The sequence below is a fragment of the Podarcis gaigeae genome (genome assembly GCF_964106915.1).
Source record: "Podarcis gaigeae genome assembly, chromosome: 2".
Lineage (NCBI taxonomy): Eukaryota > Metazoa > Chordata > Lepidosauria > Squamata > Lacertidae > Podarcis > Podarcis gaigeae.
In genome coordinates, this window is record NC_139679.1 from 56,818,113 (window position 1) to 56,890,201 (window position 72,089).

General features: G+C 42.6%; 2 protein-coding genes and 2 long non-coding RNA genes across 4 annotated transcripts; 2 read left to right on the plus strand and 2 right to left on the minus strand.

The window, feature by feature from the left end:
- The first annotated feature begins 2,446 nt into the window (after positions 1–2,446).
- Positions 2,447–47,903, plus strand: SHROOM1 (shroom family member 1). The gene is made up of 8 exons (XM_083728342.1): positions 2,447–2,891; positions 28,901–31,662; positions 35,429–35,499; positions 38,789–39,442; positions 40,682–41,260; positions 41,939–42,068; positions 45,852–46,124; positions 47,303–47,903. Exons 2-8 carry the CDS (start codon positions 29,047–29,049, stop codon positions 47,555–47,557), a joined length of 4,578 nt encoding a protein of 1,525 aa, XP_083584468.1. The 5' UTR covers positions 2,447–2,891; positions 28,901–29,046; the 3' UTR covers positions 47,558–47,903.
- On the minus strand, positions 28,854–34,544 carry LOC310839652. Its single transcript, XR_014561587.1, has 3 exons — positions 34,435–34,544; positions 32,147–32,239; positions 28,854–28,946 (listed from the first exon to the last, which is right to left on the minus strand). It is a non-coding gene; the product is annotated as an uncharacterized lncRNA (long non-coding RNA).
- Positions 47,904–61,131: 13,228 nt separating the features above from the next.
- SOWAHA (sosondowah ankyrin repeat domain family member A) lies at positions 61,132–65,445 on the minus strand. The gene has a single exon (XM_083720250.1). The coding sequence runs from the start codon at positions 65,428–65,430 to the stop codon at positions 63,553–63,555; it is 1,878 nt and encodes a 625-aa protein (XP_083576376.1). The 5' UTR covers positions 65,431–65,445; the 3' UTR covers positions 61,132–63,552.
- Positions 65,446–65,492: 47 nt separating this feature from the next.
- On the plus strand, positions 65,493–71,203 carry LOC310835587. The gene is made up of 4 exons (XR_014559710.1): positions 65,493–65,765; positions 66,282–67,486; positions 67,639–70,628; positions 70,882–71,203. It is a non-coding gene; the product is annotated as an uncharacterized lncRNA (long non-coding RNA).
- Positions 71,204–72,089: the final 886 nt, after the last annotated feature.

The window sequence follows — 72,089 nt, forward strand, 5'->3', positions numbered from 1 at the left end:
AATTGACCTAATGGACAGGTAGGGTGTTCAGTGTGTCCTTAGGACAACGTGCTTTTCAATTGTGCACTACAGTGATGTTGTGTTTTAGGATACCTCTAAATGTGCAATAGTATAGTAATGGACATGACTCTTACCTCTGTACAAGAGGCTATAGAGCACCCCTACAAAAGTCAGAAGTCTATGCATGTACACATCTCTTCATTCCCCATCCAAGCAAGCAAGTGGATAATCATACTCCAAGGATGCATTTTGGTCACATAAAAGCCCATGGAGCAGAACCAGTGAGGGATACAGCCTGGGGAGAAGGGTACAGTCTGGGGAGAGTTGTGAGGGCCAGACAGAGGCCTGGAAGGCTGCAATTGGCACTGGGCCTGAGGGTCTCCAGCCTGATTTAGTATGTGGTGACGTGGGATATATTTAGCTCCACCCTCTTGTTAAACACACCTGATTAAAAAGTTAGCGTTTAGACATCTTGCTTAGTCAGAACTACTCCCCCCCCCCAACTTCACATACTTTCTTATCAGTAGAAGTATTTGCTACATTGTCAGCCTCTCTACAGGAGGAAATACAGTTTTCCCAAGCACCTTTTATACCAAGTCAAAGACTTGTTCTGCAACTTGGTTAAATATTATCCGATTCTTGTAATACATCAGTTCTCAAGTACAAATGTGAGATTCACATGAAAGCTCTTTCTCAGGGTGCTTTAGGCTCAGTCCTATACCCATTTACCCAAGTATAAGTCCTGTTTAATTCACTGGGGCTTGCTTCTGAGTAGACATGCCTAAGATTGCGCTGTAATTATTTAGTGTGTAATTGTCATGCTTTCCACTTTTATGGGGCATCCATACGATGGCATCATCAAATTGTTGTGGTCCTGTGTTTTCCTACGCTGCTTCCATCCTTTCTCAGACTGCCTTCCAAAAAGACTTGCCAAATCTGACTCCCCCACAAAATGGAACAGTCACTCTCTCTGCTGCTTTAGACTACTCCTCCACCCTTCTAAGAGGCATGTTTCTGACATGTGCAGTGATATATCAGGCAGGGTGAACCTATTGCCATTTCTGTGCACCTTCACAGGCTGGGTGCCATTTTATTATCATGCTTATTTTTAAATTCAGTCTTTTAATTAGAGCTATAATGTCTCCAGCTATATTTTTAAAGGAAAACTTTGTGCAATAATGCTGAAATGAAATATCATTAGCATGTTCAAGTGGGGACGGGGGTGACTATAATAACCTCCACTACCTTTTTGGCTGCTGCCATTTTAGCAATATATTAATTCACACCCCACCCCATGTATGAAATTTGCCCTAAAATGCCCTCTAATAATTTTTGACATCCTGAAAGTAATCACAAAATTGTAATTTAAATAAGCATATTCATGCAAATTAAAGAATAGAATTTAAAAATTGGTGTGCAGTGGAGGGAGTTTGTTCAGGGGAATGTACATCCCCCTCCCCAAAAAGTGCTATGCCCCATTCTGAAGTGTGGAAAGTCAGTTGCAATGCCACTTCTATCTTACAGCAGAGAAGCAGTGATTGGTACAGCTCCTAGCTGTATCTATCCAGATACATATCCAACCAGCTTTATTCATACCTTATGGAACAAGATCCCAGTGAGACCCATGGGTTTTAAGAGTTCGTGATCCATAGCTTAATGTGAATATACCTGTGTTTTGAGTAAGCTGGGAGGTTTTTCTGCTAAAGACACATAGGTAAATCTGGTTCTTATTCTGTCTCTAGAATATTACAATTTTTGTTTGTGAGAACGATCTGAGAAGAATACAAAGCAAATTGTTTATAAGACAGGCTAATGATCCATCTGGTTCATTATTGCCTACCTGGGCTGGTAGCACCTCTCCAAAATCTCAGGAAGACCTTCTTCCAAGCTCTGTTGCATGAAAACTTTTTGCTGGATCTGCTGAGGTTGAACTTGAGGTCTCACACCTGCAATGCAATTGCTACTGCACAGCTGCAGCCCCTCCCAGTAGTTATTTATACCTTAGAGTTTCACTTTTTATTGTCTTAATTCTGGACCACTGAATTCAAATACATACCTGTCGGACACCTGCGTAGATAGGAGTATGAATTCTTCATACACCATGATTTTCCTCGTGCATATAGTTTGCAGGGGTACTTTTGTGAACAAACACCATAATTAGGAAAGCATCCATTAGCTGGCCATCCTCTTTAGAAAGGCCTAACTTGTGCCTCTGCACTCCAAATATATTCCTTACAAAGAGCTGGAAACATTCCTATCAAAATGTTGCTAATGTCTGTCAAGTAGAGAGAGAAAGAAAAGAATAAACAAGGAAGTAATAAAAGACTCTTTTCCCTCAGAAACAAATGAGTCATGTGAGGTCTATACTATAAGCAGAGAGCATTATGAATGTGCGGCTGCCCTGTGTGCTGTTTCAATACCTTAAAAGATTCTAGTTACTAACTGAGCCTTGAGCTGGACTGTAATCAGTGGCGTAAATCCCCCAGTTTATCCTTTTGTCCAGTGCTGGCGGGTGCTTTCCCTTTTCTCTTTTGCATGAGGAGATCTGGGTCAGGCTGAAACGCTTTTACTCTGAAGCCAGAGTTTCAGGTTCATTATTCTAGCCCCACCTACTTCCCCATGATTGGACAGGGAATCCTTCCAATTACCTTTATGATCTAAAAGTAGCTAGGGGAACCAAAGAAAACTCAAAAGAAGCGGAGTCCTCTCTCCCTGTGCTTTCGGAAATTGCACTCCTGTGTGGGAAGAGAGTTAAAGGAATAACAGCAACATTTTGCTACTTGCCAGCACTCCAAGGGAAACAATGCTGTCTGTCAAAACCTCGATCTCTTTCAGCCAACAGCTTGGGAAGTACAGTTAAAACAGAGACTGCACCAAATGATGGCATGCAGGTAATTATGACTGGTTTTTGTCAAGGGTTCGCTTGACAGCCTATCTTTAGAAATGACAAATTCGGTCGGGGAGAGAGAAGACATATGTTATAGACATTATATTGATTGGTTCTGATTCCTGGTTATGCGCATACACATCTGGAGACAATAAATCATTAAGGAAGGTGAATGGGATTTATAGAGAAGGTGGATTTGAAACTGCCAGTGGGAGACTGAGAAAGGCATTCTGTTTTCTTCTTACACAGTTTAGAGTTCAGTGATGTGGTACTTCAGGACGCAAAATGTGTAACTGACCATTTGAACCCAGTTTGTTGCATTTTTTTTAATGTGAAAAAATGTTAGCAGTGCAAGGAAGTTGTATTCTTGTTTGAAACCTCAGGAAAATGGAGGTGAAAACCATAAAGAATGCATTGAAATTCTGTGGGGCTTTTTTTTATTTGTATTGGAGCTATAGCTGACTTGCTTTTATAGAATTGGAAAAAAGTAAAAAATAAATAACTTGCAGCGTTGTCTGTGCTAGCCTTATATAGTAAGATTATATCTTGTCTAGAGTAAGAGTCCTTTATTAATTTAGAATGAGCTAGGCTAAAATTCGGAACCACTTTGGCCCTATACCTGGATTAATTCATTCCAGAGATGTTTTACTGACTGCGGTAGGACCACTTAAGAGTCAGTACAGGGCTGCGGCCATCAGATTTGCCACATTTCCCTCAATATGCACCAGTTGGAAGCTAAATGGAAGCTTTATTATTCATTCGCAAAGCATTTGTAACAATTGCAAGGGCAGCAGTTACCTTTTCCATTACAGCTGTGTGATGCAGGGATCCATTAATGGGATTCTCTCTTGCTGCTGCCAAGGAAATAAGCAGAGCTGTGTAGAAACAGCTACTCTGTCTCGACTAAAAACTTCAGGGAATAAAGGCTGGCAATTCGAGATTGTGTAAACTTTTGCACAATTTTGAAACGAAAGAAATATCCACATCGGCTGAGAGCCTACATATAGGAGCAGGGCTGGCCCAAGACATTTTGGCACCTGAGGTGGGCTCCAAAATGGCACCCCCCTCGTTGCCAAGGAAGAAGGAGTGAGGGGAGATCTACATCAGGAACAAGGGGGAGGGAGGAGAAAGATTGGCATTGGGATCTGCTGCCCCTGTGAATCCTGTCTCCAGAGGCTATTACCTTGCCTCTTGAATCAGCTGGCACTGAATACAGTAAAGATCTACATTGGGATCTGCTGCCCCAGTAGACCCTGCTGCCTGAGGCAGTTGCCTTACCTTGCCTCATGGGTGGGCTGGCCCTATACAGGAGTCTCATAGCTGCTTTGAGAAAAGCAGGTTATAGCAGAATAACAGTGCCTTCCACTAGCTTTGGCTAGTAGCCCAAGTGCAACCCTATCTAGATGAGGATAACATGTCTTCAGTGATCTATGCCTTGGTAACCTCACCACTGGATTACTGCAACGTTTTAGTGGACATGCAACTGCAGCTGGTGCAGAATTCAGCAGCCAGATTATTGAAAGGAATCACACAGTCCAAACGCATAAATCCAGTACTGCGCTGGCTGCTAATTTGTTTCTGGGCCCAATTCAAGGGGCTGGTGTCAACCTATAAAGCCTTATGTGGCTCAGGTTCTTCATGCCCTGTGGAAAACTTTTCTGCGTATGAGCCTGCCTGGATCCTGTGGTCAGCATTGCAAGTGCTTCTCTGTATGCTTCCAGCCAGCGAGGGTTCAGAGGGAAGTGAGAAGATTGTGGGTCTTGTTAGTAGTGCCCCCCGTCTTTGGAATGCTCTCCCCAGGTATTCCTGGTGCCAACACTGACAAATTTTCAGTGTCAAGCAAATCTATTTCTTGCTCCCTAGGTATGTATTTGTTAATTTTTGTTTGCAACAGCTAGCAGTATTCCCTTCTTTGGGGGCTTTTTCTGGGAGTCAGAGCTGAGTTGTATGTGGAAGGATTGTTTTTCTGATTTGATTAGCTTGTGTTGCATATTGGTTTTAAATATGTTGTATTGTATATTTTACTAATATTTGTGTGTTTCTTTGAGACATTTGTGTAAAATGGCTAAACTCAGTAATGAAAATGAGAGATTTGCTGTTCAGTCCTTTGCATATTTACTCAGAAGTAAATTCCATTATGTCCAATAGGCCTTATCCCCTGGTTGGCATACATAGGCTAGCTGACTTAATCTGTGACTGTGTTGTGTGATCATTGCAAGGAAACTTTAAACAGATATGCAATAATCACTTTTTCAAAAAAGAAGTTAAAAACATTTCAATCATATTCAAAAACCACCCATTTCACTTAATGTAGTTCTGCTTTCAAGTGGAAATACCATACAAAAATACCATACAAACCCATTTGAAAGGGGATTAATGATTAAAATTAATCCTGTTTCACTAAACTGAAGATGCATAAACTCAAGGAGAAATTTTATTTAAAAAATTATAGTCAATAAATTTATATCCTGCTTTTTAGAATTTATTTTGACAAGGTGGCAAACAGTAATACATAAGTTAAACAATATATAACACTATATACAACACTGCAATAAAACACAGAATATAAAAACAAAATACTCATAAGAGGAATAATAGAAATCAACCAGTCAAAGTCTATAATTCTCAAGGTTTTACTGACTTTACTCTGGTTGGAAAAAGTTCTACAACCAAAATTGTTAAATTGCATCAGATAAAATATTGGTCGCAGTTAGAAACTTTGTATAGAAGGTATGGGCTTCTAACAAGGATGTTATTTCAGTAATGATTGAGAGTCTGAGAAAGCTTTAGAGGCCCACTTTTCGATATATTAAATATTAAACTGCAAAAGCAGTGTATTTTTAAGTGCATTTGTTATGAAAGGTTAAAAATACCCACCACAGCTATAGCAGTAGCAATGCATCATCATCAAAGGTTAAACAGGTTGAAGCAAAGGCATTTCTGCCCTGGAATGCATACCGAAAACCAGCTCATTAACTGGTTGATAAAATTATTTTAATATGGGACATGGGATGGCATTAAACTACCCATTAATATAACAATTTCTGCTTGTGAAATAGAAATTTTCCCCACTCCTCTGGTGTGCCCTATGCCCCCACGATCTGCTTGAGGGGGTTGGGCGAACTCGTAGAACAGATTAATGGGTATGCAGAAGGAAGAGGGAGATGGGACCAAATTACGCACTGTCAAAAATGGAGAACAAAAGAAGGCACAGGGATGCATAAAGTGAACATATGCTAATTTATATGTAAAGATGCACATTTAGAAGTAATTACTATGATTTTAATAGAAATAGATATCACCATTGTTGGGGAGACTGTAACCAAGGAGACTTGCATGCCTGCTAAGGATAGACAAATCTGTCGATTTCAGTTTCTACCAATTCCTTGTTTTTCCATTCTTAAGTTTAATTCTACCCATTTCCCCATCAGACTGTTGTTGTTTTTTAAGTCAGCATTCAAATTTGTATGCGTTTTTGCATACAATTTTGCTGGATACACACATAATTGCAAGTTATTTTATCTAGCATAGTGCATTTCTGTACATTGTTTTACTAGTATGAGCATTTTTGTGTGTGCACACTTTCTCGTAATATCTGCTTCATTGTACTGAGGGGGAGGGGTGTGAGTTGGAGAACTTTTCATTGAAAAATTCAGAGAAGTGCAAATTTCCCCGGCTTTTAAAGTTCTGAGTTTCATCTGCTATTTTTAATTGCTGGTTTCTTTATAAGTTTTTTTCTTCTGATTTTATCATTTTGTTTCTGATTTTGTATATATTTTGTTGTGAGCTGCGTGGAAACCATTTGACGGAAGGTCGGTATATAAGGTTATATACAGTGTATAGAAGAAGTGATGGCCAAACTTTGAATTAAGTGAAAGGTCCATGGTTGAATTGATCAGTCTTTTATTTTTATTGAAAAGCAACTGGCAGGGGAAGGCTGCCTCCGAATTTGATTGGCGCTGTGGGTTAGGGGATGGATGCTGTATAATTTCCCAACCTAAAGTATGAAGTAACCTAATTTAAGGAGGGTGTGTGTGATTTGGACTACAGGGAGAAAAGGTTAAGCACCACAACTCTGATCAAATTTGAACCCCCACCCTATGCACAGCTGCTTTTAAGTAAAAAAACAAACAAACATTGGTACCTCCAACATAATGATCATGGAGCTTGTGTAAGAAGCATGGATCTCCTGTGTAATGTGTAGTTTGGTCTGTAGCTGGCCAGGAATATAGGATGCTTTTGAGGACTACTAACTCTGGTCTGAACCATGGCAAGGATTATGGTCCTCCACTCGCAAGTGGTCCCTCTAGCCTTTAACATGCATGTTAGAGGGGTTGTGGGACACAACATCTTCTCACCATCTGTATCTGAAACAACAGCAAATGTGTTGCAGGTACCGTACTCGTGCTCTTTGTATATGGCCTCATCCAGGGCAAATGCAATTATGCCAGTGACATTGTCATCTCCTGCTTTAAGAGTAGAAAGTTGAAGAATACTTCTTGTGCCAGAACTGGGAACCTAATGGCTGCTTTTAGATGATCATATCTCTGTTTAATAAACCAAGATATGAATGAGCCTTTATTTGTTTCTCCGTTAAGTTTGAGGTACTATTGTCAGGTAATTAAAATCCATGTAGTTCTTCTGAGGCCAGCAGAACAGACGTATTTTGATCGTATCTTCATCTGCATGTCAGGAAACAAACAAGAATGTGTCATTTTGCTTTGTGTCTCCTTTTCCCTTCACTAAAAACCCTACTTGATTTCAGATGACATTGGCAATGTGTGTGGCAAAGGAAGGCTGCATAGTTCTGATTTAAATTGTTCTGTTGTCAGCACTCCTTGCCCACCTTTCATCACTATTTGTGATGTGCAGTGAGATCAGAGAGGGTCAACACAGACTTCTTGGTCAATGTGGGCAAGTGGCATGTGGGAAATTAAGTAACTGCAACTGTGGGTGGGTCTCATGTCTGCAGACATCCCTGAAAGATGCCCTTTGGCTTCTGAGGCCTCCAAAAGGCTTTTAAATAATAAACACTGTGGAATGTTAATGTACTCCTTGTATACATGAAAATGTAAATAAATGCTGTTCTGGTATTTTATAACTAACTCCCACATCTGGGGAAAAGCTGGATTGCCCAAAGGAGGGTAAACTGGAGTGACCACACAGGGTGAAACTATACTTCTGTCCACTTTAATAGTAAAACTTGCATTGACTTCAGGGATGAACAGGATTTTTACATGAGGCCTCAGCTTTATTACAGATAAATTGTCACTTGATACAAATGAGCATTGGCCCGTTTTCTGCAATGTTTACTCCTTGGAACACAATCAACCACAAAGTTGCCTTTTACATGTTCCACTGAAATGAATGGCGAATCCTTTGCATATCTGGGAGATTCATGCATACACTGGAACTTCTGCTGAAGTTTATGCTGAAAGGTTTGCTGAGTGAGCATCTCTTTCATTGGTTCATAAGATTCAATAAAATGTGGGCTTGAGTCCAACAATTCAGATCTAGTTTTTAGTAAGGTCCTCTTTTACTTTTGTCTAGAAATCCGTTCATCAACCCGTCAGCATGATCATGCTTTATATTCCCTTTTTTCCTGGCAAACAACAGCTAAAGCTACAATGATGCTTTCTTCCTCATTGACTCTGGCATTCAAAATAAATAGGAATGCTGGCCAACAACCCTACCACAAAAATTTATTGTCCTGTGTCCACTGTCTTTTAAAGTATGCTTTTTCCTTAAAAAAACAGTCATTTTTTAAAAGTGCCCATTTTAATTGGTTAAAGAGGCCCATCCAAATCACGTTACCCTACTGCAGTAGCCATCAACTCCATGGTGGTATAAGAAAGCCTAAGTGGATGAACTGCATGCCAAGTAAGAATTTCAAACACTCAGAGCTCAGTTTCCACCAGGAATGTTTGTTTTGTAGCACCAAAAAAGAGATCATTCCATCCTCCTGCCTCATATTTGCAGCAGGCACATGTTCTGCATTACTAGGGCATTTGTACCTTTAAGGAGCCTTCCAATTAAAAGTGAACTGAGCTCATGCTCTTCATATTTTGCTTTAATCCACAAAGGTGTAGACTTTCTTCAGGGTGGCAAATGTTCAATTTGCATGTGCCCAAACTCCCCCAGCTTCTTCTTACACTATTATTAGAAGGCCATTTTAAGTAGCAACTCACTGCAGGCTGCAATTCATGAACAGTTTTTATTTATTGTTTATGCATATGGTGGATCTATTAACTACAAAGCTAGACATCTGTATTCCACCCTGCCTCACTTTGTTGCCGGTCAAACTCTCCTGGTGGAATTCAAATATCACTATGATCCAAATTCTGAAAGCAGCTGTACTTTTTCAAAGTCTGAAAACAGCTGGAGTTTTTTGGTTTGGTGTGTATGTTTGCCAATAGAGAAATTTCACTGGTGCACCCTCAAGAAGAGCCTCATATAATTTGTTAGTTACAGTCATGCCTGGGATGCCAATAAGAAAGTAAAGGAACCTGGCAATGGGAGCTCACCCTGTCGCACTCTGTCCCAGCTCCTGCCAACCTAGCAGTTCAAAAGCACACCAGTGCAAATAGATAAATAGGTACCGCTGTGGTGGGAAGAGAAACAGCATTTCTGTCACGGTGTTCCGTTGTGCTAGAAGCAGTTTAGTCATGCTGGCCACATGACTCGGAAAGCTGTCTGAGGACAAATGCTGTCTCCCTTGGCCTGAAAGCGAGATGAGCGCCGCAATCCCATAGTCACCTTTCACTGGACTTAACTGTCCAAGGGTCCTTTACCTTACCTTTTTTTATAGGAACCTGGCACTTCAGAACAGAAGAGGAGCTTTGTAGGTCTACTGAGGGACCATCTGCTAGGGACATTAATTGGGTGCACGTCCTGACAGGGTTTCAAATGGAATTCTATTAGTGGAGCCTCACATCTGGGTTATTGATCGACACCTGTTTTGAAGCTGATACCAATGAAATAAAGACTACAAATTGGGCTTTGGCAAAGATGACAAAACCAACCACTCTTAACAACAAAACCTAACCATGGTGGTGGCTGGATTATCTTTCATTTGGCTCAAAGAAAGGTGCTTGATGCCGTGGTTGTCTTTTCCCCTTTCTGGGGGATTAAATAAATAAATCCCACTTGTGCTCTACACATGCAAAGCTTCTACATTTCAGCCTGTAACCCATAAATCCACCTCCTGGCACCAGAAACTTGGCCCAGGCACAATAGAAACTTAGGTCTGGCTTTTTCACTAGCTCTTGTTTACTTGGCCCGAATTTCAGCTTTGTAATAAGTTTCAGATTTCAGGACAGAGGTGAACAGGTAGATTCCACTTCCTACCTCATCTCAGGGGACTGGAGAATGGTGTCTCTTTTTATTTCAGGCCACCAGTTTAAATCCAACCCACGCTGCTGCTGTTTGACTCTTATCACATCGGCATCCAAGAGGCAGATTTAGGATGCCTAGTTGCCCCTGTGATGAACAGAAGTGACACATCTACCCAAGAGGCATTGAAAGAAGACCACAAGGCTCTTTTATTTCACATTGTTTCCCTGTAGGAGCCTGTTCCCATGACTCAAGATGCCCGTCAAACTTCAGCTATTCAAATGGCTGTGACATCTTGCATGCCAGCTACAGTAATACAACTTTAATGTCCTGTTCTATATTTGGCACAACGTTCTCGCTTGGGGGACTTCAACAAGTTGCAACTTTTAAATTGCAGTTGGAAGTGGCAAGGCTGTTCTCCCACCCCACCCACTTCTAGTTAAGCAGGTCAAAAAAATAACAAGGATTGCTTGGTGACCCAAGGTTGTAGTTCATGCAGCTACACGAAGAAGAAAAAATGCACCTGACTGACCTCATGTTCATTTCACCTGGAAATGGAGCACTTTGTACACTAATGGAACTAAATGTTACAGCAGACACCAAGTCTTTTTTAGCTCCTGTAATCCACACTGATGCTGCTATATCAGCAAGTCTGCCTATAGCTTGTCAGAAAGTGAGAGGAAAAGTGGGGTGGCCTCACGTACTCCAGGTCTACCCACCACTGGGATATAGGTTCTGGCCATTTATGTTCCTGACAAGCAGAAAAAGGCTGTTCATCACTGATCTAGAAGATTATTTTATGCAAAAGAAGAGTGTCCATTTGAAAGAGTACCTATTATTTGGATTATTAGTTCATTCTGTCCAAAGGAACATGGGAATCACAACAGTTTCTTCACCATTTTAACACGTGTGATCCAATAGTGAGTGAATGTGATGTTTACAAGGATGGCTGCTGTGGTTGGGGAAAGGGGCCTATTTTCTAAAAAAATAATCCTGAAGATAGGATGATAATTCCCTCAAAAGAGCCACTCTTCCCAGAAACATTAATCTGACTGACTGACTGCTGTTTAAATTCCATTGCTTACCCTGTCTTCACTTAAATCCATATTCTTCAACTGGTTGTTTTAAAAATATGTTTTCCGTCTTAGATGCTAATGTATTTCTGGGGGAACTGGAATTTGACTAATCTTTCATTTAAAGTAGAAATCATTTAATACTCAGGATTTGGGGTCAAATCTCAGGGTGTGTGATATGCTGTGCCCCTTTTTCTGTTAGAATTAAGATGCCACTACATACAGATTTGTTGGTGTGTACTGTATAGGCTAAGGAATGAGGGTGGCTGTGGGTTAAACCACAGAGCCTAGGGCTTGCCGATCAGAAGGTTGGCAGTTCAAATCCCTGCAACGGGGTGAGCTCCTGTTGCTCGGTCCCTGCTCCTGCCAATCTAGCAGTTTGAAAGCACGAAGTTCAAGTAGATAAATAGGTACCACTCTGGTAGGAAGGTAAACAGCATTTCCGTGTGCTGCTCTGGTTCGCCAGAAGTGGCTTAGTCATGCTGGCCGGCCACATGACCCGGAAGCTGTACGCCGGCTCCCTCGGCCAATAAAGTGAGATGAGTGCCCCAACCCCAGTGTCGTCCGCGACCGGACCTAATGGTCAGGGGTCCCTTTACCTTTACCTTTTACTGTATAGGTAATAACATGCAAACAACAACAACAACCCATTCAGGCATTTGGGCTGGAAAACATGTGGGCTTAAAGTTGTGATGAAATATGCACCCATACCCAACCCCTCATGTCTCTGCATGGGCCTGTTCCACTTCCTACCTTTCCATACTCAGGGGATTCTAAGTGCATTTGGGCAAAAGTGTTTTGAATCCTCCTTGCTCTCAGAAACTGTGATAATGTATGAACACAATTGTGGTTCTCTGTGCATGTGAGCTAAATGCTCATTATTACTGGTTTCCTCAACGTCATTCAAAGGTCTTCCCTCAATGCTGCGTCACTCTTTTTAAGAATTCATCATTGTATGGTCAAAATGAAATATATTCTGTCTGAGAGATTGCCAGTACCCACCCACACACTGAGCATTGTAATCTTAGCCTTGAACTGTGGAATGTAGTTGTACACATGTTATGGCTGCGCATCCATTGTGTGATGTAACTGTGGTGGTTATCTATTGTTCTATCCAGCCAGTGTATTTTTAATTTCTGGATTTGATTAAATGATTAACAGTGCAATAGTGTGCGTGTCACAAGGAAACCCCTTTGAGTTCAGTGAGACTTACCACCACCTCAAGTAATTATAAATATGCTCCAAGCCATAAGCAGTTCTTAGTTTGAGAACTTTTCAGAATAGAAGTCTCTTTCTCTCTCTTGTATTTGAGGGCTGTATTATTTATTTAGGCACCCTGTAATAAAGATGCCATTGTTTCAGAGCCCTGGCAGAGAAAGCAGAGAGCCAAGCTTTGCCTCGACCACGTAACAATATCGGCCACCCCAGCCAGAAGCCACCCTCCTCCTTTATTTATTTATTTGCTGCTGCACACAATGACAAAAACAGCTAACTGGCATGCCTCTCCCTTTGTAGTGCATGCTCACCTCTGAGGAAGGATGAAATGCATGGTGCTTGCTTTATCTGTTTGATTGTTGACAATGATGTCTTTTTTAATGCTGGTTGTTAATTGTGCTTTTAATGCTTGTTGTGTGCCGTCCAGGGACCTGTAGGTGTTACTCAACTGACTTGTTGCATTAGCACAAGGATTACCTCTAGCACAATGCGACTTCCCATCCTCTCAATGTGTGGCAGCCCCTCCCCTCCCCAGATGTGCTCCAGAGGGCTGGGGGGGGGGCGTCCCAGAAGAAATTTAGGGGTTCATGGAGTGTTGAGCTGTAATTCTTGTGCTAAGAGGTCCCTGACATGATGCCATGCTGAATATAACCCTGTATCTTCTTTATTCACCCTGTTTTTCATACTGTAACATAACCCTATATCAGGGGTAGGCAACCTAAGGTCCGTGGGCTGGATCCAGCCCAATCGCCTTCTCAATCCGGCCCGCGGACGGTCCAGGAATCAACGTGTTTTTACATGAGTAGAATGTGTCTTTTTATTTAAAATGCATGTCTGGATTATTTGTGGCGCATAGGAATTCGTTCACCCCCCCAAAAAAAATATAGTCTGTCTCACCACATGGTCTGAGGGACAGTGGACTGGCCCATGGCTGAAAAAGGTTGCTGACCCCCGCCCTATATGTTGTAAGGGAAGGACCATGGTTCAGTGGTTCAGCATCTGCTTTGGATGCAGAAGGTCCCAGGTTTAATCGGTGGCATCTCCAAGTAGTGCTGGGCATGTCCCCTCTCTGAAAGCCTGGAGATCTGCTGCCAGTCAGAGCTAGATGGACCAATGGTCTGACTCAGTATAAAATGGCTTCCTATGTTCATATAATCTCTTGTGATCATAGAAGGTGCTGGATAAAACACTGGTGAAATTCTTTTTAGTTTGCATCTAGAAGAAGTTAGTCACACTTTAGTCCCATTGCAATCTGTAGGTAAACATTTAAATCAACGTGACTTGTCAATGGAAATAACTAAATATCCTTTGGATCCAATCCATTGTTTTTCTCTCTAATTAGAATTTACAGGAAAATGGTGCCTGGTCAGAATTCAAATAGGAAGCCCATAATGATGTGAGAATTGGATAAGACAGAAGTTAAGGAAGATGGGTCAAGCAGAAAACTGAATCTTGCTTAGAAATGCTCAAGACCCAAGTACTCATTAGCCATGAGTACTTGACCTGGAGGCTGCTATATAATAATGGATCCCAGCCAGTCAGGAAACCACACTGGAGGCTACTCAGAGCCTGCATGTCCAGTGTGATGGCCAAGAAAGATGGCTTGAGTTTTATTTTCAATTCTCAGCCAATTTGGAGTATTCTGACTGCTGGACGATAACTTTTTTTAAAAAAACACCAACTTGTTTCCCTATTATAACAATATACTGCACATTCTCCTCTTCTGCACCAATAAATGCCACTGAAGACCTGCATAATCCTTGGATAGTTTCAGAGGTTATTGATAGATATCAGTTGAAACATGCATTCTGAAGACCAATTGATTTTGGACGCAGGACGATTTAACCAATGGAATAGTTTGTTTCATTTGTTTGTGATTGCCAGACTCTGCACAATGTGGAGCAAGAGATCAGGCAGAAACACTTAGGGGGATGTTTGCAGAGTTGGGCGATGTGGAGAAAGCCATTCATCATGCAACTGCTTGGGGAAAAAACAAAGGTATAATAACTCTTCTCCACTATTTTAAGAGAGATTTCGATATCCCAGGTACAAAATTGACACTTGGAGATTTCTTTGGTGTGTATATACATGTGTGTCTGTGTATTTATTCAAAAGTAGAGTTTATAACAATAAAAAATACACTTGGAGACTTCTGACTCCCAATGAAAATCAATGAATTTAGCTGATTGCAGTCCTGTACATACCTCCATAGACGTAGTCCCCATTTAGTTAAATGAGACTTACTCTAAGAAAGCAGCTGCCTTTTTGGTTTGGAATGTGCCCTGTCTCCTAAATCCCATGTAGGACTGGTTCAGGGACTTTTGCCACTGTTGGTGGGACAGGACTCTCTCCCTCCCCCCTTGTGATATCAGAGGATTCTGAAGCACAGCTTCAGTTAGCATTAGATACCAGACGTGCTAGAAGCAGTGTAATAGTAGAAGAGGACAGGAATGTGTTTCCTTAAGCTGCAGGTGAGGTCAGGGAAGCTCACTCTAGGTGGTTAGGTCTAAAATGCTGAATAAAGAATTGGTAAAGCCAAGATAGGTATAGGCCTGTTTGTAAGAGTCTAGACACAGGCTTCAGACACAGCCCACAGCCCTAGGATTCTGCTAATCCAGATGGCTGTTCCCTACCAGTTGGGGAACCTGTGGCCCTCCAGATGTTAGACTGCAGTCCCCATCACTGGGAGTTGGCCTGGGCCTAGATAGTTGAACTGGCTCTGACCACCAGGTCCAAACATCTGTTTCCAGCTCATTCATCGTTGCTGGACATTAATATTACTGGTTATCATATTACAACTTTACTTTCACAGTGGTACCTCGGGTTAAGAACTTAATTCGTTCTGGAGGTCCGTTCTTAACCTGAAACTGTTCTTAACCTGAAGCACCACTTTAGCTAATGGGGCCTCCTGCTGCCACCGGAGCACAATTTCTGTTCTCATCCTGAAGCAAAGTTTTTAACCTGAGGTACTATTTCTGGGTTAGTGGAGTCTGTAACCTGAAGTGTCTGTAACCCGAGGTACCACTGTATTTCTATCTGTTCTCCTTCACTGTTGCACAGCATTACAATGTCTGTAAGTTACTATAGTGACAGACAGCCCCAGAAACCAAAGCAGAAAGACCCAGTTAAAGGTTTTACACTGACCTTAGTTAAGGATGAAAACAAGGAAGGCAATGCAACTCATCCTGCACTGCAGTCCTGATGAATGTGGCTCACGGCTAAAAACTAACAAATTTCCATGCCTTGGTTTCATTAGCTCTGTCGTAGGGGTGGATTTTATGAAGAGCAGAGCAGTGGAGTGTATTGCTAGAGGAAATGCACTGTTTAAGCAGAGACCCAGCTTGTAAAAAGGTTCGCTTTTCATGAGTTCAGTTTGAAATCAGAGGGAAGGCAAAAGGCTCTGAGTTTATGGTAGTTTATGTCTGTGAAAATGATGGTGTAGACTAAGAAACTGACATAGGCACATTTCCCCTTGCTTGGGCCTCTTGGGCAGTAATGATAGAGGATATTTTTCTGCTTCACCACAACTCATTATATTTATACACATTATATTATACAAACACACACACATCTGCTGGAAAATTGCTATTCTGCCCAGACCAAGATGACAGTATCCCATTTCTTGTATTGCCAGCTATGGCCAGATTGCAGTCTTTAACGGGATCTCATTTACCCCTTAGCTTCAGGCAGCTCAGATAAAGCCCACAAAGACAGGTTGTAACCCAATACCTTGTTTGAGACTTCAAATGCCCTGAGAGATGCTGATCACCAAAGTTTGCCGGAGGGTTCGGAGGGTAATTGTCAGTTAAACCTGTGTTTGCTGCGAGAAAAACAGTATGTAGATAAGCCTCATGAACTCTGTGGAATGATGGCTTGACTCTGGGCTTGTCCACACTGAACTTTACCATGCATCTGAGGCTGTCTGAGTCCAAGATTTCTAGGCATCCATGCTTTTCTTGACTAAATTTGGATTTCCTCAGACCTTGAAAAATCCAAAAAGTAAAGCAAAACCCAAAGTAAATCTGCGGCTATACAGACTGTGGCTGTTTGCATTCTAGTCAGTCTATCAACAGTTTGCACCTGGGCAGCTGATGGTAAAGTCACAGTGAAATATACTCAGAGTCGCATAGTGATTTCATGCTCTTTATTGCATCTCATAAACAGTGAATTCTCCCCCAGAACCTCAGGCTTTTTATACATTATTTACACAATGGGTCCCATGTGATTGGCTGACTCTGCTTCCCTCCTAGAGCCTGATTGGGCTGCTCCTGCAGGCCAACCCAGTTGTTGCATTCTAGGATCCTAGCTCAGTACATAACACACAGTCTTCCTCAGACTCTGAAGGCCTTCTGGTGGTTCCCTCACTGTGAGAAGTGAGGTTACATGGAACCAGGTAGAAGGCCTTCTTGGTAGTGGCGTCCACCTTGTGGAATGCCCTCCCATCAGATGTCAATGAAATAAACAGCTACAGTGGTACCTCGGGTTAACAACTTCATTCGTTCTGGAGGTCCGTTTTTAACCTGAAACTGTTCTTAACCTGAGGTACCACTTTAGCTAATGGGGCCTCCTGCTGCCGCTGCACTGCCATCGAGCGATTTCTGTTCTCATCCTGAAGCAAAGTTTTTAACCTGATGTACTATTTCTGTGTTAGTGGAGTCTGTAACCCGAAGCGTCTGTAACCCGAGGTACCACTGTATCTGACTTTTGCAAAACATCTGAAGGCAGCTCTGTTTAGGGAAGTTTTTAATGTTTGATGTTTTATCATGTTTTTAATATTCTGTTAGGAGCCTTGCCAAAGTGCACTTCTGTGCATGCACGGCGAAATGCGGAAGTATACACTTCCAGGTTTGCCGCATTCGTAACCCGAACTTTACGTATCCAGGGCAGTATGTAACTAGAGGGTCCACTGTATTGTCATTGTTTAGGAGCCCCCTCCTTTAGTTCTGTAAATTTAAGTTGCCTTAAAATGTTTTTAACATTGTGTTTTAATTGCTATAACCTGACCTGAGACCAGGGGATGAAGGATGAGTAATAAATTGTCGTAATAATAATAGCTAGGAGAAAATCAGCTGTGGAGGTGGAATGCAAGGGAGAAGTGCTGGGTGGGAAGAGGGTTAAGTCAGGCATAGGCAAACTCGGCCCTCCAGATGTTTTGGAATTACAACTCCCATCATCCCTAGCTAACAGGACCAGTGGTCAGGGATGATGGGAGTTGTAGCCTCAAAAACATCTGGAGGGCCGAGTTTGCCTATGCCTGGGTTAAGTACTCACCATCACTATCAGTTTCCCTTCACATGTTATATTCAGGTTTCTGTAGTTAGGTTTCCCCTGAATGTCCAGCCTGGCCCAGAAGGTGGTGCCTTCCCCACAGATTTTTCTTTTGCTTATAAATCAGGTGAAGCTACAGGTGCCAACCCTGTAGGCGAATGGAATCTGAAGAATTTAGTTTAATATTTACCTTAGCCATTTGTACTTTGATAAGCAATGGGTCATTCACAGCTGGGTACAAGACATAACACTGGTAGGCTAGTCGTGATGTTTGCTTTACATTTCACATGCTTATTGATTGCATTCTTTTGAGGACGGCTGGATTTTGAAAAAAAGATTAATGGCAGGTGGTGGTGGTTGTCTCACATTTCTGAGAAGCCATTGGGAAAAGACCTGCTCAGTACCTAAATTACTGATATGAAACACATAAATTAACTGCAAATTAGATTCTCTCCCCAGCTGCAAGACAATGGACCAAGCAGGCAATCACTTCAGGGCATGCCCCAACAACATCTTATGACCCTAAAGATGTTTCTATGCTGCTCTGTTTTTGCTTTTTAGGGTTTTGTTGCCATTTTGTTTGATACCGTATTACATTGTATTATATTGTAGCTTATCAGTTTCATTGTTATAAATATTGTATTTGTTTTTTTGTAAATCTCTTGGAGACGGTTTGGAGGATTAAGCGGTATACAAATATATTAAACAGGCAAATAAAAATGAACCCCATAAGGCATAAATGAGCAGAGAGTGAGAGGCTGGTGGTTGTCTGAGGACTTTAAGAAAAAGGCCCTGGTCAGAACACAGGAAGAGCCCCAGCCAGATCAAGCTAAAGGCCAACCAGCGCTGGAGGCAGTAAACCTCTGAAAACCAGTTACTGGGAACAAAAGGAGGGGAGAGTGCTATTGCCTTCAGGTACTCCATGCAGGCAGTGGTGGACTTTGGGCTCTCAAATTTCAGTGGCACCCTGTGTCACCGCTGCCTGCAAGCAGAACCTGAAGGCAATAGCACTCTCCCCTCCTGTTGTTACCAGTAACTGGTTTTCAGAGATGAAATGCTCAGAGCAGTGTGATGCAGGGGACTATGCCTCTGAATACCAGTTTCTGAGAATCTGTACTGGTTGTGGGCTTCCTGTGGGCCTCTAATTGGTCCTTGTGAGAACAGAATGCTGGACTAGATAGCCCACTGGCCTGATGCAGCAGAGCTCTTAGGTTCTTCTGAAAGATGGTTGGCTTTAGACTAAAGGTAAAGGGACCCTGACCATTAGGTCCAGTCGTGACCGACTCTGGGGTTGCGGCGCTCATCTCGCTTTATTGGCCGAGGGAGCCAGCGTACAGCTTCCAGGTCATGTGGCCAGCATGACTAAGCTGCTTCTGGTGAACCAGAGCAGCGTACAGAAACGCCGTTTACCTTCCCGCCGGAGCGGTACCTATTTATTTACTTGCCCTTTGACATGCTTTCAAACTGCTAGGTTGGCAGGAGCAGGGACCGAGCAACAGGAGCTCACCCCATCGCGGGGATTCGAACCGCCAACCTTCTGATCAGCAAGTCCTAGGCTCTGTGGTTTAACCCACAGTGCCACCTGCGTCCCACTGGCTTTAGACTAGGAGGATATAAATTGCAAACCCTGCTTAGCCATGATGTTCATGAAGAAACATTGTGCTGGTCATATAAAGCAGTACAACTATCTCATCCTAGCCTATGTTTCAGGATTATTATGGGGAAATAAAACCATGGCCCTTTTAAAGGTGATGGCTGATTTCCTTCTTGCTTTCCACCATCCAGCCCCCTGCAATGGCAGTGTGTATTAAAGCACTTGGCTCCATTTGCTATTTCTCTGGCCTCTGATAATCACTTAGTTTAATGTAATCCCCACCCCCACCCCTGGCAGAGAATTACAATCACAACACCGAGTGCCTTCCCTTCAATATGCTTTGAGTTATCCCAGCAGTCTGCAATATGAGATTGCCAGGACATTTCTGGAAAGTAGCATTGTGGCTGTTTTTAGCCACAAAACAGTTTCTGAAAATAAAAGTGTCACTTTAGACATGAGCTGGATTTTCAGCAAATGAATGTGTTCCTTTCTTCCAGATGCAAAAGGTGCTTTGGCTGTGTGTAGTTATTGCTAGCTTTGCAAAACGCACGGAGACTGAAGCTGCTGGTTTCATCACTTTGCTTGGGAATGTAAAAAGCTTTTCTCAATATGTGTTTTCTCTTCCAGAACGTTTACACATAAAGAGTAATGTTTTGGCACTGTTTGAGGATTTGCAGAGGCCTGGGGAAAAACTTAAGTGTGATCCATGCTCTTTGTGCAGATAAAAGAGTGCACTTTTTTTTATCTCACATAGATTTCAAATCTATCTCGCACATTAAAATCAGTGGAACTTACAAATGCTTAGGCTGGACAATGCATGGGACTAAGTCCGACTGAATTCACTGGGGCTTATTTCTCAATAAACAAGTACGGGATTGGCTTGTTGGTTTACATCCCATCATATATTCAGAATGGCCTTGACATAAACATTGCATTCACCACTTGGGGTTGGAGGAAGTCCTGTTGATGTGTGTAATAGATGCAAAATTTACCCAGGATCCTCCCTCCTGCTTGGGCCTTTGTAGTTTAGTTTACAATTCCAAGTGACATCATTTTACAATTCCAAGTGATATCATTAATTTAGAAGGTTTTCCAACCACTGGGTGTTATTCTCTGGGAATGCATCTCAAACAACCTCCAATTAATGGGGTTAATTTTCCATCCAAATCTAAAAAGTCTGTAGAATAGTGGGAGGGAGTTTAGTAGAATATATATATATATATATATATATATATATATATGCAGGTTTTGGTGTCCTCGGGTGTCTTCCCGTGTAAAAGTTGGGGTGTCTAGGCGACGTTTCGACGAGGTCTCACTCGTCATCTTCAGGCTGGTGCTTTCGGCTTCTTGTTACTGGAACAGAGCGGGATCTCAATGTTTGAGTTCCTATAAATACTGTAGAGGGGGTGTGGTGTCTAGCCTCCAATGTTCTGGGCAGAGAGGAAGTTCCCAGGCTAGTGTGCCTTTTCTTCTTTTGTTCCTTAATTTGTTCTTTTGTTCCTTAATTACTTGAGAGATACCTTGAGTGATTTCTTGAGTGATATCCTGAGTACCACTTAGGTGGGTCATTAGGTGTGGATTAGTTGCTAAAGTCTTTGTGTCTTGACCTCTTGAACTTTGTGAAGAGTTTTCCACCTTTGTAATTTGGCCACACGGGAAGGAAAAACTGGATAGCTTCCTCACACATCTCAACAACTTACACCCCAAAATACAATTCACTATGGAAATAGAAGCCAACAACCAACTTCCCTTCCTTGACGTCCTAATCTACAAAAAACCTGATGGCTCCCTAGGACACACTATCTACCAGAAAAAAACACACACCAACCGCTACTTACATGCACAATCACACCACCACCCTGCACAAATAAACTCCGTAGCCAAGACTCTCATCTCCAGAACCAAACGCCTGGCTGACAAAGACCACTTGACAACTGAGTTACAGAATCTCTCAAATGTGTTAATTGCCAATGGATACCAGCAAAACAGGATTACGAAGCTAATCCAAAAGGAAACACCCCCCAAAAACCAAGACACAGAAGAAAACAATGGCATGGCCCTCCTTCCTTATATCAAGGGCACTACAGATAAAATTAGCAAAATCCTCCATAAACACAATATCAAAACAGCCTTTTGCACCAACCAAAAAATAGCCAATATCCTCAGAAACCCCAAGGATAAAATCCAGTTGGAAAACCAAGGGATCTATGAAATACCCTGCAAAGTCTGCCCAGCCACGTACATTGGACAAACAAACAGACGAATAAATGCACGTATCGCAGAACACAAGAATGCCGTCAAAAAAGAAGAAAAAACTTCCTCTCTTTTCCAACACATGAAAGAAACAGGACACGAAATTAATTTTGCAGATTCCAAATTGCTCTTTAACACGGAACATCACCACAAGAGAATAATCATGGAAGCCATCGAGATAGAGAAACACCCTCACAACATGAACAAGCGTGACGACACATCCCGCTTGCCAGACATCTGGAAATTAGCCCTCCCCACAAAAACTGACACCAGATCCAGAGGCACACAGAACGCCAACACCAATCAACCACACCAGACCCAAACCCAGACCCTCTCCACAGATGAATTACTGACACCATCCAGTAGCCAATCCATGGTGGCACCTCCGGATGCTGCACCCCCCTGCAATCCCTACACAGATCTGGCTGACACAAGCCACAAAACCACAGCTCGCCCCTATACACGAAGCCAAGCCAAAGCACAACTAAGTGCAATACAGCCATCTTCTCAGGAAAACTCTTCACAAAGTTCAAGAGGTCAAGACACAAAGACTTTAGCAACTAATCCACACCTAATGACCCACCTAAGTGGTACTCAGGATATCACTCAAGAAATCACTCAAGGTATCTCTCAAGTAATTAAGGAACAAAAGAAGAAAAGGCACACTAGCCTGGGAACTTCCTCTCTGCCCAGAACATTGGAGGCTAGACACCACACCCCCTCTACAGTATTTATAGGAACTCAAACATTGAGATCCCGCTCTGTTCCAGTAACAAGAAGCCGAAAGCACCAGCCTGAAGATGACGAGTGAGACCTCGTCGAAACGTCGCCTAGACACCCCAACTTTTACACGGGAAGACACCCGAGGACACCAAAACCTGCATTCCTGTACCCGTGAAAATCTACGAAAGCAAATATATATATATATATATATATATATATATATATATATATATATAAATAAATAAATAAACAGGCCAGGTTTTCTATAGATTGCTTACTCAGGCTATGACTATTAAAAACATTTAAAGAGAGCTACTTAATGTCAAATTGACTGTTGCTTTATTAAGCTCTTGGAATGAACTCGATGGCAGCCAAGAAGGTATTACATGGTCGTTTGTAAATCAAAGGTGCTATGGCATTTTCACAAGGTGTGTGCTTGAATTTCTCTGTTCCTTGTTTGGATTTCTCAGCTTCTCTAGAAATGAAGAGTTACCTAAATGTCAAATAGGTTCTTTCTGATTTAGAAGCCCAGTTAAGTCCCACTTTGCACCATAGTGGGTGTCATTCAAGTAAGCATTTCTCAGAGTAAAGGTAAAGGACCCCTGGCCATTGAATCCATCTTGCTTTACTGGCCGAGGGAGCCAGCGTACAGCTTCCGGGTCATGTGGCCAGCATGACTAAGCCGCTTCTGGCGAACCAGTGCACGGAAACACTGTTTACCTTCCCACCCGAGTGGTACCTATTTATCTACTTGCACTTTGACGTGCTTTTGAACTGCTAGGTTGGCAGGAGCAGGGACCGAGCAATGGGAGCTCACCCCGTCACGGGGATTCGAACCACCAACTGAAATTAATGAACATGACTTAGTTACACCCATTCATTTCGATAGGTGTGCTCTGACTAAAACTTTGTTGAATACCAGCCAAGGATCTGGTTTTTATCCCCAAAGAACCCATTGAAAACCCTTCCCCCTATCAATGATGCCCTTGGTCCTCTTTGTTCTTTTCTTAGGAGCTGCCTCACTTGTTTGCTATGTCTTGTAAAAGCGTAGCTCCACTTTATAAATTAACTTATTGTAATGACTCCCCACCCCCCACCTCCGTCTGCGCTGCACTTTGGCTGCTTTCCACATTCCCCTTGGCTCAGAATGATTGATAGTGAAACTGTCCTTGAAGCAGTGCAGGAATGCTAAGCTTTTTTGTTCGAAGCCTGGTCTCCTCCAGTGAAATACCTTCTTTCAGTCTCTCTGTTCCGTTGAAAATCATATTCTTATGGAGGAATGAAATTTAGCAGGTTTCCCAACCACTGGGTGTTATCCTCTGGGAATGCATCTCCAACAACCTCCAATTAATGGGGTTGATTTGGCATCATTTGGGCCACAGATCTGGCAAAGGGATGACCAGCGTGACCTTGCATGTTAGAATCAGAATCCCCATGAAATTCCTATGAAGTAAGGAGCAATGGGTGGATGTGTCCCTCATAGTTTTTCTCCTCTCCAAATCATATACTCTTAGAATTGGGAAGGACCCTCAAGCATCATCTAGTCCAATTCCTTGCAATGCAAGAATCGCAACTAAAGAATCCCTGATAGATGACCATCCAGCCTCTCCAACAAAGGAGGTTTGAAAACTCCGACTGCAGGCCTCAGTCTGGTGGCATGTTAAACATCAATTTTGGGTGCACAGTTCTGTGACCACTGACGTATGTTACATGCTGCTGAGGAGCATCTGATGCCTTGCTTTGAGGTCCTTCTTATTGTGACGAGGTGCTTACAGAGGGTTCTGATTATTTATGGCAGCAGGCATATCAAGTTGTTAATAGCAGAAGGCACTGTAGCTGCCCAATGCTGCCTGTTCCAGCCCTATAAAAGTGGACTAGTTTTTAAAACCTTTGACAGATTTACACTCTAGTAGCTGCCATGTCGTATTTCTAATAATGGAGCATCTGTGGGCTGCTGCTTGCCTTTTCCATTACTGTCTGAATAGCTGCACTTGGTTTGGTGTGTTTTGCAGGGCCAAAAGTATTTGCCTGTCATTATGATGTATAGTGCACAACCAACAAAGCAGTTTATCATCAATATCGATGATGTCTCTGGTATTTCATTCTGGTATTCCTTCCTTCCATAATCTGGAGGAAGAGCTTCCAGACTATATTTTAAATAATAATGATGATGATGATAATGATGATGATAATAATAATAGAGAACATTAAGTGACTAAATCAATGTGGCCTTTCATCCCAGCAGCTAACCAAGCACAAATCTATAACTACTTAGGTTTTTGATGAGGCAATGGAGACAATTAGAGAATGATTTTCTCTTGTACTATAAACTAGGTGTTGGATTGATGTGTGTAATTGCATTAGAAATTATTTAGTCAGCATGCATTTATGAGCCTGGCACCCTGGGCCCAAAAAAAGCTGCAGGAAAATAAGTTTCATTGCCACCGAAACTGCTGCATAATCGTTTAAAACATAAATATTTGGCTGCCCTGTTGTTTGCCATGGAAAAAAGAACGTTCCAGTCTTGCAATGTGCAACTAGTACATTTTATATTGGCATATAAATGTGTGCTTTTTACTTTAATTGTTTAGAAAACATTGCATAGGTGGTATCTAACAACAGGAAGATTAGACAGAATCTAGACAGTTTAAGTGATCATTGCTAGTGATGTTGAGCTTCTGTAGTAACTCTATTGCACATTTTATGGGCATGCCCCAAATTACTAAAACTCTACATTCATGGAAATACTGTAGGTCATGATTTACTGGAAAATTGTTTGGTGCCCAGGGTAATTTTTGAGGTAACAGGGAAGTTCTTGAGATAACAGCTCATTGCTAATTGCAGATTGGATGGCTGTTTAGACTCAGAAAACAGAACCCTCTATTCTTTGGGTGTATGGATACCAAGGGTATGGAACATAGATTATATGACAAACTTAACAGCTATGGTAAGTGTCAGAGGGTAACTTCCAATGATGTCTGCATGGTCATACACTTAGAGGCAGAGTTCATTTGTACCTAACACTTACCTAACCCATGACGTAGCACAGATGAGCAAATGCATGGACTTCTGGGGAGAAGTTCGTGGCTCCTTTGCTCCTTTGCTCCTTCTCTGGTCCTTCTGCTGCTGTGCAGTGCTTAGTGTAGTTTGGCTTAGTGTATCAACTGAATCCAAGTGTGTGGTGTAGCTCTCTCCAGGCAAACCATGAACTGTGAACCATAGGGCAAACCTTAGTTAAAGCTTGTGGTTTGCTTGGAGAGAACTAAACCGTGAGCCTTGCTTCAGATGACCTGCTAAACCAAACCATGGCTTCGTTCAGCACAGTAGCAGAAGAGTTGGAGGAGGAACAAAGCAGCTGTGATCTCCTCTGGGAGCCCACATGTTTGCTCATTTGCACTAAGCCATGGTTTGGCTTAGCGTTACATGCAAACTGGAACGTTATGCATTGGAACAACAAAGTTCAAGGCGCTATAATAAATTCATTTACTTACTGGAGAACATATAGTTCAAACTTGACTTATGTTAAGACTGAGATTAATACAATATGTCAGAATATGTAAATAGAGTGAGTGATATTTATTAAATTATTCATCATGGAAGTTATGCTAAGTTATAAACTGTTTTGTGATTTTTTTAAACTATGAAATATGCATTTTACAATTTTCATTATCAATGTGCCTTAATGGTCACAGGACACAGATTACAATTTTGGACTCTGTGGCTCCTTCCATCTTCTGTTACTTTGTAACCAGTGATATTTGCTTTTAATCACACTTCTTATATTTTGGGTGGAAAGAACCTTGATGACAGGCAGCCAAGATGCCTTTACCAGATTAAACAGATATCCAAACACCCAATCTAGAAGATATCCTTAGAACATGCCAGCACAAACATACAATTATCCTCCTTTGAGATAATATGTTATGTTTCAGCAGGCTGGCTAAGCAATGTTGATCATGAGACCATAAATATAACTTGAAAGGGGTTTAATAAAAGTATTGAGGACTGGATTCTACTGTCCCAGGAATTTTGACCAGAATCAAACCAGTTGCTTTAAATGCACTGCTAACCTAGGGGTTCATGCATTCATTCATTCCCTTTGACTGGCAGTTTCCTACAGTTTCAGAAGATGTTTGATATGTGGCATATGGATGTGGTGGTGATGGAACACCTCTCCAAAGTTCATTTTGGCACACGAAACTAGCTGCAATGTTCTTTGGGTCCAGGTGCTTGTTTACAGACCAGATAATTTCCTGCTGTGGAAGTGAAAGCATTTCTTGTGTAACATCAAGGACCTCTCCAGTTATCTGCTGACATCGGCAACAAAACTACTTCTGATAATGTATTTTCTGATGGCCATTACCACTACTTTTCTTAGTCCAATATCTGAAGGCAGTCACTTTATTTCTCTGGACTAACTTAATTTAAAAATGTTTTGGGGTGTTGTTGTGTTGTTGTTGTTTTGGACACTCACCAGCTTGCTAAAACCATGGAAGTAAAATGCCAAAGTTGTCTTAGCATTATTGTTCTCCCATCTTGTCAATGCAGACAGAATTCTGCTTCGTGGGGCAGGGGAAATCAGACTTCAGACAGTCTAGGACTGGATCCAGACACATCAAAGAAGTGATTTAGTTAAATGAGTGGTAAACTTCACACAGGGAAGTCCTGTTGGCAGAAAGCAGGACTCCACAGCGCCATCTGGTGTTATAGTGTTATAATGCATATAAAGCGCTTTATCTTTACAAATGTAGCTGAGTCCTAGGAAAGGCTTTTGAAAGGTATATAATATTTCAAAATGTCATCATGGAAATTTGTAGCAATTGTTTTTGTCTAAACATGATTGATCTAGCAGGACCTTTAGTATTGACATATATTTTGAGCTATTTAGAGAATTCTAGAGAAACAAAGGATAACACTACTTCTTAGGTTTGTCAAGACATTTGTATTAATATGTGCCCACATTTCACAGATAAATTTGAAAGGATCACACACACTTAAAATGCAGGCTTTGGTCAAAATAGGAGGGACACTGCATTTCTACCAGTAAGTTCTGGGCACAGCCAAGGACTTCTAAGTTTTATTTCAGTTGAACAAGTGAGCATGTGTTTCACCAATTCTCAATGAAACCATTCTGATTTTAACATGTTAAATTTTGACTGAATGGTGCCCTCCTTTGGAAAACTCTGGCCCCTCTTATTTATTTTTACAACTAACTGAAGAAATTGGGCCAGTTCAGATAAAACAATCTTGGCATAATTTATTTATGAAACAAAAAATGAGCATTGTGCTGAACACCACCCCCTTCTCTCCTTCCATTGTGTGCTGGTTTAGGTGCTTGTCTAATGATTTGTGCCCTGTTATACAGAAACCAGTAAATTGTGCCTTAGTCTCTGCCTACTAACCAGGATATGAAAACTAGAAATGGATCAGATTCTGTGTTTGTTCTTAGTTTAATAAACCATGGTTTATTGAGCCAAGATCATTACTTCTGAACTGGCCCACTATTTAAAGTTTGAAAAGTGAACCTTTGGACCCTTATGAAAAAAATGCAGCAATCCTTGCCAGGTCTTCAAAAGTTTTGCTTTTTATATAAATCCTTGTCTCGATGTGATAATGTAGCTAAATATTAACACAGCACCACTTTGTTTGGTAGATGTGATCTTCAACTCAGATGCACTGCAAATAGTTTCCCCAAAGCTTTACACAATTATAAAAAATTCATGTTTTGTGAGAATCAAGATGCCATCAAGATGTTTATAAAACAAAAATGTAAATTACATCTTTCAAATTATAAGCACCCAAGAAGCATAGTGTTCACTATTCTCATGCCTGAAGGATACTGGCACACACTCAGTGAAGGATAATACTTATAATATATCCAAACAGAATGAGGGAAGCTGTCTTGTTTGTAGTGATATATAATCTGATACACCTTTTTTTGGCTAAGGAACAGGACAAGTTATTTATGAAATGCAAGTGTTCACAGCAATGACAAATTAGGGCCGCTAATTAGCAAGTGAATCCGTATTCAAGCCTGAGAAAGTCCAGATGTGGAATTAGTTGGGGCTGAGGCAGCTAACATAAGAGTACAGAAGATTCCTAGTGACTCACAGTTGAACTCTGGGTCAAACTCCAAAATGAAAAAAACATGGTTGGGATGGTAAGGAAGCAGACAGTGGTGGAGGAAGAACTGGGAACTCATGGACAGAGACAGGATCAAGAGTCTATGAAAGCAATACACCATTTTTAGTTTTTTGGGCCAGAGGAGGGTTTCTGTAGGAAACTGTAAGTGTACAGAGACAGCATTGGAAGTCAATGTGAATGTTACATGGTGAGGAGAAGGACAAGTGAAACCTGTGTAACCTTTTATGTGATTCCTGCTTCTATTAGATATTTGAACTGGCTCTTGTGATCAACCAATCAAATGCTTATGGGTGGGGCTACTGAGTATGGGTGGGGCTACTGAGGGTGGCCCGTGAATCTAACTGGGCTATGTAGTAGTAAGACAGCAATAAGCAACACTGATGTGTTTCAATGACCTCTTTTCTTTCCTAGGATCATCTCTCCATTCATGAAGTGCGATGATGACATGTGAAAATATCTGCAACAAAATATGATTAGTCATGGCCATAAAATTAAAGACCTCTTAATATTATGTCAGTTTCTTATTTGGAGGAACAGACTGATTAGTGAAAGAGAATATGTCTTCTGTTGAGAGTGCAATATCAAGATGGAACCTCAGGCATGTCAAAAGAATAGCTGACCTCTTGGAGCCAGTGGCCTCACCTAGCGATGCTAACAGGTTTTCACCAGATAAATCCATCAGTGGCATAGACCGGTGCTTACACATTCCTGGAAAAGCAGACTCTGCTTATAGTTCTTTCTCGGGTGGCTCAAATATCCCAGAGTGTCCTGTCCTATTTTGCTATAATGAGCATGATTCTCTGCCTCTAGAGCAGCTATCATATATGGACTCAGGATATGTTAGAGGCATTTATAATCCCAGTGCAATAAAACCAGCATTTAGACAGATGTATGAAGACAGGGCAGCGGGCAGCCACTATATATTGGAAAATTCTGGCCTTGGCAAGCCATATGGAAGCACTTCTGCCCATGGGATGCCATACCAACCATCACCACCATTGGCTAGATTTCCATCTCCTCACCCACCATCCCCACCAACTCGAGTTGATAGCTATAAAACAAACAGAAATGTAAATCCTGGAATTTGCTTTGACCCCAGTATGCAAGCAGATGTGTGCATTCAAGATACCGACTCTCCAGCAAACTATCACAATGATTACTGGCTCTCTAGATGGGAGGATGAAAGCCCAGTCACAGAAGAGGGTGAGAGTTTGTATCCTGTCAGTCAACATATCTCTAGGAATACCAGCTCCACCATATCCACCACACCTTTCATTTTTCAAGAAAATTTAAAATCTGGTTCTCTGGTCAAGACCCGGAATATTTCGTGTGCTCAAAATTCAGTCTGCTCTTATGCATTTCCTGAGCCAATGGAGTCTAAGTCCTCTCCATCACTACATACCAGCCACAACGCTGTTAATGATACACAAGAGAACAAACAGTATTTTTATGCCTGCAGTGTACACAAACCAGCCTTCGCAGCAGATCTGCCAAGCTGCGTGGCAGTATCCAGCACAAAGAAGGGGCAGCTTCATGGTGTTCTGCATCCATTCAAAGTTGCCGATTGCTCAGGATTGGGCCAGGATGAATATGAAAGCCGTTCAAACTTAAAATACGCTGACAGCTCTCTTTCCAACAAGGCTGTGTTAGGAATGATTGAAAGCCATGAAGGCAACAAGGAACATTTCTTCAGCTCTGAAGAAGGAAGCAGAGATGTCTGGCAAGCACTTCTAAATCAGCAATCCAGAACGCAGAAGCCACTGCCTCATGGTTTGGACCTCACAGAAACACCTCACTGGGAAGTCCAGGAGACAGCCAGCGCATTACCGTATTATGGTCACGATGCTGAGACCTCTGCTTCCCAACCACTGAATGGGTTTAGAAAAGCAAAGAAAAATGACATGGATAGCAGCCCTGAACTTCTGGTGAACTCCAGGCAAGAGGAAATGCTCAAGCCTGTTTGTTTTCCAAAGCATCATTTTTCTAAGAAAACTGAAAGCCAGCCCCCGGATGACTTTGCCAGTATAAAGATAAACAGAAAGACAACTCCTCTGCTTTACTATCTTTCTGGTGGGAAAAATCCCAGTTTTATGAGTCATGAAAATTGGACTCAAGGAGGAGGAGGAGATGATGTTGCTTTAAGATCTCCAAGGAACAATCTCCCAATCTCTGCAGAGCCGATAGAGATACCAAGGGACACCAACCCATGTGTGGATAATCCTGGCAGCGACCATGAAGGTCAAGTTCTAGAGAGTCCTGCATCATCCGTGGATGAGAAGTTCAAGAACGACTATCGGGAAAAACTCAAAGTTGCTCAAAGAAAGGTCCTGAGAGAAACCTCTTTCAAGAGAAAGGATTTACAAATGAGCTTGCCCGTTCGGCTGAAGCAGACACCGTCTTCAAGGCCATCCATTCAGCATCTCAGGTCTTTGTCATTATCTAGTACAAACGAGGACTCCAAGTTGATTCCTGCCTCCAGGCCACTGGAAAGCATCAGCAATGAGGAAGAATCAAAGAGGCCACAAGCTGCCCGAATTGGGGGAAGGAAAAGGGCTACCAAAGAACAGAAGAAAATCTCTTATTCTGAACCCGAGAAACTCAACCAGCTGGATGATCAGAGAGATCAAAGCATTTCATGGAGAAAGCAAAATGCAAGGTCCCGGTCCGATGAGATCAATGAACAAGACACTAAGATCATTAGAGGTAAAGCTCTGGAAAACCAGGGAAGGTCTCTTTCTAAGGCAGAACTGAAACAAATACAGCACAACGCACTTCTAGACTACATGGAACGGAAGATTGGGCAACGGCCTGCCATTGGGCAGAGCAGCGCACAGCAAAAGCCCCCTTTGCAACCGAGGACTTCAAATTCAAAGAAGTTTGTGGAAGACAGCACTTCCCATCCCAGTGCCAGCAGAAAGCTGAGGAATATGGATGGTTTCTGCCAGTTTCCTGTTCCAGGGAAGACTCAGGAGCCACCCTCTTTCCCTCCTAGTTTAACATCTACAACTGCTGCCACCATGACCGACAGACACAGCACCAGTTCTCCAGTGTTTGAAATGGCTAATGAAGGAAGTTGTGCCAGCAAGTGTGACTCAGCTAAAAGTCTTCTTCACTCAGGTTCTGTCTGCAGCAGAAGCCGAGGGAGATCAAAATCAACTCCTCCTCCTGTGCAGGTAAACCAAGTAGCTGTTTAGGTCACATCCACACATTTGTACCACTTTAATAGTCACAGCTTCCCCATAGAGATGCAACACCCAGCATCCTTAGTAAATTACAGTTCCCAGGATTGCGAAGTTGATGTGCTTGAAATGTTCTTTTAAGTGTGTGGTGTGGATGTGACCTAAGATATAACTTGCCACTTGCAATTGTATTACTGATAAGTTGCTATTATCAATTATCTAAATGTAGACCAGGGGCAGCAAACTTTTCCAGCAGGGAAAACTGTCCCTCAGACCTTGGGGGGGGGGGGAGGTTGGACTATATATTTTTTTGGGGGGGAGGGGGAGGAATGAACGAATTCCTATGCCCCACAAATAACCCAGAGATGCATTTTAAATAAAAGGACACATTCTACTCATGTAAAAACACGCTGATTCTGCAGGCTGAATTTAGAAGGCGATTGGGCCAGATCCGGCCCCCAGGCCTTAGTTTGCCTACCCATGATGTAGACCATGAAGGAGTGCAGTGCACCATCAGGATGCATTTTGCCTGGGTAGAAGTCCTCCTGTTGATTGTACTGGAAAGATAACACTGGAGTTTGGAAAGCACATTGAATAAAATAATAAGAAAGCATGTCTTTATTATGCATGGTGCATTCTAATAAATGTTAAAGAAAACTAGCATGAAATGTTAGTTCAGCCTCCTCAACTTAGGGCCCTTGAGTTGTTTTGCACTAGAATTCTCATCATCCACAACTATTGGTGATCCTGGCTGTGGCTCATGGGAGTTGAAGTCCAACAACATCTAGAGGGCAGGTTGAGAAAATCTGCTCTAATTCAGTAAACTGAACAGTTCCAATTCTTGGTAGCTTAAATTATTCTTAAATTATTTTCATTCTGATTTAAGAAGGGGCCTACCAAGAGTTGGAATTGTTCATATTATAGAATTAGAGCAAACCAAAAATGAAACTGATGATTTCATATCCTATACTTTCTCTGTTATTGAGACCATTGAGGCTTAATTTTGACTGTTCATGCCCAGTGCTGCTTGAATTGCAGCATTCTGTAATCTCTCCCCCTCTCATAATTTAATGCCATAAAGCAGAGCTACAGTATATCTGGAATTGTGCATTATTGAAATAAAGCGATCTTTGCAGGACTTAGGAATGTGAGGCTAAAAACTCCTGCAACACTTTCTTCTCATATCAGTAGCTCTTCTGTTCCATAGTTTCTAATACAGAAGAATTGGATAAAATTATATAATAAACTTCTGGTCTCCTAACTTCTTTTCACTTCTGACTTTTCCAGTCTGAATGTGCCAGCACAATCATGAACTCACCATAATTTTGTTCTTTCCAACAGCTTGGAGAGCTGCTTCATGAAAGTCCAATTGCCTATGTAAAATTCACTTGTAATGTGCAAATCTTGAGAGTAGTACAATTCCCTATATGGAAGTGAATTCTGATTAGGAAGTTTTGTCTTTTGCAAAGAGGTGCTTAGATACTATGCAAGGTATCCTGGCATAGGTGGTGAATCTTGATGGATTTCCATTCCTCAGAGAAGCTACACAGGTTCTGGAGCTTGCCATTCTGGAAGAGGCTCTGTTGTGTGAACTGCCCCAGCCTCACTGTCTTATACTCCCTGTTTAATACTCCCCTGGTTCATCCTCCGCCCCAACATCAGCTGTTGGCTTTTTTGATTTCTGTCATGCTCCATAAACCTTTTCCAGCTTCAGGGGAGAAATATGCACTTCTCAGTGCCAACATTTGGAGGACAATGTCTGTCAACAGTGCTGGAAAAACAGGATAAGGAAGGCAAACAGAGGCAAAAGGGAAAGAAAAAAATAGAGAAAGAGCAGTAGTGCTACCTACATATATAATAAGAAACTGTTCATAATCTCTTTGGCTTTCAGGGGAGAGAAAAAAGACTCCTGCTAAGGGTAGCTAGTCACTTTTTGTATTACGGATCAGGAAGCAGCAGGCAAATTCTGTTATTGGGCAAGATGGACCTTTGGTCTGTGTCAGGCTGAGGATAGTGCAGCTTAATATTTTCCTGGTATATGCCATTCAACAAATGAGGTTCCGGAGCATGGTAGAGTACTCTGGCACTATGCCTTAGAGAACTCTTAAGAGAGGGCTGGCTAAAGACCTTATGGACCTCAAGATGTTGTTGCATTCCAATTTCCATCATTCCTGACCATGGGCCATGGTGGTTGCTGGAGGGCTGCAGTTTCCCCATCTATGTGTATTACTACTTCAGAACCATGGAAAGTTTAGGGTCTGTCTTCTAATGTTTCTTCTACTGGAACTGAGCGACCTTCAGTCCAGTACCACCTCAACTACATATGACCTTCAACAAGTCATTGCCATTCAGTTTTGGTTCCATACTTGTGGTTTGGTAACCAGCTCTCTAGGTAGCTATTGCTCACAATATACTTACTAAATTATCAAGTACCGTATTTTTTCGTGTATAAGACGCCCCCATGTATACGACAACCCTATTCTTTGAGTCCAAAATTAAGAAATAAATATTTTAAACATTCTGTGTCTAAGACAACCCCCAATTTCAAACTTAAAAAAATGGGGGGAAATATAGTCTTATACACAGAAAAATACAGTATGTTATAAGCAAAAGGTTTGTAGAGCTTTTCAATATAAAATAAACGACATGCATCACCATGATTGAAAGAGATTCCTTCTAAGACTGCTCATTCTAAAGTAACCAGTAGCTTACATTATCCACCACAACCAGTTCCTCTTCAGTGATCTCGAGCAGACTTATTCTTACCACTAGAGTTGGACGAGCCTACTGGTTTTGGTTTCTCTCAGCTTCTTGTTTATTTAGTCTTTAAGTTCTCCAGATTTCCACATCACATTGTGATCTTTTTAAAAAACAAACACAAAAGTCCTCATAAAAAATTGCCAGCCTTTTACTGTGAATTTCTCAGAATAAAACATTTCTGTGTGCAATTTTCTGTAATATACATATTTCTGAAAGCAATTTTCCTTAACACGATGCATTTTCATATGTCATTTTCACTAATTTTCACTAATATATATGCAGCTTCATGCACACCTTGGTACACCTCATTTGGTACAAAATCTGGGCATTGCAAAATTCGGAAGAGTGTACATTTTGAAGGATAGCTACATTTTGGTGATAAAGATCCCTATCAAATGGCAGCGGAATGATAAAGATTTGGATTGTGAGCATTGGAATTTGGAATAGAACTCACCAGGATACATGTATGCTGCTGTGCTAAAATGATACAAATCTGCTTATTTTTTCTTATTTTCCAAACTTCATTCTATTTCTCTTGGTTATAGCAAGGAGCAAAATCCCTCTCTGACTGGCCATTATTTATTCAGGCACTTATTTTGCTGCTAAGAGTCACCTGGCTTTGCACACACATAGCCAAGCCTATCTGTGAGGACTAGAAAAGGGTTTGCTGCTGTCTGTGTGAAAGGTGGGATTCTCTGGAAGCTCAGTCTTGGACACAATATTCTGGAGGAAGCCAATGGATACAAGATGGTCAAATTAGCCATTTCATCTTGAGCCTGTGGCAGCCTCACAGAAAACACAGGTCCCTGATCATTTCTCAGTTTTCTGCTGGTAGCAAAATGTGGGAGTGCCATAGAAGAGGGTATTAAAAGACTTCCTTTCATATTTAGGGCTGAGAAATCTCTTCCTAGTCAGTTAGTATGCAAATGAAAAGTAGAGAGCTACAAAGTCATATGGAGAGGTCTCCTCATCATAAAACATGGTTGTTTTCCATTCCCAGGTTTTCTATAGCTCCACAGCCTGTCCTGCGTTGTCGGCTCAAGACCATGAATACTATCCCACGCACCCCAGGTAAACCAGCTCTTACGATTAGATTTTCACTGTGTTATGTCTTGATGAGAATAGGCTTTTCCCATGGGTTCATTCATGTGGAGAACCTAAGACAGGAATGCCCCATTTCAGAAGTTTGGCCATTGCATCTCAGAAGGAATTTCCATTTGCTTTTGGTTCCATTTCCATTGGACCCTAATGTTTTAGCTACTGTGATGGTCATGGAAATTGTTTCTGGGAGGCCATCGCTGTATGGGGTGAGTCATACATTAGGTTTGTAGCGTAAGTGCATCACTGGGAATGTGTCTCATGGTAAGAAGAACCCAGTTAAATGTCTGAACCAGCTCTTAATTCCACCCAAACATAAAAGTTTTTTCAGATACATCTGAGCAATTCTACCTGCCATGCTACTGTGATATAACACTGTGCAACTTTCCTATTGACCAAGCAATGCACGAAATCTCCTGGGTACAGTCACTTGCCCCACCATCATTTTGAGACGGTGTATGAGGACTGGGCAAATGTATGTTCAGGCTTTCTTATGAATGTGCACAGTTGCTGGCATAATGGAACTGCATTCTCCATTCAGTTCCCATTCATTTGTTGATCTGTCTCTTTGAAAACAAACAAGTGAATAACAAAACATCTGTATAACTGAAAGGGTTTAATGGTTCTGCCTTCTATGTAGCACACTTGGGATTGCAAATGAATGCAGTGGTTGCAGATATTGGTTTTAAAGAATACTCAGGATGGAATCAAGAATGAGTACAGTGAATTCAAGAGTTGGAGAGTGTGTTGTTTGGTGTGGGTGTTTTTTTTGGGGGGGGGCATTACCACAATATCTCTAACTTGGAGATTTCCCCTACATCAACCATCAAATTCAGGGATATTTGAAGAAAGCAAGAGCTTCTGGATCTTTAACAGCTCATGGAATTAATCCAGAAGAAGTCTTAATTTCTATCTAGCCATTTCTTTTTCCTTAGGAAGAACTTTATCTTGTGCATGCCACACTCCTTAGAATAAATGTTCATAAAACTGTCGTCTTGGTTCAGTAGAATCCAGTACAAATAAATTATTATTGTTATTGTTATTTATTTTCCTTAAGAGGGTCTTCACCAGTGAACAGGAAAATAAATAACAATAACAATTTATATGTACTGGTGTTTTTTTAAAAATCCTGTTTTTAAAAGGTCTTCACTGCAGGTAGAAAACTAGCACAGCCTTGAGGAAGCCATGTTGCACAAGTTCCCCTCTCCTAGTTTGGTAGGTTTTTTTGTTTGTTTTATTTTTAATTGCAGGGAGTTTTTGACATGAGGCAGCATTGAAAAAATATCATGATCTACCTGGAGTCTGGAGTAGTACAATCCACTCTGCCACACTTCAAGATTCTGCAAACTTATTCTGCTGTATATGTAGATCAGACTTGTCATTTTCTGCAAGTGAGTAATAAACACATGCAAGAAAAGCCCCTAGAAACGCAATGTAAACAGCGGCAGAGGAAGACGCTCGGGCACCTGGGGCGTCGGGGGCAGAGCGAACCACCCATCCCTTCCCTATGGGCGCCATGGGCCCTACGCTGTCCAGTCCTTATGGGTACCGTGTGCCTCGTGCAGCAGGGGGCACGTGGCGCCCATAGGGACGGGGTGTGCAGCGCCGACAGGGAAGGCACAGAGCGCACGGTGCCCATAGGGACAGGGTGCACCACGGGGTCTCAGCCACCCTACAGCTGAGAAAAACCCCACCCCACCCTACCCTCCCACTATATATAAGGGTCTGGTGATTTCTGTTTCAGTGTATCTGAAGAAGTGTGGGTGCACACGAAAGCTTATACCCAGAACAAACTTAGTTGGTCTCTAAGGTGCTACTGGACAATTTTTTAATTTTTTAATTTATTTCGACTGTTGTTTGAGTCTCTCATGGGCCTCAAAATGTGAAGAAGAAAAAATGTGAAATGGCTGCAAATGGAGCAGAGGAAATTCCTTTCCATATTCCAAAAGTGCAAACAGTAGTTCTGTTGCCCATTATTTGAGATCATAGCTCCACCATCTGATCTCCTGTTGAAACAGCATTTGACTTGCAAGGGAGAGACATGCCTAAGGAGAACAAAATGGAAGTTTCCTCTCGATCTGTTTATAACTCTTAAGATGCGTGCTTAAAATAGAACTTTAAAACCAAAGGGAATTTTGGCACAGATGCAGTATAAAAAGATAGGTTAAAACTCAAGTTAAGTGAAGGATGGAAAAATATTTAGATGTAAGATTATCCCATCAGTAAGCACAGATTTATAGACTGTGGATGATACATTTTATTATCTTTCACTGACAGAGAAAGCCACAGGCCTGACTTAGAATAGCACACTTCAACCTTCATCAGCTACCTCCATTTCCCGCACCCTTTAAATTTTTCAGTTCCTTTCCAGAACGAAATGTGGTACCATAACTGCATTCCAGTGCATTAGGATTCCAACTTCAAAGCATCTCATAAAAGTGCTTCAGATTTATTAGGTTTGCACAGTCAGCTGCTCTAAAGGAAGGGAACACATCATTTTATAACCCACCTGCCCCCAATATACGCCTGTTATCTGATGGTAGGGACATCTGCTCTTTTAATGTGTGCATTAATATAGCAAATGAACAAGTTATTTGCACGCACACAAAAAGCTGGTGTTCATTACCTAAGGCGGTTGTTGCCCTGGGCAGAAGCAGGACAGCTAAACACCCTTGAGAGGGAATAGCTAAGTGATCACATAGAAAGCCTTACACAAAATCAATTTGCGTGTGTCAGTTAACATTGACGATGAGGAATGAGGCCAGGGAGAGGCTAGTGCTGCAGCAAAAGGCTGCTGAACACGCCCCCTCTGTGGCACCTGGTTGGATGGCCACAGGAGGGGGCGTGAGCACCAGCCAGGTGAGCTGGAGGCAGGGGGCAAATGCCCCCCTGCTGGGTGGTGCTCGGGCTCCCGCCCACAACCACTCCCCTCTCTTTCAGGGAGGAGAGTCTTTAACATCACTGAGGGTGTGCTTACCTAGCAGATTTTACATATGAATAAGTAACAATTTGGGTATCAGAGAAATTCCAGGTGCTTGCTTTTCATACTCAGGTTGCTGCTCAGGTTATGAATCTTCAAAATTTTAGTTTTTATTTTTCATTTTCTCAGTGCAAGTGCTTCTCTACTGTTTCCATTTGGCGCTAGGTGGGGAGGGAAGCCTCATTCTGTAATTAGACAATGGAAGCTGGTCTGTTAGGGCAAAGCATGAATGAAATGAAGTGACTTTGCTTTTTAAAATATATATTTGAAACCAAACTTTAGCTCCCCATCAAAGGAGAAATTGGAAGCTGATCCATCTGACAAAACACATGCTCTGGTGGCTGCAAAGCAAAGTGCTGGAAGAAGAGGGGAATCTATGGGAGAACCTGAGACCTCTGAAATGGCTAGACTGTCCCCATTGAGCCAAAGTACGGATCAGCTTCCCCATCTGAAGAGTTGGCATATTTCCTCTGGGCTACAGATGGGCAAAGACTGGCAAGGAGAAAAGCATCCAAATATTTTGCAGCATTGTGAGCCTGCATCATCTGGGCTCAGACAGCCACACATGGAAGCTGTTGGAGGACAAAGGGGGTCAAATTCAACAGTCCATGAACTGAAACAATCCCCTACCACAAATAAAGTCTCGCACGCTTTCCCAAGTGTAAGCAGTGTACCCCTGCTTTCGGTTGGCAGGTTGCCTTCTCCAAACCTACCTTTGGAGCCTCTTCATTCTTCATCAGCCCCTCCTGCTCCTGCTGAGATGGACGATGAGGTTTTTAAGGAGTCTTTCGGCAGTGGCTCAGATACAGCCTCTGACCTCCCTTCCCTCCACAGAGAAAGTAGGAGTTTTATTCTGAGCAGAAGAGCACCCCAGCCTGCCCCCATGCCTCCGGCTTCCACAGAAGGAAAGCAAGTCAAGGAAGAGCCTAGTACCAGGTAAAAATAAACATTCCCATTTGGGGCCAATGTGTTTCTATTTATTCTGAGCTGCCATGTTAACTCAGAGAGAGCACACATGCACATATAAAATGTACAATACATAGGAGACGATGCACTCTGCAACCCCCTGGGAAAGGCTCACAATCACTTTGGCCTGGAAAAGTGCCATTTTGAAGGAGAGGAACAGAATGTTGCTGACACTATAATCATGCTGGCCTCCCTCGACTGCTTCTTAATAATAGTCTTGAGTTTTGGGAACTGCTGGGACTGGAACTGGGGATGTTTGTTTCTGTGTGCTGCTGTCCCATGTGGCAGGCTATGAGAACTGCACCCTGGAGTATCTTCCTTGCTGCAAAGCATTCTCAGGCTCTGGACCAGCCTTCTCCATCCAGGCTCCAGGGGCAGACCCTACCACTAGGGGGCGTGATGCAGTCACCTCAGCTGACAGGTGCTAAGGGGCACAGATGACAGTGAGATGTTGGGAGGGCAGAGATGTGTGTGGTACACAGCATAGTCTGTGTGACCCTTAAGTCTGGGCCACATTCACACCATACATCTAAAGCATGGTTATACTATGCCTGAAGAATTCTATTGCATACAACACAACACAGTGGTGCCAATGTAACTCAAGTAACAAAAACAAAAGGTTTTGGGAGCACCTTTGTTACGAGCATGTGTGGTTAAATGTGGGGCAGGGGGTGGGAGAGCCTGAAAGACATTGCAGCCAAATATCTGATTTTTGCTTGATGCACAGAAATTAATTGGATGCCGCTTACTCTTCTGTCCATGCTAGGAAGCTTCATTTGTTGCATTTCTGTGTGATGGACACAGGAGCAGAATCAGTTGTGGGGAAAGGTATCAGCCCCACACAATTCCTGTTGTGTACTCAATGTACCTTTTCAGGGGCATGTACTTGAATAATCTGGTTTCCCCATTAATACTTGCTAGGTGTGATGCAGGCCTACTGGGTATGGCTCTGTGTGTGCACATGTGCACATGCTTATGTTTCTATATGATGGAAGAGAAGGCTGTGTGTGCTGCTTTGCCTTGCTGAAAGACAGTTGTGTTTCTGTTGTTGTTCTTAATAATAATAATAAAGCTGTTTATAAACCTACCAGTCATTAACCTGAAAGCAGGACTTAACCAGGCATGGAAGCTTGAGTGAGTACTCCATCCCTAGAACCCAGAGGCAAAGAAGAAACACAACAATTTTATACAGCTTTGTCTTTCTTCTAGCTTCCCTGTCCATGAGAAAGAAGAATCTAGTCTTGGAAATAGCAGAGAAGATGAGAATTCTCCTGAAAGTTCACATCGTGCAGACATGGCTCTTGACTTCCCAGCTTTCAAAGAACAGAACAGCAGACATTCTCATCTGAAGAAAGAACTAAGTGACAAATCCCAACTTTCCAGTGCTTCTGGAAGAACCCGGTGGCAGCAATTAGAGGCAAATAACGCAACCCATGACTCAGAGAGCAGGGCGTATTATTGCACTGCCTTGTTAGACAGCCAAGGACAGAGAAATACTAGCCATCCATTAGCAGATTCAAGAGCTCTGCAAGATGAGCATGACTGTAACTTTCCAGCACAAGGCACAGATTTATCTTTAGCACAGTCAATATCAACAGAGGACCAAAGGTGCGAAGACCTTGCGGTTGAGATTATTGCCAAAGACAAGTCTCTGGTTGACATCCTCACGCCCCATCCCACCAGGAAGACTGCTCTAGATCTCATGGAAGGCCTTTTCCCTGTCAACATTTCAATGCCAGGCAGATCCTGCAGAAGGAAGGAGGGAATTCAGTCTGTCCAAGAAAAAGAGTAAGTTTATATATTTCTTATTATTTGTTTTTTATTAAAGATTTTCTTGGGTTAGGAAAGTACATACACTGTAAGTTTATATGGCACAGAAAACCACAGGAACTATACTTTGGGTAAGGGCAGGGGAATCCCATCCTGTTTTGCCACCTGAGGTGCAATGGGAAGATGCTCTCTGGTATGCATGCTGCACAGAACTCATGTACCCTTGCCAGTCCTGCCGAAGCCTCACTTACTGGGTCATGTGGCTTCCAGGTACCAGAGAGATCTCATGAGGGTCTCCGCAAAAAATTGTGGGTCACTTACAAGATTTCACCAGAACCCACAGCATATGCTTCTTCCTCGCTTTGCCAGCAGGGAGGGGCACCTGTATTGGCTTCATACCCCACCCTGCAGGGAAATCATTTGGGAGGGGAGTCTCCTTATAACCCTGAACTCCCATTAAGAAAATTTACACCAGGGGTTCCTAACAAACTGTGAAGTGTGGTGACCCAGCAGACATTATAGTATCTTTGTTGAATTAGTAATACTTTGAATGCCATCCCAATGTTGGAGAGGCTGGGAAAGTGGTTTTGAGTGCTCTGTCTGAGCACTTTTTTGTGATCAGCAATATCTCTGTTAATACATTATTTGTCACATTGTTAAAGAAGCATTTATAATGATTGCTTTTTATTTTAACAGCCAAAGAAGCAGTGACTGTGCAGCAGACCCATCTCATGGGACTCAGAGTTTTCTTGAGCAAAGTACGGACCAAATTCTGAGTAAAAACAGAGAAAGTCTTGATGATCCAGACAGCATTACATCAAAGAAAGTAGGCAGACGAGTGACCATGCAATCCTGTATATGTTTATTCAGATAGAAGTTCTGTTGGGTTCAGTGGGACTTCCTCTCTGATATTTGAGTGTAATAGGCCTGGGGAAACTTCAGACAACCTTTGGACAACCATCCAGATCCAGATTTTGGAGGTTTCCTCAAGCCATGACACATGTCACACTAGCAGCCACCCTCCATCAGTTTCCTAAGCTTCCATGTTTGTCTGACTGCATCCTTTCATACATACATATAGACATACAGTGGTGCCCCGCAAGACGAATGCCTCGCAAGACGAAAAACCCACAAGACAAAAGGGTTTTTCGGTTTTTGCGTCGCTTCGCTAGACGATTTTCCCTATGGGCTTGCTTCGCAAGAAGAAAGCTCATAGGGAAATCTCCGGGGACCTCTTTTAAATGCTGGCGGTGGGGAGCAAAGCCTTTCGCCCCCCCTCCGGCCTTCAGAAGAGGTCCAGGAAGGCCGGCGGGGGCCGAAAGGCTTTGCTCCCCACCGCCAGCATTTTAAAAGTGGTCCGGGATAGCAGGGAAGCGCTTCCCGCTATCCCGGACGGCTTTTGAAGGCAGGCGGGGGGGGAGCAAAAACTTTTGCCCCCCGCCGGCCTTCAGAAGAGGTCCTCTGTATGTGAATGTGATGTGTATAGGAGGACATTAGCCCGAGAAAACAAAAGCACATGAAAACCAAATACCGTCTCAGCTGTGCCCAGTTACCTATTGATTTATGCAAGAGTTAAGCATGTGCTTCTTCCATTGAAATCAGTGGTGTTTTAACAAGGTTTAATTTGGCAGGCATGGTGCAAACATTCAGCTTTTCTGAAGTGACACACAAAGAAGAGCTATTACCATGAGGTTAAAAACCATTTTTGTCAGAATATTCACTAAGGAGTTAGCAACTTAGTTCCATTGCTTGTGCAGTTCTGATAAGTTTAAGTTGCCTTCCTTAACATCAACAGGTTTTTGCTTTTATTTTATCCTTTCCACTGGCGATGTTGTGGTGTCTTTGCCAGAAGATCTGGCATACATTGGTTCCGTTTTGAGTAAATGTGGTTTCTTGCCTCAGATTCTCCTGCTTAGAAATAGTTTCATGGCTGTGAACTGGGTGAGACCAGGCCACGAACCCTACATGAATGAGACCTGGCATCCCGTGGGAATATGATACGCTTCATTTTGAGATCTGGCAGCCCTTCCTATTGACAGGCTTGGTGTGTCATATTGGCTTTCACAATGCAGAGAATGAAACCATAACTGAAGAAATAGTTATACTGAGGCTCCTTTGGCAGAAATCCCAGGTTTCTTTGCAAAGGAGGCTCGCTAGTCATTAAAACTTGGCGACATTTCAACTCTGCCAGTCATGTTCTGCCCACCTGTAACTTTCTTCGGCAGTTTATAAGCTGTTGCTTCCTATGATGAATCTGACTTGTCCCAGCCATTGATATAAACGCCAGTGTTGGATAGTGGTTTGAACACCAGACTAAGATCAGAGAGAGCCAAGTTCAAATCCCCACTCAGCAATGAAGTTCACTGAGTGAGCTCAGCCTACTCAATCCCTCTCTCCCTAACCTATCTCATAGGGTTGCTGTGAGAATAAATGGGTGAGCAAGAACCTCATAAGCCACTTGAGCGAGGCACAAAGGTAAATAAATAAATCATTGTCAAAACGTGGCCATGCTGATCTTACTGCCCTCTGTTTTAAAAACCATTTTAGGTGCCTACAGGGGCAGCCTAGTTAGTATAAACATGCATGTTCAAGTTCCTGTGGCTGAGTCCCGCCCATCACACACATAGACAGGACCCCCTTATTTACTCCATATCTGCCCTACCATGCTTTCCCCCATCTAAATGTTGATAAATCTTGGCATCAGACAGAGGTGTGGCTGCCTCAACTCTGATTGTATAGTGACATTCATTGTGTGCATACCAGGGCCTTGGAGACAGGGGAATCTGACTTTATTGTAGAGAGTTGAGGCTTTAAAATTGGGGACCAGCAGCTTGCTTTCCTCCACTTCCTGGAATCTATTTTTCCTCTTCTGCCTGATGCCTGCTTGAGGACAGATGGCTGAGCTAGACCCCATGGTGGTGTGAGCTATTTTGTACACTTATGGAAATGCCAGAAACAAAGTTCTTTGGTGACTGTAAGTCTTGAATCCCACTAGCAGGTGAATCTCATGGCGTGTCCAGAGCACAGTCTAGTCCTGTTGTATTAGATGAGTTTCAGCTGATGAGGCTCAAGGATGTGGACAAGGTGCTTGCATCAGTCAGGGGAACCGCTTGTGTTTTAGACCCTTGGGGTGGTCCCAGTCCTACTTGGATGGTTGTTCCCAAAGGGTGTTGCTTGGGGAATGCTTTTCTGAAGGAGCAGGTTCATAACTTAGGGGTACCCCTGGATCTTTTGCTGTCACTTGAGGCTCAGGTGGCCTCAGTGGCCCAGAGTGCCTTCTATCAGCTTTGGCTGGTGGCCCAGCTATGCCTCTTATCTGGACACGAATAGCCTCACTACTGTTGTCTATGCTCTGGTAACCTCATGGTTAGATTACTGCAATGTGTTTAATAATAATAATAATAATAATAATAATAATAATAATTATAATTTATTATTTATACTCTGCCCATCTGGCTGGGTTTCCCCAACCACTCTGGGCGGCTTCCAACAAAATATTAAAATACAGTGGTCTGTTAAACATTAAAAGCTTCCCTAAACAGGGCTGCCTTCAGACGCATTATACAGTACGTTCAGAATCTTCAGCTAGTGCAGAATTCATTGACCAGGTTGCTCACCGGAGCAAGACAGTTTGAGCATATTACACCAATCCTGATCTGACTGCACTGGCTACCAGTTAGTTTCCGGGCCCAATTCAAAGTGCTGGTTTTGACCTATAAAGCCTTAAATGGCCCACGACCACAATACCTCAAGGACTGCCTCTTTCCATATGAACCTACCTGGACCCTGAGATCATCTTCTGAGGCCTTGCTTCTGAGGTCCGGAGGGTGGCAACATGAGAACAGGCCTTCTCTGCAGTGGCTCCCCATCTGTGGAATGCTCTCCCCAGGGAAGTTTGCCTGGCGTCTTCATTTAGGCGACAGGCAAAAATGTACCTTTTTAACGAGTCCTTTGGTCGATTTCATTGACATCCTATGGCCTTTTAAAATGTGTTTTTTGGGGGGAGGGGGTATTATTGGGTTGTTGTTTTTATTTTGTGGTTTTATATTTTGATTTTGTTCTGTGAACCTAATAATAATAATAATTAATAATAGCAGCTACTACCACCCAGGCCAAGCGGTGAAAAAAGGCATTCACCTAAGTAATATTTGCCAGCATTTTCATTATAATAAACTGTATTTGTTTTATTTCAGAATTGTATAGCTTTGCTCCTGCATTTTGTGAAAAGGCTTGCCTCGATCAGTTTTCTTGAAAAGGAACTATATACTCAGAAGCAATTTTAGCCCAAGCTTTGTGTCCCTTTTAGGATATCCCTGTAACCTCAATAAGACAATTTTTGTGGTGGCAAATATGGAGCAATAGGTCTTCCTAGCTGTCCAATGTTTTAGACAGACTTGGATTTCCTTCACTCCCATAGAAACTCAACTAGGAGCTTAAGGCAGTAAAAAGAGGCTTATAAACCCTGCCATGCCAGGTAGGAGAGAATTTTGGCTCAAAATGTTCTCCTCCGAAGTGTTCCTTCAGGGCCTGCCACCTTATCCGAGAACCACCCTACTAAAACCTGTCTATCAAAGCCAATTCACTTTCTTAATGGCTTCCTTCCTTGCAGAGAGAACTTATTTCCAGCATCCATCTGAAGCTACAGGCTCTGTGGCTTGAGAGGGAGCTGATTGAGTCTGAAGCTAAGGGGTATGCTGTGCGTGGCAAGGAGCTGGAGTCCCTGGTCCAAGACCTGTGTAAACCCAATGAGTACGAGCGCTACATGATGTTCATTGGTGATCTGGAGAAGGTGGTGAGCCTGCTGCTGTGCCTCTCCAGCCGCCTTGCTCGGGTCCAAAACGCTATGGAGAAAATGGATGAAAACACAGATGCTGAGGAGAAGGTGAGTTCCAAGGCAGGAACTGAGGGTAGGCTGTTTTACTATATGCCCTTCAAGATATGACTTTTCTGGTTGCCTGGACATAAATTTCTAAATCTAGACACCTGCTGCAGCAATGCAGATTCCATGATTAATGGTGCTTAAGATCCAGTACATAATATTGACCTTCAGCTGCTTGGGCGCTGCTGTGATGTGGCTGATCCCAGGCTGTTTGCTGGTAACATTTGAAGGAGGGTGTGTGTCACTTGTCAGTAATGGGGTGAGAAATCACCATGTTGCCAGCTGTCCCCTATCTGACTTCTGCCCCTCAGAAATCTTGGACAATTTTTCAGTGTTCCACAATGCGAAGGTCTCTCAGGCGAAGTATTAACTCTTGTTTGGAGACTGAAACTAGACACACGGCATAGGAGACAGCAGAGGAATTGAGAGTGGGGTGTATGGGATCCCTTTCATCTCTGGCCATTTTCCCCTTCAAAATTATTTCCATAAAGTAAAAGATGGGTAGAAAAGTAAACAGAAAGCTTTTTAAAAAAAGAAAGTAAGAAAGAACAGGGAAGTAGCTAGATGGGTAATGTTTTGCAGCCTTGTCTCTACTGCACCCTCAGGCTGGCAAGAAACTGTTCATACGTTTACTGTGTGTTACATTTAATTTGATCCTCAGCCAGTCTTTCCACCATAAGCTGTACTTGGTCAGACAAGCACAAATATTTCAGGGATGGGGGATCATTCTGCATCTTCAACGATGTTGGTAAAATACATTTGTTTGCTCCGATCACATTTCTGTCACTTATTGGGTCCATAAAATACACCACAGTTAACATGAGCCATATTGAAACCCAGCCAGATGGGCGGGGTACAAATAATAAATTACAATTACACAGAGTCTCTGCTGTTTTTATGTAACTTGCTCTGGTAATACTCTTCGTAATGAGGAGCAGATAATAAATATTATGAATAAATAGGCATTCGTGGGCATTCTCCAGCCACGATCCACACTCAGATTTATGGTAGATTAATTTAGGGCATGATAGGGATCATTTCCGGTTTTGTTAAAATACAATGCAAGTTCTAAACACAAAGTGTTAGGAGGACCAGTTGACTGACTACAGGACAGAAGGAAATATTCGTTGCATGTTATAATGTTCGCACACTAATTTCTGAGTTGTTTTTGTTGTCTTTAGCAATCATTAAAAGAGCGGCACAGACTCTTGTCCAGGCAGCGGGAGGATGCGAAGGACCTGAAAGAGAATCTGGATCGGAGAGAAAGGGTGGTGTCGGGTATTCTTTCCAAATACATGACTGAAACGCAGCTTCAGGACTACAAGCACTTTGTACAGGAAAAGACATCACTATTGATTGAACAGAAGGACCTTGAGGAGCAGATTAAGTTTCTTGAAGAGAAACTGGAGAGGTTGGAGAAGAGTATTCCTACTTAAAGCCATATTAGCAGGCCACTTGGTTTCGTGAATGAAGCGACTGTGCTAGAACTCCATCTGTATCCATGGAAACATTTAAGAAGGGAGCAAGGCTGCGTTTGGTGACTTCACATAGGCATCTCCATGCCTCAGTGCTGACAAGGGCTTAATTGGCCCAGGCAAACATTTTTAGGAGAAAGTGACAAAACCTTAACTGTAGGTGGCAATGCATTTTATCTTGGAATGACTGATGCAGTGTGTATTGCCTTTCATTAATGAGCTGGTGCGCTGTTTTTCTTTCCTGCAGACTGCTGGTCTGTTTCCAGACTGACATCATTCCAATAAAGAATATATAAGTATCTTAAAATGTTTTCCTCTTTCTGGTTGGAGTGGGTATTTAATTGACAGGCAATGTTCACCTTTAAATGTGAAACACAATAGCACCAACTCTGTGGCACAACACTTGCAGGCCTTTTAACAAACTCCTTTTCCAGGGCTTCCCTCTAACAAAGGGAGCAGCTTGCAGGGCCAATAACTCTGGGCTCTATGAAACAGTCATAAAACCCAGCCTGGAGCTATTCACGTACTAGAATTGTTTCTTCGGAACGTGGGTGTGCAGGATGTTGAGGAATACCCCTTTCCAGCTGCCTTTCTTTCTTGCTCCCCTACCTTACTCTTACTAGGTGTGCTTAAAATTCTTTGCAATTTCCCATATACAGCCATATCTTTTTCAAAATATGTACCCAGATTTTATATGAAATAATTGATATCCCATGAATGAGTGTTTCTGGACAGCATTCCATTTAATTACTGTATAACATTCATTCCTTAAGAAGCAACAGACATAAGAAGCTGTCTTATACTGGGTCCAACCATTGGTCTGTTCTGATGGGTGCTGGCTCCAGGGATTTGGCAGTTCTTCACCAGAGCAACCTCAATGCTTCCCCCCGCCCTGCCCCCCCCCGCAATGTGAAAGAGGTAGGTCATTGCCTAATAATTCTCTTAAGCTGAATCTGATCTTCTTGAATACTCTGTGCAAAATGGAAATGATAACACTGTTAGAGTGCCTCTCTGCTGGCCTTGGCCAAAACCCAACTTTGTCACCTTAGAGTGTTGGGTGTAGAGGGCATAACTTTCCACTCGGCTAATCTATTCCATATGCTGGTTGTGTTTAATACATTTTACAATGATTGATATATTAAAATGTTCATTTTCTTTGATGCGAGAATCTCTCCTCTCTAATTGCAACATAAAAATCAGAGTGGGGTAAATAATTACACATGGCATTTCTAGGCATTTAAAAATAATTAAACCAAAACCAAGTACCTCAAAAACACAGGGTTTGGTGCAATATACAGCTCCAGGGAATGTACTCTTCCAACTGGCCATATGCTATGTTATGAATTGTTTTGCCACATCTTCCTTTCAAACACCCACCACCATTTGCACATTTGTCGGTTACTTTGACTGCCTTTGTCTAACAGAAAGACAAGGAAAGGGTGCTGAATGAGAAAAGGACAGAACCGGTGGACTAGAACGATCAGTTCAAGACTAGGATGGGGAACATAATGTTGTTGGAGTACAGCTCCCATCATCCCTGACCAATGGCTGTGGTGGTTTGGGGCAGATGGAAGTTGCAAGTCCAACAAAATCAGAAGGGGCAGTTGGTTTCTTAAACCAGAGAAGGAACACTGCAAGTCTCCAATGGTTAATTGCAGTTGGGATGAGCAAAAGGGCTACCTTTCAGATCTGGTTTTCCTATCAGAGGTAATAGCCTTCTCTTACAATCAACAACCTGAGATACCGTGTAGGAGAAAGAGCTAGTATTCCTGACATTAAGCTCAGTTCCAAGGAAACCCTTTTGCCCATCACAGTTGCAATTAACAACTGAAAACTTGCCCATGACTTAGGCCAGGATTGGCAACCCAAGGCCCATGGGCCACAAGTGGCCCACGGGAGTCGTTTAACCAGCCCACGAGCAGCCCCTGAACCAAGCCGCCTTCTCAGCGAGAACCTTCCTGACCCCTGACTTAGGCCGTATGCATCCTGTGCGCTCCCACTGCCTGTTTGGGAAGTGGTGTGCACATGTTAGCCACAAACCATATCTCTCTTGCATCTATTCTATTGTTTCTTACGAAATACTGCATTTTAATGCATTTCACCCCAAAGCAGCTTTGATCCAAACTGAGAGAAAGAACAATCCAGCTGCATTTTGAGCCACAGCCTTTGGTCTCGTCCACACTCCCAATTGTCCTGTGCCTATAAACCACGGCTCAGAGCAGTTTTCTGCTTGTCCCATGCTTTCTAGGCATGCATCTGAGTGGTTTTGCCTTTGACCTGCTGCTTTCCCCCGGGAAACCTGCTTTTTAGTGCTAAATCTGAGCAAACATCAATTTGGAGAAAACCCAATCAATGTTTGCTCCGATTTAGCTCTAAAGGTTGGGTTTTCTCAGGGGAAAGAGGCTGGGGCAAGTGGAAGTCTGGATGAGCCCTTAGCTGCAGCAGCACAGTCCTAAGCAAAGAAGAATAAGCTCCACTGCGTTCAATGAGGCCTGGAACCTGTGCAGATGTTATTACAACTGGCTATGTTCTGTAGCTAATTCCTCTACCCTAGTGTCACATCATCTTAGGAGTACATCTCTGGGAATACTGAACTCCAAGCATGCTAACCCCTGTACCACAAGACAGAGACACTTGCATTTGAGGGACTTTTGTCTCTGTCATTTTTTGGAGGCTGTGCATTTACATATCCCCTGCACTGGGGAATGAGCACCTTCTAGTGGCAGCAACGGATCCTTTTGCTTGTTCCTCACATTACTGTTACACCAAGTGACTATGACCTTTTTTCTGCACTGTTGTATAGCCCAGTAGCTGTGAATCAAACTGGCCAGTTGCTACATGCTGCAGTCTACAGGTACAGAAAAGGGTAGACACAGCACACATAGAGAAAGAGAAGAAACACAATATTTAGCTCAACAACTTTCCTGTCTTGATTTTCAGTGTTTGAAATATGGCAACCCTACCTTACAACACAATATTTAGTATTAAACATCCTGCTTCATCCTGCTTTGCGTTCTCTGGATTCATTAGTCCAGTGGTATCCCCCTCCACACACATAAACCCTCCCCAAATGTGATCTGCAGGGTTTGGGGGAACCTTTGTAACAATTTTAGGCTTTGCATGGGGCTGGAGAAGAGGGGGCTGATGGGAGATTTGCTTAGTGTGACATTGGCTACAAGCCTTAGTTTAGAGAGCTGCTTTAGAAATGATTACTGTTTTTATTTTTAATGTTAATATGAATATTCTGGTCTTATGACTGAGGATTGTGATATAGGTTTTGATTGTTTGATGTTTGAATGCATTAGCTGCTTTAAGTTTCTTTCATCCTTAAGTTGGTAGAATATATGTTTTAGGATAAAAATAAAAATACAGAGGCCGAGGCCACTCCGATTCATGGAAGTTTGGGGTCAGGGCTTGCTGCTTGAGCTCAAATTCCTCTTGGCAGGAATGTCATACTATTTCCATTTATCTGGGCTGAATTTCGAAAGCACAGTCTTCCTTCCTTTCCCTTTCTTTTTGAAGAACAAGGCATAAGAAAAACAGCAAGAGCAAAGCAGAAGTGCAGCCTAGATCTAAGTCAGGCATTGGCAAAGATGCCTCCAATCAAAGGTCTATCTTGCTCAGGGTTGGGGAATTTGCTTTATCCGGGGGACCACATTACCTCATGGACTGTTTTGCAGGAGCCACATGCAAACAGTAAGCTTGGCTAGAGGCAGAAGTGTGTGGAGCAAAAGGTGCGACTTTTACCTTTGTACAGTGAAAAACTGAGGTTTCTACACATATACAGCCACATCGCAAACACATCTCTTTAGCCTCCATCCAGGCAAGCAGTAGGCATTATCCCACTCCCAGGATGCATGCCAACCATGCAAAGGCACCTGAGGAGCAAGAGCGAGGCTGTTAAAGGGTCAAGCCTGGGGAAAGGGGGCATGGCCTGGGAAGAGAGGCCTGGAGGGGTGCATTCAGTCCTGTGTCCTGAGTTTCCTCACCCTGATCTAGTTCATCATCTTGTTTCCAGGAAGCCTGGAAATAGGTACAGATAAGAGGGGTCAGAATATTTGCCGTTTGTGTCACTTTTCCCGTGCTTATTCATAAATCCCTTCCACCCTATGTCCACACTGGTTTATGGTTTTTCATTTTTAATCCATACAAAATTTTGCATTTAAAGATTATACAACTCCATAATTTTTTGAGCATATTTTCTGCACGTCTTTAAATTTGATTTCTCTTAAAATACACATTTTTGAGATGTTGTTTTTGCCAAGAGCTGCACTGCAAAATCTGGAGAAGGGCCAAATCTGAAGGCTATCTCTTGTTCCCATCCACACTTCAGCTCAGGAGGAGGAGGAGCAGATCAGTTCACATCTGAACTTGAGAAAGATTAAATTCCACAAGGCTCTCTTTCACTCTCTCACACACACACTGATTGTAGGTTCACACACCAACTATCACAGTCAAATAGACAAATTTGTAGAGGCTGCTATGGACTTAGATCAGCAAGATGTCAAAATTCCATATACCCATATAGTGCAGTTCCACCCCTGCGAACGATACAATTATCTTCCCCCTCCCTTCCCCGTCTCATAGTACAGTTGACTTAACATACTGTATGATAAGATAATCATAGGTCATAGTTGAAAGGTTAAGACAGCAGCCACAAATTGCTAAATGTTCACCCCCCTGCCTTCAGCTATGATAGCCAAATATGCATTAGATTAAGCAACCAAGCTCTTTAGATCTTGCATTCCATAGCCTGTTCAAAGAACTGGAAAATTACTGGTTTGCAAAGCTACAGGGGACTGTAACCTCCCCTTTTGCTCAAGCGGCTTAACCAGCTGGCTCAGTTATTACACACATTTCAAAAACTATATAAAGAAATTGATGCGTTCCATCGCTACTTCCATCCCACAGGATCTGCAAGCAGCCTGGGAATAGTCACTTATTATTCATGTGCGCCTTTTCTCTTAGAGCTCCAAGGTAACTCAGAGCTGAAAAGTAGGTGTCAAGAGAGAGTGCTTTCTGGTTATGTAAGGTTTCATAATTCTGATATAACAAAGTGCAGTGCAGCCAGAAGCAGGAGAGGTGGGCGTAGAAATAGTAACAAGTGAGATGGGGAGGGGGAAGCACACATACAGGCAGGAATGGGAAGCAGGTGAGCATGTAAGAGGCAGAGCAGGACCCAAGGGAATATGCTGGTGCTGTTTTTTACATTATCAAGCACCTGTGTGGAAAGGGGAGGGTGGGAGGGAAAAAGTGGGAATGATTGAAAGCATGTTTGAGTGGCAGGTACAGTGGTACTTTGGTTCTCAAACTTAATCCATTCTGGGAGTCCTTTCGACGGTTCAAAAACCAAGGCGCAGCTTCCAATTGGCTGCAGGAGCTTCCTGAACTCAACTGGAAGCCACAGAAGCCGTGCTGGATGTTTGGCTTCCCAAAAATTTTCGCAAACCGTAACACTCACTTCCAGGTTCTCAGTGTTCAGGAGCTGATTTGTTCAGGAGCCAAGCTGTTCAAGTACCAATGTACCACTGTACTTGAAGGTATTACGATTTTCCAGACAATAGCATGTGTGAACTGGTATACTCACAAATTCACACACAAATCAGTTTAGTGTTTTTAATTGGTGTTCCCTTAAGATGGCCTTTGAATGCAATCATAATCAAGAGCACACAGTCTCCTGTGGAGGCTAGGCTAAGGTCTTACCTTAAAAATGACTGGCCTCTGTAGACTTCCTGCTTGTTGCTCTATTCTTGAGACAACGGGTGCATATCTGCAAAAATGCACAGAGTTTTGTATTAGCTGCATTCTCAAATGTAACTTGGAGCAACATGGTGCTTAGTACCATAGTAGGTTTAGAAATAGTGCAGTTTTGCCATGCTGTACCCATCTTGCAATGTCTGGTATGTGAGACTAGCGCATGAAAACACAACTATTTTAGATAAACTTTATTATTATTATTATTATTATTATTATTATTATTATTCGTTTTCACAATTTTATACATTTTAACTTTAACCATTTCAAACATTAAAATAAAAGGTTCTTTTGAACCTTCAGACCTCCTTCCCTCCCTTCATGGGTTCCATATTTAAGATTAAATTCACTGCATCTTTTACCATTGTCCATCTGTTATATATCCATATTTACCATAGTTGATTCCACATTACAAGTGTCATTACATCCCTGCCAATGATTTTAACTCTTGAAAGTGGTCTTTACTATATTAGATAAACTTTTACAGGGTTCTGACCATGGGAAGTATAGTCCACTTTGTCTCCTACATATAGGGATAGTTTGATACCGCTGTGTAATTATATAAACTGAAGTCACCCCTCCAGAGTCTAAAATGGAGACGGTAATGTTGAATTTTACCAAGGAGTTTAATTGATGTCTGGGCAGATTGAAAATGGGAAGTAACATAATGAAATGCTTCTTTGTACAGATATTTTTTTAAAAAAAAAAATACTACAAATGGAAAGCTAGTCTGGGGAATGGCTATAGTGAGCCCCTTCCCATGTCTTCTAGTTTTTCTAATGAGGAGCTTTCATCCCATGTGCATTCTGAGGAGATACAGCAGAGATTCAGACACAGATGCATTGCCTCCATTAGGACACTGCCTGCACAAGTCTTTCTCTCTCCCGTCATGGGTAATGTCTCCAGATAAAGCTTTCTCTGCCCATCAGCAACAGAGAGTTGTGTGCAGGTACAGTGTGTGATAAATGCTTTGTGGCTCACTCTTATCCTTTTCATAGTTCTCTGCAAAGTAGCTGTAAAATGGAAGATTAAAACCCTTCAGTGAGCTGTACAAGTCTTAGCCTTCAAAATCTTATTATACTGTGTGAAGTACCAAATATAATTCCTCCATGGAAAACATAACAAACTAGACATGTGCACTTTTTTATATAATGGTAATCTTGGTGGGATGTGAGAGAAGTTAGGCATCCATGTGCTAAAATCTCTCTGGCTCACGAGCAAAGCACAGCCTCGCAGCTCTCTTGCTGAAGAGTATTAGGCAGAATTTAAATAGGGAGCTGCATTATAAAAAGTCAAACCACTGGCCCACCCAGCTCAGTATCTTCTTTTGCTGACTAGCATTAGATCTCCTGCTTTTTTCTACAAGCAGGGAGCATTCCTAGCCCTATCTGGAGATGCCAGGAATCAGCCTTTTGGATGTAAAATATGTGCTCTCCCGGTGAACTAAGCCTAGCTCTCTGATGATATTGCTACATCCTGTATAAAATACATCTGTGTACAGCACAGCAGAAGCCCATACACAATACAACCACAACCTTCAAGTTACTAACTTGTGCTGCTGCAAATTTGTTACATCCAAGATTCAAAGGCAGAAATCGAAGTGATGATATCACTGATGCTGTGTTTGATTGAATTACAAAACAAGCAGCACACTTGGGGCTTGGGGCTGGAAAAGTACTTTCAAATGTTGCTGATACAACATCTTCAGGTATTTGGGTCAGGCATGCAATCCAGGATTCTGCCAAAAACACCCCCCTGCAACATGGTGGCAAGACCTTTGCACAATACAGCCTCTGACTCCTCTGGCTTCTTGTCTGCTTCAGATTCCTCCTGCAGCTTGTGAAAAACGGTTCTATGTTTGGAAATACCCACACCAAATCAAGAAATAAACTGACATGTGAAAGTGTCAAGAAGCTTGTTCCAATCTGGGCAAAGCTTCAGTTTTTAGAAGTCCGTGATAAATATGACAAACATGAAGAAGCAGAAACCGATAGATCAGATAAGCTTGCATCCATTCTCACAAAAACCAAACCTCAATTATTCCATCTGAAACAGTATTTATGAATTGCACCCACCAGTGCAAATTGTGACTTCTGGTTCCAAGTGCAGGCCCACAGAGGTCTTCTGGGGACACACTCCCATGCAAATCATGTGACCTGCACAAGATCATAGGTGCTTTGGAAGGGACTGTGCTCTCTCTCACACACACAAAAATTGAGGAGTGTGCATTCCATTGTGTCTGGGCTCTTCTTCATCTGGATCTCTAAAGCTTCATGACCCTAAGGAAATAAAGGAGTTGTGACCCACACTGTGACATGGGATGCTCCCTTGCATTGAAACTCCTTCTCATGTGGCATCCTGGCTCCATTCAGATTCCCCATGCACACACCCAGCAGGCCATGTGTTTACTTTACAGGGTAAAGTTGGAAAGGCTGTCTGGCCCAAACCCCATTTAAAGCTAAAGAATCATAAAGAGGGAGAGCAGTTGGTCAGCAGTAGGTTGCAACTGGGTGGCAGAATGAACAGGAACACAGGTCGCCTGGTAACCATCTTCCTTAGTATAGTGAGATGTACTGCATTTCTATTTAAATTATAGTAATTAATTCCGAGTGTACAGCTATGCACAAAACATTAGCAAATGCATTTTTGTCTCTTTGAAAATAGATACTCTCTTTTGTTGTCCTTTTGTGTGTGTGTGTGATGCATAAACGGCCACCTACACAGCAACTATAACCTGTGCATTTGGACTTTCCTGGGCCTAAGCTACTGTCTCACCTTCTGCAAAGTTCAAAGCCCTTCTGGTTGCTCTCGTGAGCAGCTGTGTTACAGTGAGATCTGTGTGTGTGCAGCTCTCCAGATTTGGTTTTGCATTCTGGAGACTCCAGAGTTAATTTGCACGTGCAAACCCTCCACACCCTTCCCTTTAATGCACCAGGCCAAGACATGGATTCTGGCTGTGGCCCTGTTAATTTATAACTGCACAAACTGAAAAGTGGCACAGCAGCAATCACACAGGGAGGCAGGGCTGGTTCTGAAGCAAAACCAGACCCCGAATTCCTAAAATAGCTCCCCAGGGTCCAGCCAAGTCCATAAATTCCCTCCACCCCATTGCCAGCCGTGGTAAAACTTTGTCTGTGCTAACTCTTAACTTAAAGGTGAAAATGCTGCAAATTATATTTCAATGTGGATTTTGAATGAGCGCGGCCAAATTACCTATACAGAGCATTGTTCTGTATCAGAACAATATAAAACACATCTGCTTGGGGGGCAGAAGAACAACCATATGGTTTCACTTTGAATACTGTATCTTGTTCTTAGCCACTGGCAAACTGTGGGTACAGCTTCAGAGACTGTTTTCTATCTTCACACTCTACAACATATGACTCACGTATCGTTTTTCTTTGGGTTCTCTCTTACACTACTGGCAGTTCTGCTGCTCTCTATTATACGAACCAACCTTTGGTCTGATATCTCCTCTAAAATTTCAGTTGCGTGGATCATAGACTGCAAACTCGCAGGTGCACTTAAGAGAAAAAGACAAACAATAACTTTAGCCATTATAAGAAGGCATCCCACAAAGTGAAAAGTAGGGCCAGTGATTAATCAGGGGCAGGACCCAGGAAACGGAAGCAGTAACTAACCTCAGCATCATAAGCAGGGTCTGTCCCTGCTAAATGGGGGCAGAGGATGCACATGTTCATCTGTTTTCACTGCAGACAATTACTACATTGTGCCTAGCCAATGGCCTGCACCAAGGGCATCCTGTGAAGATCCTCATTTAGAGGTTTCTTCATTACTGCATTGGCCCTGGAAACATCAATTGCTGTCACGGTGCCCGGCTTTACTTAGATTCACATGCAAATCAAACAACAAAGCAGACCAAGGGAATGTAGGTCAATGTAGCCAGAAAAGCGATACATAGAGCGAGGGCCAGAGAAAACAAAACCTATGCACATGGTGAATTAAAACAATGTTTTCATAGAAGTAGCACTGCAATCTTTCATGTTTTTCTCTCCCATTATTCAAAATAGGGGTCCACAATCATATACAGCTATTTTCCATCTTCAAGGAAGTGCAGAAAGTAACCAGATCTCAGAGTACCTGCAGAGCCAGGGTAGAAACAACTGAAGGGGAAATGGCAAGCTGCCATCATTTTCAGAAGTTGTGCAACATGATTCTTTGTGTGTTTACAAAATACTCATAAGGGCTGCACAGACGATCTGATTGAAACACTATTATTTTTAAAAATCTGAGTTGCTTTTAAAAAAATGTATATTAGATCTTAATTTGTTTTAACTTCTGTTGCAATATCTTTTTAAACAAACTGAGCAGGAGTCACCTAACCAGCCCCATCCATGGAAGCTAAGTGTAAGGACCTCTGCTTGCACAACAGGGCTTTGCCCCCTGCCTTCTCCTATCCCCTGAACACTTCCTGTACCCCCTAAAATTAGTTTTGGAGATTATTAGAACCCACCCAGAACAGCACTTGAGGGGAGGAGGGGGGATCTTCTATCTGTCAAGCTGCAATGTACCATGGAGTAGCTGGAAGATCACAATGTTGAATTCCACCCAACCTGATTTTTAAAAGAAAACTAAATTTAAAACAACTATGTCGAAAGCTACACTAATAAATCCTAAACACTAAACCATGTTCATCTGTGAAATGTGTGGTTACAATTCAGAGTTGAGCATTTACAAGCAAAAGGATGTTTATGCTTGCATTAAAGTTAGTTTCCCTTCTAAACCGGTTTTTAAAAGAGATACTAGTCAACAGAATGTACCACGTTCCTAATCCCTTGGAAGACTAAACCCCAAACCTGAATCCCTGCCACACTTCCTTTCTCATTATGTTGAGAAATCCTTTGTTGTTGTTTAGCCGTTTAGTCATGTCCAACTCTTCGTGACCCCATGGACCAGAGCACGCCAGGCACTCCTGTCTTCCACTGCCTCCCGCAGTTTGGTCAAACTCATGCTGGTAGCTTTGAGAACAATATCCAACCATCTCATCCTCTGTCGTCCCCTTCTCCTTGTGCCCTCCATCTTTCCCAACATCAGGGTATTTTCCAGGAAGTCTTCTCTTCTCATGAGGTGGCCAAAGAATTGGAGTCTCAGCTTCATGATCTGTCCTTCCAGTGAGCACACAGGGCTGATTTCCTTAAGAATGGATAGGTTTGATCTTCTTGCAGTCCATGGGACTCTCAAGAGTCTCTTCCAGCACCATAATTCAAAAGCATCAATTCTTCGGCAATCAGCCTTCTTTGTGGTCCAGCTCTCACTCCTTAGAAGTCCATAAATGGGTCACAGTAGCTTAAGGAGTCTTACACATCTAGTGATAGCATCTTTAAGCCAAGACCAGAAGTTGCACATTTAGACTTCATTTCAATTCTGCACAGTCATATTTTCATTTCTTTAGAGGACAAAGGTAAACACCTATACCTAACTGCACTTTAGTCTGTGGTAGCTGGGTGTGGGCACCTTGCAAAGTTAGGTCTCAGGAAGAGCATGTTTATGGTCTGGTGACAAGATGTGCTCTGCCTACAAAATCAGAATGGTTGTTGCAGAGTCACTGAGATGGCTGGAGTGGGGCGCTGTGGCATCCTTGTGTGGTTGTGATGTAAGGGTACGTGCCCCTCCCTACCATCATGAGCTTCATGCGTGGGCAGCTTGTGGGTATTATTCATACAGTCCTGACTGGTTGCCACAAGAGGTTTGGACTTTGCGGGAAATTTCAATTCAATTTTTCCATTTTCTAGTTCTGTGTTTTTCTCGTTCCTTCTGAAGCTGTGCACACACTTTGGATATTTGGAGGGGGTATTCTGCTGGTGTAAGCAGTATTGTACCTCCAGTGCAATATGTCCTGATGTAATATGAGCATAGGATTGTTACATTACTAACCTGCAGTGGGAGAGTTTATGTTATTATCAGCATGACAAAACAATTACCTTGGGTAATAGGACAAGTATTTTCTCATACATTTCAATAATCATAGGCTGAATTCTTTGTATGCTTTACACTGAAGGAAATGACTAGTTGCTTTGATGAGGACTTTGTCAATGCAAGAACCAAAAGATTAATCCCACACATTTTTATAATAAAAAGGAAGCTCTGTTGGGACTCTGCTCCTTTGAATTACCCACTGACTCATTAATCTTCTATACCTTTATAAGGGTGAAGTAAGTCCTATCAAACCATTCAAAATTAGGTAGACAAGGGAGCACTTCATTTCATAATATTCAGCCAACACCTTATATGAGCTGTTTTACCTTCTTGCAACCATAGAATATATGTACCATATCAATTTGATAATGTATTTTCTTTGCTCAGAAGGAAGCAAACTGATTCATGGCTATGCTCCTTTTATAATCTAAAGTAAAACACATGAGACATTGTGAATAAAGGGTTGTTTTTTTTTTGTTTCCCGTTGTGGTAGTTATATATAATTTGCTTGTGCAGAACAATTACTTCTAGTATAATGAGAATGCTGTTATTTACTGCTCATTCACTATGTTAATTAACTACAGCTTAGATAACTAAAGTGAATTAATGTCATTGTTCACTAGAAATGGGTAATGAACCATTTGATAACATCATTGATTCATACAGTTGCAAAGTCTTTAGGGGGGGGAATATTCTCTGTACTGCTAAATCCCTGCCACACCTTACAACATAATCCAAATGGATTTTCTAAATTTTTGTTTACATTTTAATGAAAAGTTTCAGTGGAGCAAGGGAAATGAAAAAAGAATGAAACAAAAAGAAAAGTGTTCCAAAAGGTAATCCAAATGCTATTTGTTATTCAATGGTTGACTTTCTCTCTCTTTTCCTGGTAAGGCTCTCATGACTTCCATGGGTATGTGATTAGTAAAAAAAACTCAGCATGTGTAACTTTGTGTATAAATGCAGTGATGCCAAAAGTGTCAGCTGACATGGATAATATAGTTCTGCTGGTCACGTAGTTTGGGGCTGCACTGAACTAAGTTAGATTCAGAGTAGCTTGATTGAAATTAATGAGCCTAGGTTAGTCATGCCCACTAATTTCAATGGGTCTACTCTGAGTAGGACTAATGTTGGCAATAACCATTGTTCTAAGAAACCCCTAGTTTCTTTAAGGAAAACTACTACAGAGTTGCTTGGAAAGCTTGCCTAAGGCAATATCCATCCATTCATTTTAATAAGGCTTCTTTTGGAATGACTTTAGTTGGATATTACCTATAAAATATTTCAAATGAAATACGCATGTTACACATGCATGACACTCGTTTTCATCTTTGATTAATAAATCAGTCACACTGGAGAAACAGTCTTTACATTTCCTTTAGTATGCAAGTATATTCCTTTTACAAACACCTGCTTCACAAAGAAAGGGGTTTGGAGAAGGTCCACTTTTAACAGCAAAGTGAGCACATGGCGTGGGGCTGATAAATCTCATATTCGAAATCCCCGAGTACTTTTCTCCTTAGCCAACCTTTAATATAAGAAATGAGCTCAGCTGCAGGTTGTTTGGAATCCTCATTCATCTGCCCAATGGCTGTTAAAACTGAACCCGCACTCACTCCTCTCTTTCTCTGTGAATGGGGCCGGCCCAGATTTAAACACCCACGTCTGGCAATGTTTGGCCCTAGCTCTATGCTGGATTGAGCTTGCTATTTTTATTTGCTAAGAATGGGAACAGAAACAATTTGTTAGCTACCCATCTCTTGAGCAGATAAAGTCCTACAACAACTTGTGGAATACTTTAGCAAAGACTATATTATGCATATGCACACATAGGTAGCCAGATAGTAGTACTGTACTGAGTTTATTAAAGCAAGGCAGATACAACCTTCCAAGAGCCAACTTGTGCCACAGCAGGGCCTTTGTTTACTAGGCCAAAGTCTGACGTAAAAATCAATAAAGGTTACAGCCATTGCCTGTGACACATGAGACTGATCAATCATACACTAATTCTTTCTGAAGTGAACCTGCTCTTCTTCAATAACAGAATTTAAATTGTCCCAAAACTGCAACTTTTGGAGGAGGGACTGGATGTATCGCTTGGATGAAGCTGGTACACAGCCCTAAAATCACAGCTACTTTGCTCTTCCCCTGCTCCTGCGGAGTAAACAATGGTTTGGCATAGCATTATGTTTGAACCTGGAATTGTGGTTTGTCTCTTGCAAACAATCCATGAGCAGCAAGCTAGGAACAAACCTATAAGCTCAATGTTTGTTTGGAGTTAAGTGTAACTGTGATTTAAAGTGATTCACAAACCTCGTCACAGAATTAGGTTAGAAGTCCCCATGCAACGCCACTAAATAGTCAGTTGTATTAAAATCAATTTATACTGAACTATCATCCATACATTTTTTTTAAATGGTGGGACAATAATTACCCTTATTTACAAAAGGCTTTTAGTTCATGCAGAACATTATTCAATCAAGATGAGTATCATACTGAAAAAGAATTTTCACAGAGCCACAATGTCTTCTTAAAAACTACCCACAGAGCCTTACCACTTGACATATTTTGAGTTAGTTATGTCATTGAGATGCACACTTCTTTTGAGTGTTTAATGATGGCTGATGGTGCACCTAACATGCCCAGCCTTAGTTTACATCAAAGTTCATCACCAGAAAGACACCAAAACATGTCAGTATTTACATAATATACAGTATAAAAATAACTATCTTAAAGAGCTATATTTCCATGAGTCTATTCCTCATATAAAAATATGTACCCTAAATAGGTTTTCCCTTTTGTTACATTTTTGAAAAGTTATACTCAGAGGACAAGAGGTTTGTATATTTTGTCAGACTGTTATGGCATTTAGAATCACACAGGTTTTCATTAGTTTGCGAAAACTATTATATATATTCTCTGAATAAAACAAGACATATCTCCACCTGCAATCTCAGCCATGCCTACTCAGAACTGAGTCCTATTGAGTTCAATGGTGCTTACTCCCAGGTAAGTGGGGCTGGAATTGCAGTTTAAGTTGATAATATAAATACAGCACTGAGGTAGAGATACTTAGGGCTTTTTCTTCTCTTCTCTTTTTAAGTTGGCTAGAGCTGATTCTCCAAATTCATTGTATATTTTGTTTTCTGCATGCAGTAAAATTCTTACTAGGAGGCATTTTTAATACAAAGTATAAAACATAATGAACTGCCCTTCTCTCCAGCATGCCACTAAAATTATGTATCCCTTTTCAAACATAATTAAAACTGTAATTTAAAAAAATGACATTTTGAATTTTTGGCATCTGCTTTAAAAGCCCAAATAAAGCTTTACTACGGCATAACTGTTCCTTCCTTTTTAACCATAGGGATCACAGATTCACTGAACTGTAAGGTGGATTTCATAAGAACTGCATCCAATGCAAACTATTACAGAACACGTTCAATGTTTTTAATACTAAATGTGGCACAGCATTAGGAAGGCAGCACTACCTTTCATTAACTCATTAATCTGTGCTGACAGGCATGGGTGCGATGCAAAGAACCTCCCTGAAATGATTTTCATTCCCAGATCAGAAGTTTTTAGAGGCTATAAAGGAAACATTTTGTTCTTTAAAAATGTGCATGCCGTGAACTGAACATAGTGTTTGTTTCAAGATGTACTGCTTTATGTGCAGTGGCATCTATCTGAAATTGACATTTTTATTCCTGTCCTTTTCAGACATGCAACTCAATCCTATTCATGCTTCCTCAAAAGGAAGTCAATTGTTTTCCATGGGACTTCCTTACTCCCAAGAAAGAGTCTTAATCCTATACAAACTGACCTGGGAATACATCCCATTGGCTTGCATATTACTTCTGTGTCTGGGACTGCACTGTTACTTAATTCATTCGGTTTTAATGGAACTTTCATCACTTAATAGAGTCTAAACAAAATAAGGGTATCACATTAAACTCACTAAAACAAAAGAAAACAAACCAAGTCCTGCATGAAATGTCACATGGATTTAGTAAGGGTAATTTTTGCTGAGCAAAACTACGTATTTTCAGTGAAATGTATGAGGCAAAGATCACATTCAGGAATACTGAATTCAACTGGTATTCAGATACAACTCTATAGAGTCCCTGGACTCATTCAGTCCCTGGATTACACATGCTAATGAGAAACATATTTAAAAACACAAAAGCAGAAGTATTTCTGCGAAAGAATAAGCAACACATGACTGCTTCAGTATTCATATTATTTTGATTTCAGCAAGACAGAGCCTAGTGACCAAAAAACAACTCTGAAACTGGTCTGCGTTTTGTCGTTGCTTCCTCTTGGTCATCTTCCACTGCCTCAGATAAGGAAGAATAGGACGAGAAAGTCCCTCTGGACTTCAGCTTCCTACTTGGGGTTGAGGCTGCATTGAAGAACTTATTGAGCGTAGCTGGTTTCTTTAAGCCTTTGGTCAGCTCATAGAAAGCAGTGTCATCAGACAAAAGCCCCAGGACAGCACTAGTGGAACTCAAAATGGAAGCCGCCACTTTGGGGTTCTTCTTGATGGAGGCGTTGTGTCCAGAGACTGTGTGAAGGTGGGGGTCCCGCAAGAGGTGTCTGACTGCAAAAGAGGAGCCCTCTTTCAAATATTGAAAGGGTTTCTTCCCACTGTAGTCTCTCAGGTGAACGTTGGCGTCGTAATCCCTGACCAACTGGGCGATGACTTCCTCTTGCCCATGTATGGCGGCGATGTGCAGCGGGGTATAACCGCCGTAGGACTTGGAGTTCACGTTGACATGAGCGCCACCTTTCTCGGCCACCTCGATGACTTTACCCACCATCTCGCAGTTCCCGCTCTTGGCTGCCCAGTGCAGAACGGTGAAGCCGGTCATGAAGTCCCTCTTGCTCGCCAGGTTCTTGTCGCTCAGCAGCAGGCCGTGAAGCTGCTGGGACCACTGGCCGGCTGTGGCCTTCACCAGCCACTCGTGCTCAGCGGCTTCCAAAGGGATGGTCGTAGCGGGACAGTCCGCTTCCTCGCCCACCTTCTGAGACTTCGGCACCCTCCTCAGGTAAGGGGAGTTGGATCCCATCTCTTCCAGCTGACGCCTCTTCATGTAAGGCGACGTAGAGGGCGTGATGGCTGGGAGCCCCACTTGGAGCCAGTCTTTGACTTCCGGCTGCTTCGGCTCCGGGCTTGGGTCCTTGGGCTCCTTGGCCCCGCTGGCAGGCAGCACACAGCGCACGGGCAGCATGCAGGGTTTCTGGGGGGCAGCTTTGGGAGCCAACTTGTCTTGGTCCCCGGGGGCTTTGGGTGCCTCCATGCCCTCCTTTTGAAACAGGCTCTTCAACTGGGACACAGGCATTGCTGGGCTCGCCTCAGGCCCGCTTTCTTGCTCTGGACCCTCTGGGCCGGCATGGCAAGCAGGCGCCAAAGTGGCCGAGCCTTCCTCTCCTTCCTCTTCCTCCTCCTCCTCCTCGCCAGAGCGCCCCCCAGCGGGCGCTGCGCTCACTTCCGCCTCCTCCAGGCGCCAATTCTTCCTCAGCACCACGAACTTCGCTCCGTCTTCCTCCTTCACGACGGCCACGTTGTTGACGAAGTGCTTGAACCGCTCGCGGAGGGCGGCTCGGGCTTCGGGCTCCCCGCCGGGCGCTTCCAGGAGCGGCTTGAAGCGGCTCAGCAGCTCCGAATTGCGCACCTTGCCGCCGCGCTCCCGCAAGAAGCCCAGCACGGCAGCCTGGCTCAGCTCCGGCTCAGCCATGCCCGCCTCAGCGCGGACAGACGCAGCGCGGGAAGAGAGGGAGTCGGTTCGCGGCGGCGTCGCGCGCTCTTTCCCGGGCGGGTGAAGCCACCTGCTGCTGCCGCCGCCGCTGCCGCCGCCTCTACTGAGGGAAGGAGCAGCTCTGGCGCTCTCCCAGCTGGCCAGCAGCGCGGCGGGGTGGAGTGGAGAAGAAGGAAAGGCCACCCACAGCCGAGGTGCCTGGGAGTTGTAGGCGAGGACACACCTGAGGCGGAAGCCCCGCGCGCCTCTCCCGAAGCCGAGCGCGGCTTCCAGGCACCGCCGCAAGGCTCTCCCCACCCCCGCCTCGCTTTCCCAAGTGGTTGCGCCCGCAAAGCGCGCATCTCGGGTTCCATCCCACGCGAAGAAGATAAAAGCGAGGCGCATTCCCCTCCCCGCGCAAGTCAGAAATGAAACATTCCTACACTCGTTGCCATTGATTCCCAGTGGCAGGTTGGACGGCTGCATCGCCATCGCACCGAGCTAAACCAGCAGCTCGTTGATGGAGCGTGGTATCCAATGCGGCGGGCATCGTGGAGCGGGCAGAACCGCTTATTTGCTCGTGCAGCCGCCTTCAAAATATTTTCATGAGTGTTCGTAGTAGTAACCTTGCCTATGCACGTTTTAATAGAATGCTCTGATAAGGAGAATTAAACGCGTCTGCAGTTGCCATCAGCGATATCTGGTAGAGCAAGAACCGCAGAGGGAGAGGACATATTTAGGTGAATATATATACAGACCATTCACCCACTCTTATTGCTACGCTTACTTGTTTATAATGCGGCTTTCTCTAAGGCTGTGTACACATTGCCTTTACTCAGGCTCTTGGGCGCTCCCACTGCTGGTGTTTGAAGCTGAGTACTGTACACGTGAGGATGCTAGCCAGGATCCATATGCATCCTGTAGCCGCTGGAGAAATTCTGCTGTTTGATGCCAGCTTCCATCTGAATATGCAAGCTGTGGTTAGACTGAGGTGTGTACACTTGACACAGCTGCTGCTTGTCCACAGGTGAGAGCCTCACTGAATAGTGAAATGTTGAATTACAGCTCCCAGGATTCTTTGCGGGAAGTCATGTGCTTTCAATGTGCATTGAATGCAATCTAACTAGAAAGGTGGTCCTACATTTTGGGCTTGTATACACTTTCTGCTTCCCCCTGGGGGAACCACTCTATAGCACTCTATTGGACCAAACAGCATTTCGGGTTTTCCATGCATTGTTGTTTGTTCCTGTTTAAAGCTAAAGAGAGGACGTCCTCTACTGGCATGTTGGCAGACGAACTCTGCACCACAGAGATGTCTGCAAATGTGACTTGAAGACTGACAACATCAACCCCATCATGTAGTAATCTCTTACAGACAACCACAGTGCTTGGAGACAGACAGTCAACTTGTTTATCCATAGCAATGACCAGAGGAGAAATGACCACTGGAAGGAGCGTAGAGAGAATAAATGCCATGGTGCATCTGCAGCAGCGCAAACAGATGCCTACATCTGCTCCAGCTGCAACAAAACATGTCTCTCCTGTATTGGTTTCTACAGCCACAGCAGGTGCTGTAACCTTCCAACAATCTGACTTCACCAGCAGAGGCACACTCCTCCATTGTCTTCTGAGAATGATGGATGCCAACCCAACCCTTACCTTTTAGCCAAGAGGTGGAGAGAAAATGTTACCTTACTCTGAACCTGATCAGAAATTTGTAGAAGCAAAAGAATGCTAAAATTATCCTTGTCACATGAATAGATGACACAAATGACACCTCCCTCATGTTTCCATGTCTGCCATGGTAAGTTATTAGATAGTATATAGTGGACTGCATTTCCCTTCCTTAAGTGATTTTAGAAGAAGGAATTAGCTTTGCTAAGAAGTTATCTTCCATCTCGATAATATTGCACAGTCCACCCTTTCGCTACCTACAGCTGGATGTGGAAGAGATTAAAGGGGTCGGCAGCAACAGCATTTTTTAATTCCACTTGCCAAACTAACTTCTAAAGGCAACGGATCAAATAATATTTATAGCAAGATTGCCAGGGCTAATAAAAGTTGCTCACTTGATTTATTTCTGCCACAATTTCCTGAAGTAATGAATACTTTTTGCCCTCAGTTATCAAGCCAAAGCCACAGCTTTCAGTACAATTATTGAGGTTTGTAAATTGCATTTTTATTGTTCCCAAGAACTTCTCATCTGTATGCATCTCAAGCTGCAGTTCTGGTGACACATATATTTCCAGCTGGCTATTAAATCTGCCTGCTTCTGTAAGGCATAACAGTCCATAGGTTTACATGTAGGGAGCAGCACTCAAGTGCAGGGACACAAGTGAAGCACTTGTACAGTCATACCTTGGAAGTCGAATGGAATCCGTTCTGGAAGTCTGTTTGACTTCCAAAACGTTTGGAAACCAAAGCACGGTTTATGATTGGCTGCAGGATACTCCTGCAGCCAGTGGCATAGCGTGGGTTGTCAGCACCCGGGGCAAGGCAAGTAATTTGACCCCCTAACCCGTGGATTTGCGCCCCCTAACCCTAACCCCAAGATGTTGCGCCCAGTGCGGCCGGCCCCCCCCTGCACCCCCCACGTTACACCACTGCCTGCAGCCAATTGGAAGCCGTGCCGAACGCTCAGCTTCCGAAATCATTCGAAAAACAGAACACTCACTTCTGGGTTTCTATTATTCAGGAGCCAATTTGTTTGGGAGCCAAGGAGTTCGGGATCCAAGGTACGACTGTATTGTACATGACTATGGTGTGAGGTTATATTTGTCATAACTGTTTCGAATATATGAAAATGTGCTATTGTTTTTATTGCTGATGGTTTTTATTGTGAAATCACTTTGAAGTATTTGATGGGAGGCAATTTGTATGTGGAAGTAAATAAATACATTTCTATGAGCAGGAGCAGGGTAGGTGGAGCAGGGGCTCCTCTGTGCTGCCACCTTGCATGACAATGGCATCCTAAATGTCTGTTGGGTCCACTAGGGCCTAAATGAAACTGTTACCACCTTGCTGATGCGATGGTCAGGATAAGTGCGGCAAGTGTGGTGTTCCCTGCCTTGCTGGCCCAAATTGTATCTGGATATGACAGTTTTAGTGGCTCAAGTCATCGTTTACTCTGCAGCTCCTGGGACTGTTAGGCAAGATTTCGTGGTTTAAATTTAGCATTCTGAAAGGAGCATTGCACTGCTTTGGATTGCCAAATGAATTTGTTATTGTAATGTAATTAAATATATTGCTACATATAGGATCATGCCTTTTTAGGTTTCTGAAAAAAATTAGAAGTGCTCTGCAATTCCTGCCTCTAGTCCCTGTTAATACTGATGTATGCTTTGGCAGGACCAAAAAGGCCTTTTTGCAGGAAGACTACACTACACAACAGTACCATGTGTTTGTTTTTGTTTTGCTCTCAGGGTCATGAAATTAAATCCTGATCTACCCAACTGTTTGCAAGGGGGTGATTTTGTGCCAAATCTGCCGGGGAGGCAGAGAGTGGTGTGGTTTTCTTAATGTCTTTCAAAATCAAATGGGAAGGTAAAGTGGATGCATGAAAACATTAGCAGACCTTTTAGCTGTGTTAGACGCTTGTACAACTAATGAAAGCAGCTCTGGATAGACTCTTCCAACAGGGAAGGGCCATGAATCAGTGGCAGAGCATATAATTTGCATGCAAAAACTCCGGGTATCAGAGAGAGTATACCTCTGAATACCAGTTGCTGGGGCACACAAATGGGGGAAGTGTTTTTCTGTAGCTTCCCCTACAACTGGACACATACTGAGCTAGATAAACATGGTATAAATCAGCTTCTTATGTATCTAACAGTAGTCAGAAATCTTTAGTGAGCCTAACCACCTTGTGTGACTTTCGATCCATACAACTCAGAGTCATATGATATATTCACTTAGCCCCATTGTGTCAAGGCACTGGTTCCGATTGTGCATAGCCTCTCCTGACCCAGATTTAATAGATAAGTAGTCCTGGGTGCCATTGGCATCCTGATAACATTGTGCCCCACATATTCTGGTGACATTCCAGGAATGTATGCAGCTTTAAGCCTCTAGAGCACCTGGTCTAGAAAAGATGTATCAGTGACCGGGCAGTAGTTGTCAAGTGCCTCAGGGTCTAGGGAGAGTTTCTTCAGGAGGAGATATACCACCACCTCCTTCAAAGGACCACCCTCTCATGCGTGGATGCGTTAGTTACCTTCTTCAGCCACTCCCACCCCAATCTGTTCAAACAAGCCAGGATGGGCAAGAGTTGAAGTGGCAACTGCTGGGACGGACAGTCACAAGCACCTCATCCACATCTTCAGGCCTCAGTAACTGGAACTGACCCCACAGAATCAAATAGGACAGCACCAGGCACCTCGCCAGAGCAGAGGCTGCTTTAACAAGAGCATCAGGATCTGTGTGCACGCAAGTGATTTTATCCTCAAAGCGCCTAGAGAACTTATCACACCCGGCCTGTAATAGTTCCCATGTCCCATTAAAAATGGAGCAAGTGACTAAACCTCCTGCCAAAACAGTCTGCAGAATGTTCTGCCATGCTGGGTCTTGCTGTCTTAATACAGCCTGATCCTTCTGTTGCTTATAACCCTCTGGTGTTTGTTGGCTTCTTGTGTAACTTCCTTGCCCCGCCTTTCACATTGTTGACACACTACCGCGCCCTTTGCCAAGGCTACCTGTTTTGTTTGTGGGAATTTTGTGGAGATGGCCTTTCTCCTGGAAACACCTCTTTGCCTTACAGAGATTCTGCAGTGCTGATATATCTCCTGCAGAAGGCTGTCCTGAGTCTTTCTAGCAGCAACAGCTATATAGTGCCATCCCCCTTTCTGATGGAATCATTTGACTTCATTACTTCTTCTGTGTTCTTAAAGCCCTTGTCTATGTTGGGTTTTCTCATATTTTCTGGGTTAAGCAAGCAAAACTGAATGAAGCACACACACCTCATTTTAAGTGAGCCTTTGAAGAGATTCAAGGCATTGATAATACATAAGTAAAGTGAATAGTTGACATAAAGCATGTGGATTGATTATTTGGAACTTTCTCTGTCAGTCTAGCAGTGCTAAAATGAAAGCTAATGGGATGGTTATATCTACTAAGTGAAAGGCAGACTGTACATGCTCAGAGGCACTGTTTCCACTTTCAGAGCTGAACTAAGACTGTGTAAGCAGATCATGGGGGTTAAGATTTGGTGAGCTCTAACTTTTGTAAAAACAACAACAAACAAACAAAAACCAGAAGCTTTTCTTTTAGGAATTATGGGATTGGAGTTACCTAAACAATATAAAAATATACTTATGTATGCAACCACTGCTGCAAGAATTGTATTTGCCAAAGATGGAAGGAAGATGTCCCATTGAAAGAAGACTGGCTACAGAAACTAACGGAATATGCAGAAATGGCAAAACTTACAGGAAGAATAAGAAATCAAGATAACAAAGTCTTTAAGGGGGAATGGAAATCATTTATTGACTATTTACAAATTCATCATAAACAAATTAAGACATTAGCAGGATTAATGTAAAATGTCCAGTATGGAAAGCATATATAAAATGGATGGAAATAAATATAAAATAGTTTTAAATTGGAATGTGCAGGAAAATAGAGTAAATAAAAGGAACCAAAGAAAGAGGGGGAGGGAAGTAAAAATATGATATGTAAAGATGATTCTGTTTGAAATGTTTATTTGTCATAAATGAAAATTATTATTATTAATAATAATATTAATAATAATAAAGATTTGGTGAAGCCTAGCTCAGATGAAATATCAAGATCTAACTAAACCTCCTACTATTGTCCCACTAGTGGTACCAGCAACTTGGGAAATGTTAGTGAAATGTTCAGAGACACCTATAAGTATTTTCAGGGCCATAGAAATGTACAAAATATATGCAAACAACATTATTCATGAATAGTGCACTTGTATGTGGACTGATTTGCTTGCAAAATATTTATGAGCTGCAATCAAGAAAATTATGTGCCTCCGTGTGTATGCACTTGGAACCAGAAGTCACAATGGTGGGTACAATTCATAAATACTCTTTCAGATGCGATAATTGAGGTTTGGTTTTTGCGACAACGAATGAATGTTTATTTTGCTATATGTACAAACACTGGGAAGCCACAGTCACAATTTCTTTGTACAAATAAACCACAGCAAAATTAATGTCTGATTATCATGTTTAGCTATCTGTGCTCAGGTTTTCATACTTCTTTCCTATATGGAAGTGCTTATAAAACAGAACAACCTGTGAAATTATTATTTATTTAACTTCCACCTCGCTGCTGCCGTCACCCCTGCAAAAGGAGCCCAGGGTGGCAAAGTACAAAAGAGCAAAAACAGTATCAGCATTTTAAAATGATTTTTTAAAAAAACCAAAACCAAATATTCTCACAGCTAATAAGTTGCCAGGATCAGCTTTGGCAGTTCCTGTCAATTCCAAATATTTCCCCTTCTTTCTTGTCACCTTTGCTGCGGAGTATATTTCGCAGTCCCTTTGATAAGTCTCCAGCTGCTCAGGTGAGATGTCCTAGTGGTACACGACCTTACTCAGATTTGGTTTCCTATGGAACAGTAGCAGATGGTGTGGTGGAACAGAGACACTTTCTGGACCTCTCAGCAAGTGAATCATCACTGCTCACCAGGAGAGTGGAGGCCGAGGTGGCAGGGAGAGTGATGGAGTGTCAAACTGGCTCTGCTGGTGTGTTTGGACCACACCAACGTCACTGCCACCTCGCTTCTCCCCCTCCTGGTGAGCAGAAGCACTTCACCTGCAGGGAGGTCAAATAACCACATCCACCCCACTTTTGTCATCTACTACTACTTTGGAAGAAGACAGGAGTGCCTGGCGTGCTCTGGTCCATGGGGTCACGAAGAGTCGGACACGACTAAACAACTAAACAACAACTGCTACTACTACTTTGGAAGGAAGTCTCTGGGGGTTTCTGGCATTTTGCAAAATCTGGGTTTATTTACAAATGCACAGACTGTGCATGGGTGGATGTGCAGTTTAAACACTCCAGCCGAAAATACCACTGGCACACATCAAATC

Excerpts from the sequence above, each read along its gene's own strand:
- SHROOM1 (XM_083728342.1), top strand. The coding sequence starts at position 29,047 with ATGTCTTCTGTTGAGAGTGCAATATCAAGATGGAACCTCAGGCATGTC. Across the intron at positions 31,663-35,428 it reads CAACTCCTCCTCCTGTGCAG|GTTTTCTATAGCTCCACAGC; the intron begins GTAAACCAAGTA and ends TTCCATTCCCAG. Across the intron at positions 46,125-47,302 it reads ACACAGATGCTGAGGAGAAG|CAATCATTAAAAGAGCGGCA; the intron begins GTGAGTTCCAAG and ends TGTTGTCTTTAG.
- SOWAHA (XM_083720250.1), bottom strand. The coding sequence starts at position 65,430 with ATGCGCCTCGCTTTTATCTTCTTCGCGTGGGATGGAACCCGAGATGCG.